The sequence below is a fragment of the Zootoca vivipara genome, chromosome 3 (genome assembly GCF_963506605.1).
Source record: "Zootoca vivipara chromosome 3, rZooViv1.1, whole genome shotgun sequence".
Classification (NCBI taxonomy): Eukaryota; Metazoa; Chordata; class Lepidosauria; order Squamata; family Lacertidae; genus Zootoca; species Zootoca vivipara.
The window spans coordinates 79,739,084-79,811,172 of NC_083278.1; the positions used below are offsets into that span (position 1 = coordinate 79,739,084).

Consider the following 72,089-nt stretch of genomic DNA (forward strand, 5'->3'; position numbering starts at 1 on the left):
ACCGAAAATTCGTAAACCGTGGTGTTCATAAACCGAGGTTCCACTGTAATGGAAAGTGGATTAATCCGTTCCAGACAGGTCCGCGAGTACTTAAACTGAAGTGTACTTAGATCATAGAATCATAGAATCATAGAGTTGGAAGAGACCACAAGGGCCATCCAGTCCAACCCCCTGCCAAGCAGGAAACACCATCAAAGCATTCCTGACAGATGGCTGTCAAGCCTCTGCTTAAAGACCTCCAAAGAAGGAGACTCCACCACACTCCTTGGCAGCAAATTCCACTGCCGAACAGCTCTTACTGTCAGGAAGTTCTTCCTAATGTTTAGGTGGAATTTTCTTTCTTGTAGTTTGAATCCGTTGCTCCGTGTCCGCTTCTCTGGAGCAGCAGAAAACAACCTTTCTCCCTCCTTTATATGACATCCTTTTATATATTTGAACATGGTTATCATATCACCCCTTAACCTTCTCTTCTCCAGGCTAAACATACCCAGCTCCCTAAGCCGTTCCTCATAAGGCATCGTTTCCAGGCCTTTGACCATTTTGGTTGCCCTCTTCTGGACACGTTCCAGCTTATCAGTATCCTTCTTGAACTGTGGTGCCCAGAACTGGACACAATACTCCAGGTGAGGTCTGACCAGAGCAGAATACAGTGGTACTATTACTTCCCTTGATCTAGATGCTATACTCCTATTGATGCAGCCCAGAATTGTATTGGCTTTTTTAGCTGCTGCATCACACTGCTGACTCATGTCAAGTTTGTGGTCAACCAAAACTCCTAGATCCTTTTCACATGTACTGCTCTCAAGCCAGGTGTCTCCCATCCTGTATTTGTGCCTTTCATTTTTTTGCCCAAGTGTAGTACTTTACATTTCTCCTTGTTAAAATTCATCTTGTTTGCTTTGGCCCAGTTGTCTAATCTGTTAAGGTCATTCTGAAGTGTGATCCTGTCCTCTGGGGTGGTAGCCACCCCTCCCAATTTGGTGTCATCTGCAAACTTGCTCAGGATTCCCTCAAGCCCATCATCCAAGTCATTGATAAAGATGTTGAACAAGACTGGGCCCAAGACAGAACCCTGTGGCACCCCACTAGTCACTACTCTCCAGGATGAGGAGGAGCCATTGATGAGCACCCTTTGGGTTCGGTCAGTAAGCCAGCTACAAATCCACTGAATGGTAGCATTGTCTAGCCCACATTTTACCAGCTTCTTTACAAGAATATCATGGGGCACCTTGTCAAAGGCCTTGCTGAAATCAAGATAGGCTACATCCACAGCGTTCCCTTCATCTACCAGGCTTGTAATTCTGTCAAAAAATGAGATCAGATTAGTCTGACATGACTTATTTTTCAGGAACCCATGCTGACTTTTAGTGATCACAGAGTTTCTTTCTAGGTGCTCACAGACTGTTTGCTTAATGATCTGCTCTAGAATCTTTCCTGGTATTGATGTCAGGCTGACTGGGCGGTAATTGTTTGGGTCCTCTCTTTTCCCCTTTTTGAAAATAGGGACAACATTTAAATTGAAGCAAACTTTCCCATTGAAAGTAATAGAAAGTGGATTAATCCGTTCCAGACGGGTCCGCGGAGTACTCAACCTGAAGCGTACTTTACCCGAAGTATGAGTGTAATTGGTTCTGGAAGTTCGTACTTAACCTGAAGCGTACTTAACCTGAAGCGAACGTTCCCCTTGAAAGTAATGGAAATTGGATTAATCCGTTCCAGACAGGTCCGCGGAAACTTAAACTGAAAGTACTCAAACTGAAGCGTACTTAAACCAAGGTATGACTGTACATAGAACTGAATGATTATATAGCTTCTCCACCTCAAACTTCTCCTGCCCTTTTAAATTTCAGAGAACACCATGTCTTATCACAATGTTCATTTACAGAAAATATATATTTATATTTGTTGGCTCAGCAATGCAGAAAAACAAAGTCAAGGAGAAGTTCTTTTGTAGCAGACAAACATTCCCGTTTATGCCTGACATCAAGTGCATTGATTTATCAGATTGATTTATTCCATCCTCTTCAGACAACAACCCATCTTCCCAACAGCTACCTTTGACTTTACAGCACCTTCTGTCAGCGCATCTCTTCTTTGTCTTGTCCCTGGAAGAGACTCCTATTCAAAGTCATAGTTGAAGTATAGATATATTCTATTTCTAATGTAGTTTCACTATTCTGTGGTTAACCACTTTCAAAATGAAACATTATTTCCAAAGATGATGATGCAGCTTGACCTTCCGACTGCAGCCTACTGATGGTTTGTATTTGCATCAGATGTGGATCCCTTGTACTGAATCCCTTAAGCTGATGTCTGGTACTGAACTTGAGTCATATCATGGACTTTGTAATGGCCTAGCCACTTGCTAACTCTGTTAAAGCAATTCTTCCCAAATTGGCAGTGATAAACAAAGCTAGATGTTCACCCTTATTACAGAAAACCAGAGGATTTGCAGACACGGATTTCCAATAAAAGCCACCAAATAAATTTCAGTTGGCCAGGAAAACAATAAAAAGAATGAAAGAGGATGTCATAAAAGTAAGCATGGTATTTGGTTCTGAGCAGGTAAAGGTAAAGTTAAAGGACCCCTGACCATTAGGTCTAGTCGTGACTGACTCTGGGGTTGCGGCGCTCATCTCGCTTTATTGGCCAAGGGAACCGGCGTACAGCTTCCAGGTCATGTGCATAGCTGTCAAGTTCTCCCTTTTTTAAAGGGAAATTCCCTTATGCTGAATAGGCTTCCTCGAGAGAAAAGGGAAAACTTGACAGCTATGGTCATGTGGCCAGCATGACTAAGCTGCTTCTGACAAACTAGAGCAGCGCACGGAAACGCCGTCTACCTTCCCCGCTGGAGCGGTACCTATTTATCTACTTGCACTTTGACGTGCTTTTGAACTGCTAGGTTGGCAGGAGCTGGGACCGCCAACCTTCTGATTGGCAAGCCCTAGGCTCCGTGGTTTAACCCACAGCACCACCGCAGTGAGGAGTTAAAGGGGGGATTAGACAAAATCACTGAAGATAAGCCAATCAGTGGCTAGTAATCATGATAGTATACCAGTTTCTGGGAATGCCAGTTGAGTACCCCACCTCGAATAATCTCTAGCCCACATTTGATAGTCACAGGAAAACCTCACATGTAATAAGAGCCCTTGCAGTTCTGCTTAGTGATGGATTAGAGTTTCTCTTTCCCCCATGTGATTTATCATCAGGGCAGAAGAAGAAGTAGCAGTTATCTGAAGAGAGTTCATTTATTTGGAGTTTGATGTTGAAGAGACAATGGCATCAGCAGTTTCAGAGAAATTATTTTGATGTGGACTCCCTTGATGGGTTGTGTCCATGTCGTTATTCAGCTGGGTACTGTGGTGACACCTACACAAACTGTCAAGAACCTTTCTACATTCTGGGCACAGGGAATGTTTGAGATTGCTGGTAAATTACCTGATCTGAAAGTTGTTGTTTTGTAATTATAGCAGAGAGTGTGCACAGTGTATCTGAAGAAGTGTGCATGCACACAAAAGCTCATACCAATGACAAACTTAGTTGGTCTCTAAGGTGCTACTGGAATGGATTTTTTTATTTTGTTTCACTCACCTTCTGTAATCAATAAAGTTGTGGCCTAAATTCTGCCAAAAACCAAAACTAAAATTTGAGTCAAGTGTCTGTTTATTTAGGGGGGAGGTCTCTGGGTCTGAACACGCAAATGAGCCTGCTTGTTAAAGGGTAGACAAGTGGAGCACAGGAAATGAAAATGGCTACTTTTGTTTATTTGTGTTTCCATACAGTATTTGACAAGAGCATTCATCAGTCCAAATTATTTACAAGATTTGAGGGAACCTTTATCAAGGGCATGCAGAATGGGCCCACTGCAGCCTGTGGGACTGGCTTCGGGCCTAACTCATTATTTTATCAAGGCTCTGGCAGTCAATCAATAGGAAATTATCTGTGCTGTATTGACATAAATCATAATTGGTTTCTCTTGAATGCCATGCCAAATCCCTGACAGAATGAGTTACTGTATGCTCTGTGCCAGTTTTCTTTTCCTTATCTGTTCGACTCAAATCTTTCCCTGAATACAATCAAATGGCAGCAGAATCCTAAAGGAGACTGACAGCCTCATGAGAACTTCAGCATGGTGACCTATATCTTTAATCTAGCACCCCACTCTCTTGAGCCATAGCCATAATTTTTCATACATCAAAACAACTGGAAAGGGGTCAGACGAGGCAAGAAAATAATAATATAGATCAGTTACAGCTCAGTAATTTGTATGGCAGTGGAATAAACTCACCACCCCATGAATTAATACAAATTGAGCCCACCCTAAAATCTGAAGTATCATTAGCTTCCTAATTGTTTGAGCTTCTACACAGCCTCCCCCAGAATTGTACAACCATGTTTAGGATGAGCTGTAATGCTTCTGAACAACAGTTGCTGGACACCACAGAAGGGGAAAGTGCTCTTGCGCTCAGATCCTGCTTGCAATTCTCCCATGGGTATCTGGTTGGCCACTGTGAGAAAAGGTTGCTGGGCTTGATCCAGGATGCATTGGCCTGATCCAGCAGGCTCATCTTATTCTCATGTTCTTGCCCTTCTGTTGTTTTATCTGTAGTGTTATGCTTGTACCTTAAAGTAGAACTGACCCCCCCCCCAAAAAAATGAATCAACCATCTTTTGGCTAGGTGGGAGCAAGACAAAATCCTCCCAAAATCATGGTGGGGTGGGCATTTCAAATTTTTTAAATAGATTGTACTTATTTATTTAGCCCTGCACTGCTTAAAGATGTCCTCTCTTTGCCACATCCCACTGGCACTTGCTGGACTGCCTTGGATGGATTCCATATCACGTCGCTCTCAAAGCCTTTCGGGAAGTATGGCTGGAAAAGAGCAGTCTGAGGTCACCAACCTGGAGCCTGAAGGTACACATCATGTGGCCATAGAGGTTTTCCCTGGTGCTCAAAGTATCCCATTCCCTGCCCCTGCTGAAATTAGGCTTGAAACAAATTGTTCAAATGAAGCCAATGGAATAGATTGTGGTGTGTGCTTGGGCTGCGGTGTGTGTGGGGTGCCCACAATAATTTCTCGAGTTTGCAAATGGGCCCCAAAAGTTGCCAACCCCTGCAGCCAGGTAAGCAGCAACCCCACCCCCAAATACTTCAGAGCTGTTTCTCTTCCCTCACCACAACGAAAGCAGTAGCAGCCCTTGTTTTCAGAGGGGCAGGATATTTCCAGGAAACTGGAGGGAGAATTTCAACCCAGCCAATCATATTCAGCCAGCAATAACTACCAACTTGTGGCATAGAACTGGGGAGGAGAGAGGCATCATGGTAGATGTATGGCCTCTAGAAATGTCTCCAGATCAGAGGTTCCCAAGCCATGGACTCAAGTGGTCTGCAGAGTGTATGTGAGGAACACTTACAACTGGAATTCTATGAAATTCAAATTGTAATACAATAAAATAAATAAAAGTTGCAATTAAAATACAATTAAAAATCATACGGTATCTAGCATAGCACGTTACAGTTGCTTCAGTGGACAGGGGGAAAAACCCCTTATTAAGTGGTCTACCATCAGCAATTTTCAAGGGGTCCACGTGAAAACAAGTTTGGGAACCACTGCTCTAGTCCTGTTAGAGAGAAGGCCTTGAATCTGGGGACCACGTTTCTAAAGGCAGGGCAACCATGGGGAAGTCTGCTATCATTGTGTGATCACATTATTCTTATTTGTTAAGTTTATTAGTTGTCTTTCTCGAAATGACCTTGGCAACTTACATAAAAATAAAAATATAAAACAGAGAAAATATACAGATTTTAAAACCAAACAACAAACCACAATGACTCTATATAATACTAAGATCATGTCCCCCATAAAAATTAACAAGATCAACAGCAGCCGATATACCAGTAACAAAAATCCAATAAAAAACTGATGATCAATGAAACAGCCTTTCACATACCCTTGAACACCTGAAAGCTGGAAAAGTTTTAACTTAGCCCCCCAAATAGAGTAATGTCAGTGCAAAATAGGCATTGCTGGTGAGACCTTTGCATAGCAGAGGATCACAACTAAAAAGGCCATCTCCTTTTCTTGCCACTTTCCTAACTTCTCTAACAGTGAGCCTATGCATGCTTTCTCAGAGATGAGTCCCACCAAGTTTAGTAGAGTTTGCTTGCAATAAACAGGTATAGGACTGTAGCCTAATATGATCGATATGATCATATTACTAAGCACTGGTCCAAATGCTACTAATGCATACATCTGTTCAAGCACCCATACATGTTACTCAAAGGCTATCTCCGCAAGACATTTCTCAGAATTACCCATACCAATATCTGATACTCTTTTCTTCTCTAGGTATTAGAAACCGTTTCCTTCTTAGAATAGTGATAGGCTTTACTGGGGATAGAGAGAGAACAAAGTTTGGCAATGCTAATACTACAAAAGCTTGCAACATCAGAAACTGGTTTCACAATAAGTAGTTCGTTCCAGGCTGCCAACAAATATTGCCTCAAGTGAAATTTGGAAATTCCTGCTTGGGCAAACTATGCGAGAAATTCTAAGGAATGCTAAACAGATTTCTCAGTACACATAAGCTACACATTTTATTCAGTTGCCACTGAATTCCCCCTAAAGCAAAATGTGGAGCAGTTTTGGAAGTTTCTGCTCAGACAAAAACTTGACTTTCAAGAGAAGCTTAAGAGATTCCCTCAAATCTAGCAGTGTTTCCCACAGAGTCTGCAGGAGTCACATTTCACTGACAAGAGTGTGAAAATGACTCCACATTTACAGGATTTGAGGGTGTGTGCTTTTTCAGTTGCACGCAGCCTGCTAATGAAAAGTGCATCGAAGGGTCATCTGTTTTGACCTCTAATACACTCCAGTTCTGCAGAGTGTGGTGCAGTTGCTGAAGCATGACGCTTGTTTGTGGGGAAAGTTCGGTTTTAAATACATGCTCAGCCTTGAAACAATGTCAGTGGCCTTGGCCTACCTCCACGCTAAAGTTGTTTTGTGAAGGAAATGAGCTCCAAGCTTCCTACCTCCACTCCGCCCCACACACACACACCCTTTGAGGCTGTGAGCAAATATAATAAATAATAAATGCAACACATGGAATCTGACAGCTGACATGACAGGGAATTCTGTTTGAACAGATCTTTCGATCACACTGCATTGAACTGAAATCCAGGTTAGCTCAGTTTATTTCAGGTCTGAAGCTCGCATTTGTTGGAAGCACTGTTTAAATAACACGCCACATTTATAAAAGAGCTTGGGGAGCTCCAAGTTCATTCCTGCGTACAATAAACCTACAGGGCAGTTCAATATTTCATCCCAATCTTGAAGATTGGAGGCTAGACTGAAGCCCCTACCCTGAGGTTATTCTGCATTCTCTTCCAAGAATGTCTGGTGCGAGAGGGGGACAATTCGTGCTAGACTTGCCCTGATATTTCTATTCCTTCCTGCTTCATCCTCCAGAACTTCAAGTATTACAGGGATAGAAGGTCTCAATGGGTCGCCTATGTACATTTGGCTGAACATTCCTAGGCATCTTGCATGAAAGACCCTACATGCATTTACAAACCTAAGATCCTCGGGTGAGGAGACAGCACAAATTCTGCAATATTGCATGGTTTATCTAGATAATGCTTTTTGACCCCAAGGCCCTCAAAGTGGTGAACCACATTAATATGTATGAGTACTAAAGTATAATACGTACGATAAATCAATCACACCAAGCCACAAAATTCAGCCAAGAACACCAATTACGTAATAGGGTCTGATTGTCACTGGGAAACACTTTGGAGGTGGCAGAACTCTTTCATTCATAAAATCAAAGAATTGTAGAGGTGGAAGGGAACACAACGGTCATCTAGTCCAACCCCCCTGCATTGCAGGAATCTTTTGCCCAACATGGGGCTGAAACCCATGGCCCTTAGATTAAGAGTCTCATGCTCTCCCAACTGTAGCAAAGACATAAACTGAACCATGTAATTAGTATAGGGCTGCCATACACCCAGGATTTGCAGGACAATACTGGGATGTCAAAGGTGAAAATGACGTCGGGGGGGATTTCTATAAGGCGTGGTTTGCCCTGGATCTTTGACCAGTAAAGCGAGAAATTGTATTTGGCATTTTTGTATATTTTTTTAGTTTTCCTTTTTTAAAAAGCCCACAACTTTGGGGGTGTCTGGATTTTTACTTCTTGAAATATGGCAACCCTACATTAGTTTTTGTTCTTACGACCATGTCAGGTGTTAGCTAGTCCCAAGTCATCCTGCACACCCCTCATAACTCTGGCTGCCCCACCCTAAATACCAGAAAGGAACAGGAGGAGATGGTATCAGGCTTGAGTAGCAGGTTGAGGGATCAGTTGCTTACAGAAAGTCTCTCCACACAATTCCCACGCTAGATATTTGAGGGTAATCTGATGCAATCCAGGATGGATGTAATTACTCCCAGGTGAATTCCATGGGAGAGACTGATGCCTGGGGGAGGCACGCACAGCAGCAACCATGGAATCTGGAAGCGATGGCAACTATATTTCCTGAGGGTCCCGCCATCTCTGATTCTGCTGTGAACATATGTGGCAGCACCTAGTGCCTGAGGTCCTGCTGCAGAGTTCCTGACAACCAGCTGCATCATCTTTTGTAACTTCAGTACATTTGAAAAAGTGAGCACAGTGCACAGGGGTTTCACGATCTGCACAGGAGGACCTCAGGCTTCTAGGTCTGCCCCATCACTAAGTGAGATGTTCTTCCTCGGCAATATGTGGAGGAGGCAATGTTGCCATGTAAAAAAGATGCATCTGGTAGGTAGAAAAATTCATTGCTTGGATTCATTTTTTCTGTTTGAAAAATGTGCTTTGGCTTTTACTCATAAAGTTAAAACTTGAACGCTTTGTCTGCTGCATCACAGACCACAAACACTGGACGTATATACTGTACCATGTTATCTTCATATTTACAATGTCTGTTGCAGGGGATAGATGATTATCATTACTGTCTTTTTTTCCAGGAAACTTGATTGTTCCCTTTTCTTTTAAACCTGCCTTTCCCACATTAAGATATCTTACATCAGTACAAAGTTATGAAAGGCAGTGGTGTGACGCAGGTCTTTCCAGCACTGTTCAGTTGATCGAGCTTCTAAGGAGCTGCAGCTCAGTGCTAAGCCAGCTCCCCTTTGAAGCTCTAATGCCATCCTTGTAATCTGCTGAGGACTGGAATTTTTAGCAAAGCCCGGGTAGGAATGCCAAGCAATGCTGGCAGCTTTGCTTTGACACCCTCCTATCGCTTTGCCGATTAACACAAAAAAGGAGAATAGCATCCACCAGCACCCTGAGAGATTCATTCTTTAGAAGCTTGTCCTTTTCGGTTCAAAAGGGTCTCAGCAACAGTAACTACGTAGTTCTGAGGTTCTGCTGAGGCAGGAGGAAAAGGAGAAGGGAATGCCGTTAAGAGGGCAATCTGAAGATCAACTTGTCCCTTTATGGTTTTGATAGTGAGATGCCCATCAAATGGTAGCAAGCATACGTGGAAATGCAGCCTAGGAATAGGCAAAGCCTTGCATTATGTGCAGTTTTGTGAGCGTGTGCTTCATTGCTACCTACTGCACTTTCAAAAATGGATTTCTAAACTGACATTCAGGACATATTGCCTGAACCTGCAACGCGGCAATTAGTAAAGTGCCGATTGAACGCAAAACATCTTTAAGAGTACTATCAGAGTACAAAGGAATTTGGGGGGCATCCCACTAACAAGCCATGTCTTATCTATTGGCTGGACCTTAGAGGCTCATCTGAAAGCCCAAACAAGCTCATCCAAGTAATATTGGGTAATAATATCTATACAGCAGCTCACTCTCAGATCTCGAATTTGCTGGTCAATGGAACTCTTCTCTACTAGGTTCTCTGCTCTCTCTCTCCCTGCTCTGTCCCATTGGTGTGTTCCTCATGTTCATGAACGCTGCATATACACAAGCACACTCCCTTTAGCTGAAACCCCTTCCATCCCTCAAGCTCAGTTGTGGTTGCATGTGTTTGAATATTCAGTGGCGTTTCTGTGAATACTTACTACTGGGCATCAGCCTGTGCCATCAGGAAAAGAATTTGCCCTTGCAGACAACATCTAACAGTATCCAACTGCTGGCATGCAGCTTCAGCCAGTATCTTGACACAAAGCAGTTGTGATTTGACATTATTGGACTGTCCTGAGAGTAGCAATGTCAGTAGGGTTATTTGACAGCATGTGACAGATGACTTGCAATATAATTTAGTAAGTCTGAGTAATGGGCAAACCTACACACAATTGTGCACCTTTAACATATACCCAGACTCGTATAATCACATATAAAGCTATTTCCCACAGAAACAGAAGCGTATATTTAACCCCATTCAAGGTTCCCTTTCCATCCTCTACATGTCGAAGTTGGAAGGAAGGAAGGAAGGAAGGAAGGAAGGAAGGAAGGAAGGAAGGAAGGAAGGAAGCTCTCTACGCCTTTTATCTGTTCTGACTCTGCAAAACGTACTCGGTAATCCCAGAGGAAGAATGCAAATAAGGGTAAAGCACAGTTAAAATGCAAGCCCTGCCTTAACAATACTTAAAGCCTCAGAGCTCCATGAACCAATTGCACCCAGGAAACTGCATGCCTGCAAATTTCAGAATGCATAGACTGCATTGCATCACAAACGGAGCAATATAATTTGAACATTATAAAATTCAAAACCACTAAAAACATTTCAGAATGCGGAAGATGGAGAGGTACATAGGAGCCTCGTCCCCTTCTCCATGCTAGCCATCAGCGACCTGAAGGTAGTTGGAGCAACAGTTAACTGTTTTTGTATAGAACATTGTTACATGGGCAGTTAACTGCATTACCTGAAGACACTGCCTGGAGCCAGTGTATTGAGTGGCTTTAAAGTAGGCTTGACAGGTAACCTGCCCATTAGACTCACACCTTTCAATCTCCTCATGCAGTGAGACACAATCCAGGGACAGTTCCTTCCTCCCATCCTTTCTCATCCACCACTTCCCTGCCCAACATAACTCAAGGTGTCCCCACACATCTGGGGCTGGGGAGAAGATGACAGGGCCAGGATGGTGGGGATCAGAAGGAGCCACAGGTGCCCTGTCTTCTGTTTCATCAGAGACTTAGAGGTATTCAGCTGGAGGTGTCCAGGTTGAAGGTGGTATAAGAACAGCCTGCTAAACATTCGGAACAATGTTAAGGGGACCTGACGTGACGTCGCATGACATCCTGATGTCTCTCCATGCTCAGCTCTCTGTTCAACCTCAACAATGGAGGGACTCGGTCCTCTGGAGACTGTGCCTATGCTGTTACATCAGGCCAAAGGTCCATCTAGTCCAACAGCCTGTTCTCACAGTGGCCAACCAGATGCCTGTGAGCAGAGGCTGTGAGCAGAACCTGAGTCCAACAGAATTCTCCCCACCTGTGACTCCCAGCACCTGCCATTCAGCGGCACGCTGTCGTCTCTGACTCTGGAGGTAGAGTGACACTTCTACTTTAAGGCTGCAACCACTTGTCTGGGAGCAACGCCCTATTCAGCCCCCTATTCAGGGGAAGAAATGAAGGCTGGCTTATGAGTTCCTTCTCCTCTATCACGTTTCTGCTGCCCTCCATGAGTTGGAGCTGAATATCTGCACCAGGAACCATCTTTTTCATGCAGGCACCTCATATGGTTTAGTACTTAGACCCTCGCTCTCCTCCGTCATACAATGGCAAACTCATGAGGGGAAGATGCCTGCATAGAGCATGAATCAAACTCTCCTCTGGATACACATGCAAATGATTGCACTGTACTCTCTTTTTTAAAAAATGAGTACCTTTAAAGCCTTGCAGCAATATTTTTCTACATGTTTACAGTATTATAGCAGGCCTCCCTCCTCCTTAATTTTTCTCCGTTTATCGTTAATTACCACAGTCTCTTCCTGTCTTTATGACGGGCACTACTTGCTTAGGGCAAAACATCAGTGAGCACAGATGAAGTTTTTTGTGTTGTGGTACAGTCTTCAAGCAAGAACCAATTGGTGTGAGACACACACACACACACACACACACACACACAAATGACTTGCACTTCTAGGTCATTTAGGTAGAATCAGGGGAGAAAATCCAATAATTTATGTGACATTCTGTTTCACATTACATTTTCCAAAGTGCTATGCACAGTTAGTATCTTTAGGTGACTTAACAGCAAATGAATTTCACCGTTTAGATGGTTTATCTATTTCTCCCAGAGTCCCAAAGCACATTCCAAGATGGATTTGTATGTGTGTGTGTGAGAGAGCCAATGTAAGCATACTTTCTGCATGTTGTAACAGGAGGCACACACCTAAAATGTTCATATATTCAGTCACTACCTACCCCACACCCAGACCTTAAAATCCTGTAATTTCCTGCCATTGAAGGAGTACATATGTTGAAATATTATAGTTGACAGTCGGTGATTAAAACTGCTTTGCTGAAAGCACATGTAGATTCCTGCTTTACAAGCAAATATTCTGGTAATCCCCTTGATTCTTTCAAAATATTAGGTCGGAAAAGGCCGTGCTTACATAAAATATTTATTTAGCTGCAATACTAATGGTACTCTATAGAACAACCCAATATATCGATCTGCTTTAATGAACTTATTTGCATGTGAAAGGAATTCTTGCTCCTTCTCCATTTAAATCATGTATCACATTGTAAAAATAAGAACTACTACCAAATTTATGTGACTAAATCATATCTACAAAGAAACCATTTTTAAAAAGCTACTAATCTATATAACTTATTTAGAATTAGATGAAGAGAGATCATAATGTATATGTTTTCTTGCATTGCTTAAGAGACTATCATTCTATTAAGCATAATAAAATTACGGTTTTGGGGGTGGAGAGTCATGCTGTTATATTATGGTAGAATAAAGTTTAATGGGGAACAAGGGAAGGAAAAAGAAAAATGAATCGGACCTAAGCCCAGAAGCTCTCGGCAGAAAACAGAGCTTTATTGACACCAATAAAGTGTCGATACAGTGCCTACAGTGGATATTCCTAAAACATCTCTGAGAAATGCTTGTTCAGTGCTGTTACAAGCTGCTAATCACATCATGAGAGAGTTAGTCATGTTTTTTGTTAATTAATTAACAGCAGGCATAAGGGGGTGATTTTCATCAGGTCAACAGAATGCAAGAAGGCTTTCTTCCCCTGATACAGTTGAGTTAAACTCACCCCTGTACTTCTGTTAGCCCTAGACAAAAGCTCCTAACGGCGCCAATGTGCTAAAGGTGGGCCAATTTTGGCTGGGAGCATGCCAGGGAAGGAACAAAAAGAGGGGGGTGGGAGACGTGCTGCTATTTTGAAAGAGATGTCTTCCTGATTATGTCTTTAGCATCAGCTGTAGCTTGGTTCTCAATCTTTCCTTGAAACCAAGGATGGCCAACAGATGATTCAAGGCAGCCTCACCAAAACAATGAGCACCTGGGATTTCAGTAACCGTAAAGATAAACAATCATACTTGTGTTTACCAGACATTAACAGTCAATGCTTTTGAATTATGGTGCTGGAGGAGACTCTTGAGAGTCCCATGGACTGCAAGAAGATCAAACCTATCCATTCTGAAGGAAATCAGCCCTGAAGGACAGATCCTGAAGCAGAGGCTCCAATACTTTGGCCACCTCATGAGAAGAGAAGACTCCCTGGAAAAGACCCTGATGTTGGGAAAGATGGAGGGCACAAGGAGAAGGGGATGACAGAGAACGAGATGGTTGGACAGTGTTCTCGAAGCTACCAACATGAGTTTGACCAAACTGCGGGAGGCAGTGGAAGACAGGAGTGCCTGGCGTGCTCTGGTCCATGGGGGTCACAAAGAGTTGGACATGACTAAACGACTAAACAACAACAACAACAACAACAAAAACCGTCAATTATGGCGTTATTTCTGTTTTATACTTTAAATGGTGGGGGCAGGGGGAGAGAGGGGGAGAGACAATTTCCTTGAATGTAGGTTGCTACTTTTGAATGGCATGGTCAGGATCCGGGGAGGAGATAGGTGGCAAATAATTGGAAGTTCCCCATCCCCATCCCCCATCGCCTCATAGCAGCAATACAATACGCTATGAAGTCATATTTAGCCATCCTGACACAGAGTGCTTGTTGTGCTTACTGAATAGTTCTTAGCAAGATACCCTGCAGCTTGATCCTGGGTGCAGCATGCAAAATGCTTCATTTTTAAGGTCCGCCATTGCTCCCTTCTGCTTTGTAATGCTAGACCTCTTTAAAGTTTTGAAACGTTTAAAGAAAAGCAACACTTGGCAGGAAATAGTGCTGTACACAAAATCTTCTCTGGGCCTTCCATGTGTAATTCATGGAGAAATGTGTTGTAGAAAATCAGCTTTAGAAATAAAGGTAAAAATGGCACATCAAAGCACCCAAGTTATTCTGACATAGATAATGAATTATTTTGTTTGCATTACTTTAAATTCTAACGCCAGAAGATTGGTAGGACAGAGTCAAATCTGCTACTTTAAGGATCTGATTCCTTCAAAATCATTTTTCTTTTGAAGTCTGGTATTTATCAAATTGCCTTATTCCATCTCATATTTTTTTATGTTGTCCAGGAACTTCCTTCATTTTCATGTTATTTATATGCTCTGTCAACCCTTTCTTTTAATATGTCATCTTTTTGTGGCAAGCGTAGATCTTCATTTTTACTCACCGCAGCAAACAAAAAAGATGAAACACAAAGACCAGTGTGGAAGATCAGGCAAGCAGAATAAAACAGATTGTGCCTTAAAATTCTTACAAGCTAGGTAGATGTTGATATAATCAGTGTCACACTATCAAGATATAACAGATGAATTTCAGAAGCGTATATACGCTCCATTCTGTTTTAATTTGAGGTGTCACGTAAAGCTGCTGCCTTGGCCTCCAATCCATTAAATAACTGCTAGAATCACACATATTGGCAAGGGATCGCAGCTCTCCATCATACTCCTTCCACCTGCTACACAGTTATAATAAAAAGTGATGGGTCTTAAACCTTGGAATGAGGCCTCTGCTCCAGCCCAGTTCACCCACTGAAAACCTAAGCCATGGGTCTCAGAGTTAGAAGCAGTATCAGACAGCATGGTGGAACTGAGGTGCTTATCTGACCTACTGGGAGCTGAGGTGCTACTTCTTACTGGGCTTGAGGTGTCAGGGAGGTCAGGATGGTGCAAATGCGCTGGTTGGAGTGCTGGATTAGCTCTGCTGGGGTGTTTGCACCATACTAACCTCCCTGCTGTCTCTCCTTTCCAGTGAGCAGCAGAGACTTAGCTGTTAAGAGGTTAGGTAAGCACCTCCACCCCACAGCACCACCCACTCCTGGTCAGAGGTCAAGCCCAAGTCCTTTTTCTATAGCAATTGTTTTCACAAGGCTAAAAAGAGAGGCATGATCTGGCTAAAACTGGGGAGGGGGGAGAGTCTAGGGGTGGGGCTTCTGCATTTCCTTAACCCAACCCCTCCTCGCAATAATTTGAGCACTGTGTTAGAATGCAGACTTTCTCTTTGGCCCTCTTCACATGCCCCCTTTTAACAAAGCAACTGCAGGTCATGACCCGTGACCTAGGGACCTTGCTATGTGCAAGGAAGGACTTTTGCCAGGGGGGGGGGAGCAGCTGTTAAAATCTTGTTCTGGGTGCTCCTGGTTGGAAGCCACAGTCCTATCAACATCCACTTGTGGTTTCTCTGCCCGTGGTACCTTGTGGTTTCCCTTGTGGTACCTCTGCCTTCCCAGCCTCACAGATCTCAAAGACTGCACTACAGGGTAAAATAGAGTTGCCATACATCTGGAATTTCCTGGACATACCCGGAATACTGCATTCGGAAGGAGTGTCCAGGTGGAAATCGGCAAAATGTCTGGGGAAATCCAGACATATGGCAATCCGTGTTGGCAGTGTCTGTCCATTTTCCAGGGGAAAAGTTCAAAAACCTCCAATTTTTGTGATTTTGCCAAAAAAGCTAAACAACTTGTGTCCAGATTTTCACTTTTTGAAATATGACAACCCTAGGGTAAAAGACCCTTAACCAGCCAGCCAGCCAGCCAGCTCCGCCAGAGAGATGGAGATTACCACACTTTGGGTCTTGTCAGTTTATGTAAGGCTTCAGTTAGCTGTAGGTCCCTGCAAGACAGTATCTTCTGTGGCTACTTTTGCCAGCAGGATCTAAAGTCATCTTCTTGTCCTGAGACTTGGCCTGTGTCGTTTGTACGGTTGATGGTCTCATAGGACTCTACACAGCAGAGACAGGAATATGACTCTCTTCTCAGATGGGACAGGCACCACCTGAGATTTGTGGTATATAATGCAAAGTGGTATAAAACTCAAATAAATGAATAAAATTGATCCTGTAATTCACTTGGAAACGTTGTTGTTGTTGTTGTTGTTGTTATAAAAAGAAAATTGAGGTGAGTTTAAGCTAGTTGTGTAAGTTCACTTTCCTCTTTTGACACAACACTCTTTCATCATCAACATGCCTTGCAGAATTGAGCCAAAGTTAAGCATTTTAAAGCCCCGTTTCAATGGGAGGGTTAAGTGTGTGCTTCACACTCCCATTGAAATTGATAAGACCTAAGAGGTTTGGGAATAGACATAGGACCTATGATTCTGTGCCAGAAGATGTTTAAGCTAACAAGATCCAAAAGAGAAAAAGAGCTCTGTGTCATTTTTTGGCTGGAAATGTTTGCCATAGTATGTTGAATAAAATGCATACAAAAGGGGGCAGGGGATTTAACTGTGCCTCAGTAATTTCATCAAATGTGCTTTATAAGAACAGGGAGGGGAGGCTGCAATAAACAAAGAGAAGAAAATTCCGTGGTCAAATTCCCTTGTACCTCTCCCCCGTCCTCCATTTCTTTGGTACTATCTGACGACTGAACAAAAGTCATGTATCTAATAAACTGTTGTGCATCTAATACACAAAATTGTCTTTGACTATTGGTGAAATGATAAAATGTTTCCACTTGGTGGCAGGTATTGCTTTTTAAAAAATAAATGTGTAACATATAAAGGCTTTTAAAGATAATTGGTGCATTTTTTATTATTAATAACAGTTCTGCTTGTGCCTGAAAGGCACACTCTACTTGACAAACATGGAGGAACTACCCGTTTCCCCAAGGGAACAATAGGATATATAATGTCTCAGGAATACATCATCAGAGATAATCTTATGCCAGGCTTCCCAGTATACTGTTTTTTCAGCGTACCTTAGTACAATAGCCATACACAGGTTGCAACTTCAGTTAACTCCCTTTTCAGCTACAAGGAGCCTATGAACGAATTGCTTAGCCATGGCAGTGAACTGTGAAAGGTGGAAAGAGACAGTTCTGATACAGAGTTTTCAGAGATTGCCCTCCAATTGGAACATTAGACTCCACAACTCAGGCCAACGGAATTCATGATCAATAGTGTCTAAAGCAGCTATCATGAGCTCCGAATATTTTGCATTCCGTGTTCGGTAACAGAAGCCAAAGCAGCTAGTTTGTACTTTCTAGATCTTTCTGAAGGTGCAGCTTACCTGAAAAGGGAAAGCTGAAGATCAGGCACAAAATGATTTCTGAATGAGAGCCACACAGTTAAGGTCTTTGAACAGTACAGCCTCCCAAAGGGATATGTTTGTAAACCAAACTGGTTGCCTGTCTCTACTAAATGGCACGGGTGTAGATTACTTAATTGCATTACTCTGGTCATCCCTTCTATATCAGTTGGCAGCATCCACAGAAACTAGTTGACATATACAGGGCAACTATGTAATTTTACTACTGGCGATCCCAAACTAAGCAAAAATGAAATGAATGAGTGGTTTCGCCCAGCCCCCCGCACACCGAATATGATTCAGAGTGTAAGGCCAGACAGTCTGGATTAATTAGGCTACTCACCATCCTGAGGAGTTCCTCTGGGCAGCACTGGGCAGATGTTATGACAGGAGAGAAAACAGATTTATTTCTCTGCTGTCAGAGCCACTGCAACTGGTCTGCTTCATCCCTTGTTCGCTACCTGCCCTCAAATTGTCTGCTTCCAGAGTTATCCATCTCGGTTTGTGAGCCACTGGAGTCTGGTAGCTAATGAGGTGTGAGATCTGGGTTCAAGTCCTGCCTCTGCCACCACTGATTTGTGTCAGACAGACTGCAATCCCTCAACTTCAGTTTCTCCTTTATAACCTGCAAAAATGACAGCCCACTTCACTGCTCTGTTCACTGCTCAAACGCTACAGAAATGGGAAAACCCTAGACTATGCAACTGCAGCAGAAGTCTGTTACAGTGAAATCACGTCCCCCCCCCCAATTTTTACAGTAGTCCTAGCCTACCCAAGGCATCCACAGCTTCATAAACTTCCCTGTCATATTCAAGCTACTTCATTTTATTTCACCTTTACTTTGTATACTGCCTTTCTATGTTACAGTACGCAAGGCAGTTTAAAACAACAAAATAGCTTCTTCTTTGGCGATCACTCGTAACCGGGTAAGATAGTCTTCCATGAATATGGTCTTAACAGTGTGACTGTGGAGGCCAATTCTGAATCGACATGTCCTTCCACACTGGGGACATGGGTTTCCGGGTGGGAGTTGATCATGCTGAAGGTTTGCCAAACATGCCTTCCTCTTAGCTCATTTCTCCCTTTCCTCCTGAGTTTGTGCTTCTTCAAAGTCCATGACAACTTTAGTAGAGGCTGTTCTCCATTATCAGCACTCGCAGGCCAGTGTTTCCCAGTTGTTGGTGCTTATCACATTTTTTTTAGATTTGCCTTGAGAGCGTCTTTAAACCTATTTTGCTGTCCACCGGCATTACATTTTCCATTCTTAAGTTGGGAATAAAGTAGTTGCTTTGGAAGGCGATAATCAGGCATCCAAACAACATGAACAGTCCATCGAAGTTAATGTTGAAGAATCATTGCTTTGACACTGGTGACCGTCTTCCAAAATGATATGTAACATTTTTCGGAGGCACCATTATACACAATAAAGATCACACACCTTATAATAATCCGATCCAATACAAAAAAAGTCATAATATACTTATTTTCCACAAACTCCCAACCTACATTTAGATTCTAAATGGCAACTTTAGCGCGCTGGGGTGCAGGGAGGCGGGAAGCCTTTAAACCATGTTTAAAAGCTCACATCTCCATGCAGGAAAAGTTGATAAAACTTACAGAGCAATCCTGTATCTTCTTGCCGTATCTAGGAGCATGTATCCCTGAACTTGGACTTTTGAGTAGACCTATAAGCACTGTAAGGCATTATAATAACCATTACATGGTACAGAATCCTGTGATATTGTTCAGTTAGAAACTGGAGTAAGTAAGCCCATCGGTAAGTCAGTGATTAGGAACAAATTCATCACAACAAACCGGGGGTGGGGGTGTGTGTTTAGTATTTCCAATAAAATTTGTGATATATTTTGTCCCCCTTTCACAATTGCTTTATTTCAAACTGACTACTTGCTTTCAAATGATTGCCAGAGCCTATTGTCAACATCTTTTTATAAAACTTGGCAGTTATGCCAAATAAAACAGAGCAACCTCACAGAGACAAGAACTGGCAAGATTTCAATGCATTCATATTAGTTTTGCACATTTTCTGCATTCCGGAAAAAATAATTATAATGTGATTTCTCTTCATGTGAAAAAGTATGCAAGTACTAAATAATTATTCTACATCAGAAATTACGCTTTATTCATACACTTGTGTAATACAGTACATCAACCTTACATTATTTACTTGAGCATCTACATTCAGGTCTTACATTCAGGTAAGAAGTTAACATTTGTAAGCCTTGTCTAACATCAAGAAAGACCCCTTTCTTTGGATTTTTTTACCTGGGTTTTACACATATACATATAACATCCAAGGGAACATTCTCTTCCTCAGACTTTGACTCACCTCCCCTTCCCACAGGCTGACCTGAGCAAATAGGAACTGTTAGACTGAATTATAACAACATTCAGAGGCTGTCTGTTTTCCTCAGCGAAATAATTCCTTAGGTGTATTGGGAAGCAGCTCTCGGTTTTTCCTGGTCTGTCGGTGAACTTTAAGAGGCAGGAGTATGATTGGCAAAGTGAGAATGGAATGGGGATAATCTTGTGCCCTCAACAACCCTGATATGGGAAGGGTGTTTCCTTTCTTGATTCTCCCTTTTGCCAGAACTTTTGCACAAGGACGAGCCACCATTTTGTGTTGTTTCAAAAGGGAGTTACCTGGGACAACATAACCGTAGGACAGATTTTATGTTTGCATGTTAAGAAATCCCTCAAAACAGTACTGAATGTCCGTTGGCATCTCACATTTCAGTGGCGCCCTGTGAGATGCCAAAATTCAGCATGCACACCCTGCCTCTTGCCTTCCTTTGGACTTCATAGTTGCGCCGCCTGCTGCGGCATATCAGGAGCTCTGCGCCCAGTGCGGCCAAACTGGTCACGCCTTCATAGATCCACCTTTGTGAATGTCCTGTAAAACAGGTCTCCTCCACACAACCTATTAATTGGGCATTCATCTTGATTTGCTTGTGCGAAGCTTATGCAGAAGTTATACTATATCCAGTCTTTATTCATTCTGACCTGCTTGCCTGGAGGTTATAAGGCAGTAAACATGTATCCTTGCTTTTTATACTAGTTTGCTTGCAGAGTGTTTATACATCTTCCCATTGGTGTATAAACTTCATTCACCCCACATTTTCAAAGCTTTCCCCCATCACTTTCCTAACCAGAGAAAAACTCCATTTCTTTCTTAAGGTGGATTTGTAGTGCTAGGGCAACAGAGCACATTAATCCACTTTAATTTCGCAACCTAAAATTTTCCAATATGCACATGAATCTCTCCGACAAAACAGTGACCGTCTGCAGGCTCCCACCTTGAACTTTTGCTTAGCTTTATTATTTTCCCTGCCCCAAACACAAGAGGTTTCCATTTTTCACTCTTCGCTAGGAGGTATTTTTTCCGGGCAAGAGCATGCCTCTGTTTCTTTCTCCTTTGTTCTGCTTGTAAAGCAGATCCATGTGGGGTTTCTTGTATTGATTCCTTTTCACATCCATAGGGGAAGTGAAGGAAATATAAGATGGGATACATGGGGCAGGAAGCTTTCTGCTTTGCTTGGCAAATACTTCTGGGATGGTGGCAGTAGAGTGAGCCGTGAAAAGGTCCATTAATCCCGGGAGCAGAGGAGGGACACATTTGAAGGCTTGTGACCCTGTGAAATTTTTACAGAAGGCAACATAACATTCCTGGATTTCTGCTGGAAGTAGAATGTCACATACATTTCCCATGGAGGGAGTTAGTGGCTTTGCAAGAAACAACTCTCGCAGACTCGAAAAATAATCCAACGGAAACATGAATATTTCATTTTAAGACAAATGCAGGTTTAGGGAAGCTAAGCTTTCCTTCAGTTCCAAAGGATAGGTTTGGCATTTTTACATAGCACTCAGTAATACACTCGTCAATCCTGGAGGAATAGTAAATGCTCACACCATCTGTTTTAATATCTAATTTAATGTCTGCCATCTAGCTGACCTTCGGGTTTCGCTCCTTAGTGGAGACCATCAATCTGTGCAGCTGGCAAGCCGTGCTCTGTGTGTACCTGACAAGTGGGTTTTTGTTTCTTTAATTTTCAAAATCCCTCACAGAAAAGAGGGGAGGGGACACCCAATATAAACTATGCAACAAAAGAACAAATGTTTTTGTTGTTGTTTGTTGTTCTTTAGTCGTGTCCGACTCTTTGTGACCCCATGGACCAGAGCACGCCAGGCACTCCTGTCTTCCACTGCCTCTTGCAGTTTGGTCAAACTCACGTTCGTAGCTTTGAGAACACTGTCCAACCATCTTGTCTTCTGTCGTCCCCTTCTCCTTGTGCCCTCCATCTTTCCCAACATCAGGGTCTTTTCAAGGGAGCCTTCTCATGAGGTGGCCAAAGTATTGGAGCCACAGCTTCAGGATCTGTCCTTCCAGTGAGCACTCAGGGCTGATTTCCTTCAGAATGGATAGGTTTGATCTTCTTGCAGTCCATGGGACTCTCAAGAGTCTCCTCCAGCACCATAATTCAAAAGCATCAATTCTTCGGCGATCAGCCTTCTTGATGGTCCAGCTCTCACTTCCATACATCACTCCTGGGGAAACCATAGCTTTAACTGTACAGACCTTTGTCGGCAAGGTGATGTCTCTGCTTTTTAAGATGCTGTCCAGGTTTGTCATTGCTTTTCTCCCAAGAAGCAGGCGTCTTTTAATTTCGTGACTGCTGTCACCATCTGCAGTGATCAATATGCAGTAATATTCAGCACACAAGGAATTTGTATGTGTCAAGTTGCAGCCGAGCTACAATGCCCCCGAGATAGTACACTAAAAGAAATGGGCAAAGCTAGATGTGGGCACAAGTAACCACTTAAAGTTCTCCATCCTATCTGGAGTAGGGTGTGGGAGTGGTCATTTCACCAAATCTCCCCTGTGTTGTGGGCCTGTGCCCTGAGATTTTTAAGAATCTAGCCAGGCCACTGCTTTTCCTTAAGCACCTGCACCTCAAATCCAATAAATGGGTGGTAAAATCGGAGCGATGGGGGAGGCATTTCAGCTCAATGCTATTTAAAACCTTTAAAAATAAAACCTACGAAAATAAAAACAATAACAACTTTCTGCCTACCTCTGCTTGCGAGTTTCTGGGAAAGTTAACATTTTTAAAGCTCTTACAGACCATTTTCTTCTGCACAGTTTACACTCTTACTTACAACTTCTAGGCAGGTTTCTTGTGATGTATTTTGTTTGTTACAGAGGGAAAGGAATAGAATATGAATCATAGCATTTCTCTCCACTGCATTCATTCATCTTCTGGCAAGGCTTTGTCCATGAAACAAGAGCTGCAAATAGCGAAGGGAACAACTGAGACAAGCCTTGGGGGTCAACTAAGGAAGCAGCTTTATCGGCAAGGCAAAATGAATCTGGAAAGGTGAATCGTCTTTCTGGGGTATCCAGTCAAGTACACAAATAAACTACTATAAATTATTCCCAGTTTAGACCGCTTCCTGAACTTGGCCCAGAAAAAAATTGGCATGATGAGGAAGAATAAATTTGACCATTCCCCCACCCCCATTTCTTGTTTTTCCAGTACACTTTTATGCACTTTCTCATGATATACACATGGCGCATATTAACCCACGGTGCCCTCAGACAGCACCTACTGCTCCTCCCAATTTGGGGGAGGTGGGGCTGTTGTACTGTTAAGAGTGCTGAGCGCAAAAAATAAGATCATAAGAAAGAGTCTGATGGATCAGGCCAATGGCCCGTCTAAGCCAGCATCCTGTTCTCACAGTGGCCAGCCAGATGCCTACAATCAGAATCCGAGCATGAGAAAACTCTCACCTCCTGTGGCTTCTAGCAACTTGTATTTGGAAGCATTGCAACTCAGACCATGGAAGCAGAGCATGGCCATCATGGCTAGCAGCCATTGATAGACTTATTCACCATTAATTTGTCCAATCCTCTTTTAAAGCCATCGCAAATTGGTGGCCGTCGCTGCCTCCTGTGTGAGTAGGGTTGCCAGACTCAATAGAGGACAGGACTTCTGTGCCTTTAATTGCCCTGCTCTCTTTTGAGTCTGGAAATCTTAAAGAGAAACCAGAAGACCCTTTGCTTGGAAATTAAACAAAGGGTCTGCTAGTTTCTCTTTAAGGTTTCCAGACTCAAAAGAGAGCAGGGCAATTAAAGGCACAGAAGTCCTGTCCTCTATTGAGTCTGGCAACCCTATGTGGGTGCAAGTTCCAAAGTCCAACTAGGCATTCCACCAAGAAGTACTTTCTTCCATCTATACAGAATCTTCTAACATTCAGCATCATTAGGTGTCCCACGACTTTTAATGCCAAACTAGGTTGCCTGCTGCTTTGATTTTTCTTCTATGGCTCTTTTCTGTTGCCATGGCAGTTTCATAGATTTCCTGATGTGACCCTAGACACACCTTATGCCCTTATACACATGTATCTTTCCTTGATAGGCATTTATTGCTGCGCCACTATGTGCGTACACATCCTAAATATAACTGTTGTGTGATGCTCCCAATGGAAGAACCAGATAATTTAGGAATATCTAGATAACTAGGAATAATTTAGGAATATCTAGATAACTAGGAATAACTTAGGAATATCTAGATAAGTATAACACCTGTAGGCTACTCAGCACAAATCCAACCTCTTCCTATTATTATTATTATTATTATTATTATTATTATTATTATTATTATTTTCATGTTACTTAATTGGCAACCCCAATTCAAAGTGGGCAGCATCATTAGCCGGCCAGATTGTATCCACCGAAGCTTTACTTATTTTCTTATAAAACTTCATCTGTAAAAACAAGGATTTTAGCTTGTTCCCCTTAATCTCTTAAGCTTTTCTCGAGTTTGGATATTTCATCGGTTATGTGGTTCTAATTACCCTAGAGAAAAACCCAGGGGAGGGGGAGGGGGCAGAGAGACCAAGAGTTTTATTTCCTTATAAAATGGTAAGTGGTGTATTAAATCTCAGTACTTTTGATCCACTCATTAAATACTTTGCTTTGGCTCATTCTCACACTTGCCAGCACAAGACCAAAATCTACGAGTTCCCTTTGAACCTCTCCCGTTTGCCAAATTTTCCAGTAATGTAGTAATGTGTCCCTGAAGGTACCGGCTGTTCCCAATGCAAACATCTGCATTGAAAACAGCAGCAGAAGGAGAGATTATTAGGAACAGTATGGATTTCGTATGCTTTGTATTCATCTGCTTATAATTTACTTAATTACCAAATTTCACGATCTCTGCTCAGTATTTTTTTGCGGGGAGGGGAGAAATTAATCAGAGGTAAGGTGCTGGCTCTGCAGAAGACTTACTTCCTCTAACAGAAATCATTTCCTGAACGAACTTTCTGAAATCTGTCCAAATTCCACAGGTTTATATTATATGTTCAGTTTCCTTAAATTCAATCTCATTTTGTTGTTTGACATCTGCTCTGAAACTATAGACTCCTTTGTGAAATCTTCTGAGGTTAATTGTAGATTAACTATAGATTGCCTAATTAGGCAATAAGCTCCCAGGCACAGCAGGAGTTTTTGAAGATCCTGTTAAATGCAGAGAAAGGGGTTAATGAGTGGTCTTCTGGGCATGTCAACCAATGAAGGATGAAACTATAAATGAGCAAATGGAGAGATGGTGTAACAGAGGCTAAGAATAGGATCTGGGAGATCAGCATTTAATTCCCCATTCAGCCATGAAGCTCACTGGGTGACCTTAGGGTGGTCACTCACTTTCAGCCTAACCTACCTCACAGGGTGGTTTTGAGGGCAAAATGGGGAGCGGTACACTACCTTGAGGTCCTTGGGGAAAAGGTAGGGTAGAGATGCAATAAAGAATAGTATTGTCAGCAACAAATGAGACCTCACCTCCTGATACCCGCTGCAATTGTGTGCCCCTTTGAATTCTTGCACAGTGACCTCTTGCTCAAAGGCAACTCTGCCTGAATTAAGCCCAAAATCTTTTCCTTTCTAAGTAATGGAAATCTCTCGTTGTGGCTATTTGTGGTTTGGGACTGATAAAATAGATTTGGGGTGTTTATTTTTATTTTACTAACTGCAAACTTGGTGAAGGACTTGGTAGCCAGGTGGTGGTTGTAACATGGTAGACACTTTCCCACAATATAGTTCCACACTGCTCCGGAAATATTTAGATTTGCATGCCCTGGAACATTGGCCTAAAGCAGGCATGGCCAAACTTGGCCCTCCAGCTGTTTGGGGACTACAGTTCCCATCATCCCTGACCACTGGTCCTGTTATCCAGGGATGATGGGAGTTGTAGTCCCAAAACAGCCGGAGAGCCAAGTTTGGCCATGTCTGGCCTAGAGTGACCACTGACCTCTGACTAAAGCACCTTCATACATGCAATTTACTTGCTGGGACAGGAACAGTCAAGTTGGTAAAGACCCCAAAGGTCTTTACAGCATTGAATATAGTAGAAATGCTAATTAATTTAAAGGTATGTTATCTTCACACACCCCTCGTCATTCATGTGCAATACCATATAGCACCTCTCACATGAAGAGGTACAGAGGTGCAGAACTAGGAAACCACCAGTCTTTCTGAAGTTCACTGACAGATGCAATTGGGCTACTTGTACACCGCTCAGTATAGATCAAGGACAAAAAGCCACTATCTGCTCTATCAGTATCGGCCCACAATTTCCCTTGATTTTGCCCAAGAGATTGATGCAGCTCAAGGTGAGGTGGAGAAGGACAGCCAAGATTTTAGCTGATGACTGATAAAATCATTCAGGTCAATTTCCATACATTTTGCACACCACTAGCACTATTCGGTGAGTAGTTCCAATCCCCTGTCACTATCCCCATTTCCCTTCAAGAGTTGGATGGATGACTTTTGAGGCAGGGAGCCTGCTCTTCTCACTTTAGCTACCCATGTAATTTAGAATTCAGGGAAATCATGGTTCTACATTGTGCAGAGAGTCTACCCTAAAAGCACAGGCTCCTTGCTGCAGAAGTTATCCCTCCAAGTCATGGAGGTCAGTAAGAATGGTGAGAAGCATGCTCATTCTCCCTGTCCCCCTCCCATGTTGATTTAACACAGGGCAGAACACCTGAATAATTATGCCTTTATGCATTTACCATGGCTTACAACCCAATTAAAACTACCAGGTTGAGTTTCTTCTGTGAGTGCTTGGTGGAGAGTCGGAGAACATGCAAGCACTAGCATACCTAAAGGAAATGTCAACATCAACGTGCCAATAATAAAGAACAGAGCAGTGTGTTCATAAAAAGGAGTAGGGGTGAGTGAATTTGCCCTATTGCCCTATTCTTCATTATTGTGTCATGGGTTGGCTCTTCCCTGAGTTCTACTGCTTTCCATAGGCATCTGGTTGACCACTTTAAGAACAAGATGGTGGACTACATGGGTATTTGACCTGATCCAACAAGGCTTTTCTTACCCTCTTCTGTCCTTGATTATAGCCCTCTACTCCTTTCTGTCATCACTACTATCAACAGTAAGACAGCTGCAACAGAAGGCAGAACTCCAAGGTAGCAGGAAGTAGAGGAGAAAGGCCAGTAGCAAGGGGGAAAGAGTTGACATGGGAAGTAGTATACAAACCACCACCACCCACGAAAGCCTGAGAATCAAACAAGAACAGCCTCTCCTGTCCAGTGACCTGAGAGAGAAAGAGACAGTGGATAGCTACTACATCCTTTTATGGACATAGAAGTACATCAAGTGGGATGATGGTGCTAAAATTCTCCACCATTTAGCATATGATGAAGAGGACTATCCATCATCTAGGATTTCAGTAAAGTTTAAGGGAGAAAGTGCTTAACTGTAACCCAGGTTTATGATGCTCAGTGTCTGCATTTGGTAGTGGGATCCATAATCAAGGTAGAAGGATCCACTTCAAGGTAGAAGTGGCAGATATCACTAGCATAACCTGCTGAAATTTCCTCTCCTACCCAACAAGGTGGGGGAGCCCTGCCCCGTTTTGCACCTGCCCACTGCAAACCCAGGTAGACCAAATTCATTAAAGAGATATGAATCAATCTTCCAGGAGCAGTTTGCTATGGCGCAGAAGATATTGCCAATTTTGTTTTAACTGTTGAAGTCACACAACAGTTCTGGAGTAGATACAAATGGCCATATTCAGAAGGGTAGTATCACATTAAAAACTACCAGTGGTGTTTTATTCTGGTGCCTTCGTAGCTGTCTGTTTGAAGGAGCTGGGAGTCCAGCAGAGGGCCCACAATATTTTTGCTGTGGTTGTCTCACCTAGGATCTGAGAAAATGTGTGTCAACCCAGTTCAAACCCAGTACCCTTCTGCTTCAATGGCTCCAAGATTCGAGTGATGCATTTGAAAGATGCAACAGGTTAAATTAAAATGTAACAATCTAATTTATACCATCTTTTTCTTTTCTTTTCAAAAGCAGGCTTGCAATAAAGAGTGTTTCTGCTTTAAAAAAATAAAGTAGGAAGCATTTTGTGAAATACAAAGAACATGTCTTCCTGATCCAGGAACAAAACAAGAAAGAGATAAAGAAAAGCAACTTCCCAAAGCCCCATTGCTTTGCTTCTCGAATGAAGAGTAATGTCACCAACAAGCACTGAAAATGTTGTTGTATAGACAAGCAGCCCATTTTTGTTGCATCTGCTTAATTAATGCAGTGGAAAGTGTCAACTCTGCTTGGTAATAATGGATTAGGAAATTATCTACATGCACTCTTGAAAAGCTTCAGGCAAACAGCATGTCATAAATTGTCAGGGCTGCTACTGCCTATAGTTCTGACTCACATCGAGAGGGGGTTTTTTATTATTGAAAAAGGAATACAAAAAGGACTACCTGCCTATCACTGGAATAAAATCGCATGAGCTTTTAGAGAATCGATACATAAAGGCAGTCATCCTCCTTCCTAATTCTTCACATTCTGCTTTGTTCTCAAAGCAAGTCATCCCCACGTATATTTCTTCCCACCCAGGGCAGATCCACACAGCCAAAATGGGATGTTCAGATGTTCAGGTTGAATGGGTTCACCTTACAAATGAGAATCACATGACAGGGATCAAAGCACAAGTGAGGGGGCGATGTGAGCTAGCTCCTCATTTTGCCCAACCTACACCAGCTGGTTTACCTGATAGCTGGTTTACCTACACCAGCCGTACATTTGGAGAACATGAGAGCATGATAAGTGGCACTCTGGCAATCAATCCATTTCTCCTAGGGCTCTGTGCACTTGCTGCTTTCACCAGGGTGGGCAGGGGCTTTCTTGGAGGTCTTCCCTTATATGCCTCGGCTGTTGACTCTCTTCTACAAACCAAGGACTAGGCAATGGAAAGAGGACTCTGGCATGGTCTCTCTTGATGTCCCCACTGTGGGGAGTGGGCTAAGAATCCCTCCAGCTTGCACAGGAACGAGTCTGAACTATTTTCAAATGATGCAATGAGCTAGCCCTGGGCTCTGTTTTGGCTGCTTCCTTGATCCTTCTTTGAAACTTATGACTAACAGGAATCCCCTCATGTAGCCCAAGGCGCTTCATGCTGATTGCTCCGGATGCACATTCATTCTCTCTCATGCAGAAACTTCAGATATTTTAAAGGGTGGAGGGAGTTAAAATAAGTTCATGCAACCTTCAGGCCTCATCCCCACCTCTCAAAAAATAGTATTACTCCGTGTTGGGTTTTGAGTGCTAATAGTTTGTTTATGTTGCAGGGAGCTGGTGTTCTGGGTAGTCCATTCAGCCTGTTTGGAGTGGGGTTGCACTCCCCCTAAATATATGCATTTGGGGAGATGCTCCTGAATCTGGTGCCCTCCCTGTGTGGCTGCAGTGGCCAGGAGTCCCTTTTATCACTTCTGATTGATTTGGCAGCTGCAACTTTTCCTGGAGAAGGCATATTCGGGACAGCAGTTATCCATGTTGTAGATACCTCTGGGTTGGACGGTTGCAATCATCTCCACATGGAACTGCCTTTAATACTTCAGAAACCTTAGCTGATCCGATATGCAGTAGCACTGGCAGATGGGAACATATAACTCGATGTAATAGCAACTTCCTTTATTACCTGTTTGTTTCCTGACTCAACATAAAGTCCCCATGCTGACCTTTAAAGCCCTAAATGGCCCAAAGGTGGGTATTAGGTACTTATACTACTCCTAGATAGACCTGTCTGAACTCTGGGGTTTCAGAGGCCTTGTTTCCAGTGCCATTGAATGGTGTTTTGATGTGAGCATGAGAGATGGGACCCAGTGCCCTGAATCTGAAACACACTTCTTATCTGAGTTGCATTTGCCCCCCTCTTTAAACTTCTTTATGGCTGCTTGGGCACGCCTGTAATGGTTAACCAAGTGGTAGAAACTGGCAATTGCAGAAGCAAAGTTATACTCTGTATGTCAGGGGCTCAAGGCTGAATTCCTTTCTTGGCAATCTCCTAGGCACCACATGCAGGTGGTGGGTGGGGCCAAAGTTAAAAGTGTGCAGAGCAATGAATGTAAATCCTACCTTTGTACAGCAGGTTGGTTTCCGCACACATTCACAAACCCCTCTCCCTTTTCCACGCAGGCAAGCAAAAGGCATTGTCAGAGCTCTAAGACACTTGCTGGCTAGGCAAAAACACACAAGGAGGGTGTGTAAGAAGGCCATTGAGAGGTATGGCCAGGTATGTCACCTAGGGAGAGTTCCATGGATCAGATAGTGAGGCCCAGAGGGCCAGATTTGACCCCTGGGCCTGAAGTTCTCTACTTGTAATGTATGGGGGTGAAAGAGCTTTTGATTCAGCAGAGACACCCCCTAATTGTTATGTAAGAGGAGATACTACTTTCTTTTATTCCCCCTTCCTTGTACAGGTGCCCACCCCAAAAAAATCTATGGCATCCTGTCAGTGGCTGTGCTGAGGAGCATGGAGGAGGCTGCTGTCGAAGGGAAGGGGAGAACATCACCTCCATAAAATCAAGAGCTGCTTCATGAGTGGGACAGCAGCATTGGAATTTGCCAGGGCTGCATTGATTTCCTACCTTTAACTTAAAGGGATATTTTACTGTATGAGTGGGTCTATGCAATTCTGTATGTTCATGAAGCCACGAAGGGTGTGACTACGAAAGAGCAGAGTTCTTTTTAAAAAGGGGGGGAGAGTTTTCCTAACTGATTGAGTATAAATCCTTTAAATTAATTAGTCGATTGATTGATTCTATTATTATTTGTTAATATAGGGAAAGGAATGCTGGTTTAGCAACACATTGCGTTTATCCCTCTGGGTATAAACTTTCACATGGCTGTGAATGGTGTTTTCTTCCTAGATAGTTACTGGGAAACAGGTATCAGCTTTCACTTTTGCCTTGGACCAGCTTCAGCGGACACTGTACAAGAACCAAATTATAAAAGGCAGCTTTAACCAGAATCCCCGTGGAAAAGAATTACCTGCTTAATCAGTTCAATGTGTGAGGGGATGGGAAGGTGGGCAAGGGGACTTTGATGAAGGCCATGCATAAAGCTGTTTGTTTGGGTTTCAGTGAACAAAACGTTGTTTCCTTTGGGACTGCAATCCACAATGCTTCTCAAAAGGCACAAAGTAAAGTCTCTCCCCCCACACACACACACAGACATTCTTGATTGCTAATTATAGTTTCCTAATTATTGTTGGCACTCAGATATTTTCCATTTCCTGGTTAATAGTGTATGAGATGAAATGCCACCTGCATTCCTTTGTCTATGGAAAAGCAAGATGTTGTACGAAAACAACTGTTTGGTGTGGAACGTTCTGTTCTTTTTGACACCAGAGATGTACACTTTGCTCGGTGGTACGTCCTCCTTCTTTTCTCATGGGAACCATTCAGACAATATGTGTGCGCTTTCATCTCAGTCCCTACATACATTGCACTTGCATGATTGCATCATCCAAAGGCTTGTTTTTCTCGAAGAAATGGGGAAAAAATCTGGATGAAGCCAGCTTTCTGGGAATGTCAAATGAGCTTCGGGTGAAACGACTTCTCAACAATTACTTTTTGAAAAGTAATTATAAGGCATGGAACAGAAAGAGAAAATGCTGAAGTGAGACACGACTTATCTCTGCGTCACATTATTTACCGTTGTGGAAGCTTGGAATAATAATAGCTGATTATAGGACCATCGGAGCTTGACAGGTGAATTTGTGAAAGGAGCAGGTTAAACAACCATCATGACTAGAGCTGGGCCAGGTAATGAGACCATGAATTCATGGCTGACCTTCCATACTAAAAGCCCCCTGTGTGGTCTCAGACTAGGGGAAAGCCTATAGCTCAAAGGTAAAGAAAGCATGTATGGAAGTGAGAGCTGGACCATAAAGAAGGCTGATCGCCGAAGAATTGATGCTTTTGAATTATGGTGCTGGAGGAGACTCTTGAGAGTCCCATGGACTGCAAGAAGATCAAACCTATCAATTCTTAAGGAAACCAGCCCTGAGTGCTCACTGGAAGTACAGATCCTGAAGCTGAGGCTCCAATACTTTGGCCATGAGAAGAGAAGAATCCTTGGAAAAGACCCTGATGTTGGGAAAGATTGAGGGCACTTGGAGAAGGGGACAACAGAGGACGAGATGGTTGGACAGTGTTCTCAAAGCTACGAACATGAGTTTGACCAAACTGCGGGAGGCAGTGCAAGACAGGAGTGCCTGGCGTGCTATGGTCCATGGGGTCACGAAGAGTTGGACACAACTAAACGACTAAACAACAACAACAACAACAAAGAAAGCATTTGCCTTGCATGCAGAAGGTTAAAGGTTTCAATCCTCAGCATTCTCCAGGTAGAGCTGGCAAAGACTCCTTGCCTGAAACCCTGGACAGCTGCTTCCAGTCAATGTAGACAATATTGAGATATATGTACACATAGATGCCAGCTCCTGGGAGTCATGGCACTTTGGGACTCCCCCCCCCCCCGTTGTTGTTGTTTTAATGGGGCGAAGCCACTTCAATGTTCGACTCTGCCCCCTGGCTCCTCACATGCAACAATTTTTTGTATCACCCACACACAAAAAAACCCACTATCACATACATGTCTGGACATGCATAGAAGCAGCTTCTGGTGCCGCTCTGCCCATGTCTGGGCACTGGAATTCGGGCAGCGCTGGCACCGGAAGTTGCTTCTACACATGTCCAGACATGCGTAGAAGCGACTTCCGGTGCCGCGCCGCTGCTGATCCCTCTTCACAGAGGCGTCTTACCCATTAGGGTTAGTGGCACCCTGAGCCACGGCGTGTGCCCACTAGGGGCTCCCAGCAGCGGGAGTCAGGATGCAGGAGCATAGCAACGGGGGTGCAATGGGGGTGCATCGCCCCGGGCAGCATTTTTGGGAAAGAGTGCCGTTGTGTCTGCCCCCTCCCCCGCCAAAGCTACTTGGCCCGAATTTGTTTTTAAAGTTTCCCCCAAAAGTTATACAAATCATGAAAAGGCCTTCGTTAGCTACCCAGATTCTCATAACATTCCTCATCACGTTCCTACATAACTCAGGCATTTCCTCACAGCTTTACAACTTCCTGTTGATGTCGAAGTTCTTGGAAATAAACAGGAAGGGTGACAGTAGTCTAAGGAAAGCACTTGTCCGCCACTTGTACACACTCCCCTCTCCTGACAAACTGCTGATTTTATCACCAAGGCCACAAATGTTCAACTATGGGAAGACAGTGGGAAGTAGAGTCTTTATGTGTTCACTAAATAAACAGAGGAAAAGGAATAACAAATTAAAGTCTCATTTTTTTAAAAAAAAATGGCACACTGAGACACAGCAAATCAAGTGGCACGTTTTTTCCAACGGACAATGACAAGGCATGATAAATTACAGAACCCAGAGCAGCCAGTTCATTGCCAACTGGTATAGATGCCTGGAATGTTATTTACCCTTAAGGAAAATGTACCTCCCTACCGAAGAGTTCGTTCTAACTTTTTAAAAATGCATTTAATGTTATAAATTTATCTTCAAAGTTGGGATTATTTGGTCCGCAAAACTCAGAAGAATAATGAACATTTGGCACAGCTACATCTGGTTAGCGGACTACATTTAATTTGGTGGGTCACAAGTTGCTCTGACCTGCGATAGACATTGCCAAGTTGGAAGAATGAAGCACAGAACAACAGTAGTGCTGTGTCTCTTATTTTTCCCAACCATTCTCCATCAATTTTCAAGAAAAGAAATGGCATTTCAAAATTATGAAAGGGGAGAGAAAATTTCTGCAAAATTCTCACAGAAGGGATGCAGAGTTTTTGTACGGTATGTGCTAAACTTACTTTTGAGTATGGGAATTGGGAATTGCAGATGAACATAAATGGCCATTTTCTGTATAAATTAGTCATTTATTAAACAGAACGTTGCATTATAAAAAGGACTTATATAAGTGGCTCTGCACTGGCATTGGTGCACCTATAAAATGTTTAAAATGCCCACAGGAATTCATATAATCCAGGACACAAAGAGCAAAATGTCAACAAGGTGCTAAATGGTTCTTCTCACCTAAGTGAAGGAAATGGAACAGGTTGGCCAGTTTATGCTGAAGTGTGAAATCAAGAAAGTGAGATAGATGGCTTTGTGATGGGCCATTAGCCACTTCATTAACTTTCTCTTTAAGGTGCCACAAGACTCTTTGTTGGTTTTGCTGCAGAAGACTAACAGGGCTACTCAATGAAATTCATTAACTTTGAAAGAGAAGGTAATTGATTTGTAAATATTAGTTGATGGCTGAGATATGCCAGTCCTATGAGATATGACTATCCTACACTATAATATAAACAAGCAAACGTATCTTGCTGAATCACAGAGCAACAAAATGGAAGAAAGTCTTGTGCAAAATAAACCAGTTGGAATGGAAAGGAAAATACCATTTGGTGGAATGTTCAAAGGAATGTCAGAATGGATTGACGCCCATTTGAACATTCCTAACATTTGGACGCCAGCTTCCCCAGCTCCCTGTGTTTCAGCTGAAATCTGGCGAAAGATGTCACCAAGTGACTCCTTGCATGATGCTTTTTCAGATCAGGAAGCAGTCAGGAACAGCTACAAAGCACTGGAGAAATGTTTGATTTCCATCAGAAGGGGAGGGGGAGCACCACACTCAGCCATAGCCTTGTAGGGAGGTAAACTCAACCCTACAATCATATAAATGAATTCCAATGCACCCTGAGAATGAGGGGACAAAAAATATGGTCATCTGAGCTCTGCCATTTAGCTACTTTTAGTTTATGAGATATATATTTCATGGAGGGCAATTTGTTGTTCTTGCTTTATATATGTTAAACCTTCATATCTGTAAGCAAAATATTGTCTCTTAAAAAGAGGGGACACCATTAGTATTGATCTATTTCATTGTATGAATATAAAATACATTAATAGTAGGCAAAGAAATGTTATATTGCAGTTAATTTGGCACATCAGCTCACATTGTCATTCATGATATTTCCATCCCGTTCTTCTTCCAAGGAGCACAGGGCAGGGCACATGACCTCATTTTAATCTCACAACAACCCTGAGAGGTAGGTGAAACCGAAAGAGAATAAGTAGCCTGGGGTCACCTTCATGCAGAGCTTTGAACCACAGCTCCACACTGGCCCACTTACCGGTAACCAAAAGAGAACAATTTGGGGAACTTTTGTGTTTCTTTTTATTCAAAAGATAGTGAATGTATTTCATTGTAAAAGTGATCAATTCCTTTTTTTACAGCTATTCACTGCAGAATGTGTGAAAGGCATTTTTAATCATACCATCCATGTCCAATTCTCATTTACAAAATGCAACAGTCGGAAAAAGACCAGCTTTGAAACAAAATGCATCTATCTTTGGTTGGCTCTGTTTAGCAGCACCATGGGTCATTTGTTGTTTCTGACACAGCAGTCTAATCCCATCGTTTATTCAATTTCTCCTTAGTTGTTGGCAAATTGTTTCTGCTTCCAGCACTTGGCAGCAACAAACATATATGCCACAACTTCTCTGTCTTGACCTCCTCTAATTTCTGTATTTGCTAATAAAACATAGCAATGGTTTGGCTCCTAAGGGAAGTCAACTAAACTTTGCAATCCTATATATGATTACTTGGACATAAGTTCAGTGAAGCTTACTCGCAAGTAAGTGGATATAAGACTGCAGCCTTAAGAAAGTTCACAGAGGGAAAATCTCCATTCTTCCTCCTCTCCCCTACAGCTACCAAAAAGCTTCTCCAGAGGCTCAGAAGGGCAAAAATGAAATGAGGTGGGGGGGACTGCTGGTAGACATGGGGAATTGCAGTTTTTTCTGTCCCCCAGTAGATCCCCAGACCTCATTCCACACATGAGATTTTTCAGGGTGCACAGTGGGCGACTATGGCAGGGCAGTAGGGGGTGGGGAGCCTGGAAATTCTCCTTCCATTAACTTCATTATGTTAATTTATTTTACACCTGATGTCTGCCAATGTGACTAACTCATTATACTTGCGATCTATCACCAATACCACTTACTTTGGGGCATGTCCAACATGTGTAAGGTTGCAACTGGCATCTGAAATTATTGTGATGATGGTGATATTATCTGTCTCCTGCCCATCTTCTCATAAGAGCCCAGAGTGGTTGACCACCAGGCTTTCTAATCAATTTTACTCCAGCAGCATTGTCTCAACCATAGTTTTTGTTCTGAATGCAGTGCTTTTTCCCCCCTAAAAAATGTTTAGGAGTACTCTCATTTTGACTTAAGAAAATCACCATTTTATAGTTCAAATCGGGGAAAATAAATACAGTAAATGGACAAAAGTACAAAGATTCACAAAACGTTTAGGGGTATGTGTACCCCTGTGTCCCCCCCCCCCAAAAAAGCACTGTCTGAATGAATAGAGCTGCTACTATACAACACAAGAAAGGATATCACCTGCACAGCTTGACTCAAAAACTAATTTGAGTAGAAAAGCGAAAGCAAAATACATCTAAATATTACAGGAAAATAAGGTATCACTTTAATGCAATGTGAAAATATATAAATGTGGCCAAAATAGGAAAAATTACCAAGTATTAGGATAATTGGGCCAATCAACTACTCATTCCGGGCATCTCCCAAAGCTTACATATCTAATTGTCAGCTCCCCACTAAAGAATTTTTGGGATAGTTAGTTTTGCTTCCATTTTACAGATGCATTTGCACTGAAAGATAGTGACTTATTCAAGGCCATACTGGGTGTATACCCAAGTCTCCCTGATCAAAGGCAGTAGTTCTCTAACCATTGGATTCTCTCCCACTCTCTGAATGAACCCCTCCCATTGCAGGTAATATCCTGGATGTACACAAAACTTTAAATTGTTTTCTTGGATGAAAGTCCTCAGGGTTTCAGTGGCTCCAAAGTACAACTTGTATAAAATATTCACAGAAAAATGAAAGAAGATATATCTGCTGAAAAAGTTCAGAAGTTGATTTCCAATGTGCTAGTACCAGAGGTGAACCCCACATTGGCAAATCATGGAGAATCTTTCTCAAAGTGGAGCTGCTGATCTATATTCTGTAAGGTGAGTCTTCATCCTACCTGGTGAAAAGGCTATACCAACATCAGACACTGGCTTCCATCATGGTTACTACCAGATGCAAATCCCCTTAGTGACAACTTTGGACTCTGCTCCAAAATGGAGAAGCTGGCCTATCATCCGAAATATGACCATCTATTGTCTTTCCAGTTTTTGCTTTCATCTTAACGAATGTAACTGTGAATTAGCCATACTCAAAATGAACACAATCTCTTCTAACATGACCTAATGAAAGGGCTAAATAAATCCAAAGAGATTAGCCTTTTCATTCTCCTATGGGAAAGTGACAACATTAATGGTGTGTTTTCCAGGCCAATAGGTTTTCTGCATTTATTTTTATTCAGTCTTGTGAGACATTTTGTCAGGTCTTGTGAAAGTTAGTTGAACTTTCCCCCTCCCCCATGGATTGCCTGTCTTCCGCTTCACTCACCCCCACATTACATTTTGCAAGCTATTATCGACCGCTGTATCTCTCAATAGTTTTTAAAACACAGCAAACGTTTTAGCTTGTTGTTCACCTTCCTATTGAAGAAGAAATCTCCATCCTTTCATATATCTTATTCACAGGAGATGGAGAAGATAAAGCTACCCCTTTCGATCTAATGGAGCCATAACTAAACAAAACAAATCTCTTCTAAACCCCATCATTGTCTTGCCTCTGCACACACAGACACACAAAGAATTTTGCCGTGTCAGCTCTCCTGCTCATTTTAATTAAACAGTTCAAAGCCACAAAGCATTATTCAACAGCAAGTAGAAGCCTAGTCATATTTGACCAATAATTCCCATTGTCTCAATTAGCTTATTTCACCTTAAAACATAAAAGTCTTTGGTTTTAATGATAACTTGTGGGGGGTTTTAATGCACTTTTTCTTCAGGTTTGCCATGGCTGATCTTCACACTGACTCAGCTCATTATTATCTACACCAGTGGTTCCCATGGTCCACTAGAAAAATTGCTGAGGCTCCTAGCAGAACACTTGGTTATTTTTCTGCCTGTGGTAGCAATTTTAATATGTTGTGCTAGATGCTGTATGGTTTTTTATTGTATATTTTTACAGACTTGCATGGAACCATCTGAATGAGGTTCATGGACCTCTGATGGTGCATGGACCACAGTAGGGGAACTCCTAGTCTGCATTGACTCTAGGGGTTCAGACAGGGGGTCTCTCCCAGTCTAATCCTAAAATGACTCCAGGGCCTATTCAACAAGGATTGTAGCCTTGCAGCCAGAGTGTAAGAAAATGTTTGAAAATCGTTAGTGAATGGGGAGAAAGTTTCTCTCCAAAATAACCGTGTATCTTTATTGTTCACTGCTAAATTGCAATAAATCTTTGCTAAGCATGCCTAACATTATAAATTCAATTAATTATAATCATAACGCTCCATATATGCAGCCACTTTGCATTAGCATTGATTTCATAAAAACCTATTATATTAAGAACTATCCAATTTTTAAGTAACAATGACTATAATGGTATTGAGATACATGTACCCTGGTTTTTGCAGCTCCAATAAATCCTTCCATTTCCATTTTATGATCTGGATAAACTGGTAAGACATTTACATTTATATTTATGTTCCAAATGTGGCTGTCACTGATCAGGCTGGGAACACATTAATCTTGATTTTAATTATCAAAGTCAAACAAAGAAACCTTTCTTTCAATTGTAACCGTGTGAGGCTGAAATCTGCAGCTGCCTGATATCTCACAGCACTGCCCTATCGGAAGCTGGACAGCTTCCACAACAACATACAATGGAGTTTACTTTATTTCCCCCTGAAAGTCACAGGCAGTTCAAGTATCTAATCCACATCTCAACATAAGGGCCGCACTGTTTATTTAACCCCTGGAGGGTACTTCTCAGTTGCCATCTTCAGGTGCCTTTCTTTGGATCAACGATGAAGGGACAGAGAATAAGACTGACTTTTCAAGTTTCAAAACCTCTTTAGTTACATCATGTGTGCATGCTATTTTTTTAAAAAAAAAATTCTCCACATCTACACTCTCCATCTGCTTGCCTATCCATCTTTTTATACCAATGCCTTTCTTGAAACTGCTGTTTAGAGAAAGGAACACAGATTTTAATATATCCTAGCATCCAATGGATTACGTGGTTGGGCTGTGACCAAGAGCATGTCTTATGAATTTTGAATTATTGGTCAGCTTCCCCACTTAGTTCAATAGGAATATTCGGGGTCATTATAGCTGAAGATGGTAAGGCCTTCCAGTGCTCTAAGAATCACTTGAAAGTTAAAACATTGCCACTTTTATTCACATCAGTTTTAGCAAGTACATTTCTTGCAGCATTTTTTTGCCCTTTTAGCATTTCTTCAGTTCTATCCCTGTCATCTTTCTGTGTTACTGATTAGTCCTGAGGTCTTATAATACAGTCATACCTCATGTTGCATCCACTTCAAGTTACATCTTTTCAAGTTGTGGCCCGTGGCAACCCGGAAGTACTGGAATGGTTACTTCCAGGTTTCGCCTCTTGTGCATGTGCAGAAGCGTTAAATCGCGCTTCATGCATGTGCAGAAGCACTAAATCGTGCCAGGCGCAGGCACAGGCGCGTCACTTCTGGATGCGAACGCTTCAAGTTGCGGACGTGCCTCCGGGATGGATTACGTCCACAACTCGAGGTTCCACAATAATAAAAACACCTTTATCTCAGACAGCCAACTTTTGAAAGTTGAGATAAATTACACTTGAGACAAGTAACTACAGTGGTACCTCTACTTATGAATTTAATGCGTTCCGAACACACATTTGCAAGTCAAAAAAAATTGTAAGTCGAATCCCATAGGAATGCATTGGGAGAAAAAATTCGTAAGTCGAAGCAACCCTATCTAAAAATTCGTAAGTAGAAAAAATCCTATCTAAACCGCATCCAAGATGGCGGACGGAGCTCCATTTGTAAGTAGAAAAATTCGTAAGTAGAGTTATTTGTAAGTAGAGGTACCACTGTATTTGCAATTACTGTACAGTTTTAAGGGCAGCCCCACATATAAAGTATTGCCGTTAAGAAGTGATGTACATACACCACAGTATTCGGTGTTGCTCTTCTGAAGTAAGTGGGGGAGCTGACAATTAATCCAAAATTCGTAAGACATGCTCCTAATCAAACCCAACCAGTCAACCATTGGAGACTAGGATATATTACAAAGCTGTTTCCCTGTTTATTTTAAAGGAGTTTGGCCCCACCCAGAGTAGGCATTCCTACCACTCCACAGCAGATGGTCTCTTGAGGCAACGGATGAGTAAATTCCCAAATAAAAGCCATCTTCAGGAACCACCTTGAAAAATAGCAGAACCACTAGAACACAGTGCCCATGAATTTCCCCAGAAGAACAGTATTGAAAAGCCTCCAAGAAAACTGACATCAAATTCCCCACATATCTCTCCAGGCATGGGTCATGTACCATGGAAACCATTCTCAGTACCTCTTTTGGTTACCACTGGAGTAACCAAAGCAGGCCAGTTTGATGCCTCCCTGAAAATAGATCTAGAAAATGGGTGGCATTCAACTAAGTTTCCTCAGAGTAGGCCCACTGAAATGAATGAGCAGGACTAAGTGACATCCATTAATTTAAATCAGTCTCCTCTGAATAAAATTTAATTGAACACCACTCATTTATTTATTTATCGACTGGTATCTATTTCATCCAGAAGTGCATGGAGCTGCTCAGCCACCACCTACTCAACTACTTTATCCAAGAATAGAACACTGGGCACTGACCTATATTCATCTGAAAAATGAAGGTTTTGCATACCACCTCCTTAGGGGAGCCTTCAGATCCCCAGAACGACCCTTACTGCCAGGTGCACCTGGTGGATCCCTAGTCCCTACTGGAATCTGGGGTCTGTATCATCACAGGAATCGCTGATGGCTCTTTCTCCAAGTCATTCTCTTCCCTAGCTGGCTTGCTTCTGGGCACAACACCCAGAAGAACTGGAGGGTTCATCCCCAGAACACAGACCGAATGCTAGAACCATAGGTCCTTTCTATGGCAGAACTCATCTCTTGAAGGTATGCAACAATACTAATAAGAATATCTGGGTCAGGAGTAGAGATGGGGGACATATTTGACCTACCAAATTTGCATTTTCAGAAACAATGTGCAAACTGAAACACACAACACCCATAAAAATTCGCAATTCACAAAATTTTGCAGTGCGGCTCTCCAGCCAAGTAAGCCAAGCAATGTGTTAAAAATGCATATACTAGGATTAAGCAGGGCTTTTTTCAGTTGGAACTCACAGGAACTTAGTTCTGGCACCTCTCAGATGGGTACAGTTGCCATTATAAGAGAAAAAGGGAGGCACTCGTGGTAAGTTCTGGCACCTCTTTTTCTAGGAAAATAGCACTGGAGTTAAGTAAACATAAAAATGCATATATTGGTGACAATAGCATACAAAGATGCATTTTATTAGGGGATGGGGTGTGTGTGTGTGTGTGTGTGTGTGTGGCAAAATTGCATACAAGATTGTGTAATACATGTTAGGGGAAAGTCTCACTGAAATGTTGATGAATTTTCATGTTTTGTTTTGTTTTTTAATTCACAAAGTGATGTGGAACTGTGGAAGACTGAACTCAAGAGTGGAAAATGAAATCAACAGATTTGTACATCTCTAATCCCTCACCACCAAATAATCCCAATAAACAGCCATTCATTGGAGGAAACGTTCCCAAGTCAATTGCTATTATTTCCAGGTAAACTTGAGACATGTCTTGTAATTTAATCTAGGCCTGGAATGAAACCAATGGAAGGACAGTGTAGATTAGATATCTCCTCTCTATGGAGTGCTTAGATGGGGGTCTTCATCTCTCCTTACAATCTGGCTCTTAGTAAGTCTTGCATTCCCTTGTTACTCACAAAATGCCCCACATTCTGGCAAGCAGGGATTCATGCTATTTGTATTTACTTGCCTTGGAATACAAACTTCTAAAGCTGGTAATGTTGTTGTTGTTGTTTAGTCATTTAGTCGTGTCCGACTCTTCGTGACCCCATGGACCAGAGCACGCCAGGCACTCCTGTCTTCCACTGCCTCCTGCAGTTTGGTCAAACTCATGTTTGTAGCTTCGAGAACACTGTTCAACCATCTCGTCCTCTGACGTCCCCTTCTCCTTGTGCCCTCCATCTTTCCCAACATCAGGGTCTTTTCCAGGGAGTCTTCTCTTCTCATGAGGTGGCCAAAGTATTGGAGTCTCAGCTTCAGGATCTGTCCTTCCAGTGAGCACTCAGGACTGATTTCCTTCAGAATGGATAGGTTTGATCTTCTTGCAGTCCATGGGACTCTCAAGAGTCTCCTCCAGCACCAAAATTCAAAAGCATCAATTCTTCGGCGATCAGCCTTCTTTATGGTCCAGCTCTCACTTCCATACATCACTACTGGGAAAACCATAGCTTTAACTATACGGACCTTTGTCGGCAAGGTGATGTCTCTGCTTTTTAAGATGCTGTCTAGGTTTGTCATTGCTTTTCTCCCAAGAAGCAGGTGTATTTTAATTTCGTGACTATTGTCACCATCTGCAGTGATCAGCTGGTAATACTCAGCCCTATTAACAGCTGAGTCGCATTTTCCAAGTTTCAAATAATGCTTCAAATAAAGTCATATGTGAAGTAACAAAAATGAACAGAGAGCACTACACAAGCATGCACATGGTCATTTTTCCTCACTATTGAACAGGTGACAGCTCACACCAAGTGTACATCTGAGGTAAGGTGCCCTGTGCATTACATTAGGTAAGCTTGAGGCCCATTTCAGAAATTAAAGACTCACATACAAGTTTCTTTAATTCACCTACACCAGGTTGTATCCCTAACTTCCCCTCCCTTTCCAAATAGACCCTTTGGGGATTTGGAAAGAGGTGAGAAGTGCATTTTTCATGCCAACCAAAACTGACTACATCATAAAACCGTCAGTTTCGTCGAAACTCAAGGTTTGGGATTTAGTTGCACACCTGAGGGAAGAGTTTCTTTCCAGATGCCAACCGACACACACCAAAATGCACGTATCTTACAGAGAGGTCTCCTAAAGGACTACATATCATGGTTGAACAGTATTTTCCTCTCTCTTAGGTTCTTAACCTGGGATTTGGGGTCCTTGGGACCAGGAGAAGTTATTAAACACCTCACCGTCGTGTCATGGCTTTCCAAGGGAATGGGTTGAGCTCACCTGGTATCAGACCAGTCCCAGATAAACGTGACCTACTGCTTCCTCTCAAGGTGCACTTGGTGTGTGGGTGGGCAAGAGTGAAAGTAACTAGGAAGGGTCTTGTTGCTCAAAGAACCCCTTCTCTCATAATACATGGGTCCTCAATGCACTTGCACGCACAACAATCTCTCTGTGGTGCTGCTGCTGTTGCTGAGGGTGATTTCTTACCTTCCCTTCAGCCCAAAGTCCCAGTTTAAAATGACAAGTAATCACAGAAATAGGCTGTGCCCTAAATAGGTGGCAAAAGTCAGAATAAAGTGTTTTCAGAAAAACCCCAAAACAGTATAATGAAGGCGCTCGGTGCAGTTCTGTGGGGAGGGAGTTCCACAGAGAATGTCGTCTTCCTGGCTGCTACGCCACTTCTTAGGGCAGTGGAACAACCAAGAGAACCCTTTGCTGATCTTAGCACCAAAGAGGGTCTGTCAGGAAGAAGGTGCATACTGAACATATAGAAGGCACCTTGGGAGGAACAGAGCATATCATAATTATAAAAGGAGAGCACAGAGTAAGTATAAAAGGAGGGCCCAAGTTCAAAAAGTTAAAGAAACAGTGGGCTGATGCCAGCTTGCTCTCAAGTTTGGCAGGAGGAACAGGGCAACCAATTCATCGTGTCCTCCCTCAAAGAGGGAGACCTGGAGACTGACCACCTGTGTTGTGGGTGCGTAAGATTGGTCAGCCACAACACCCGATTTGCAGTTCCCTCGATGTTGGGTTCAATCTGGCCAATGGGGCGCAGTCCAAACGGATCAAAGGACCTATATATACTCATGCACATGACCCAGAGCTTCCTCTTTCGGCCAGTGCATTCGGAACAAGCTAACAGCGTGTCCTCTGTGCAGCCGAGAGACTTACCTTTGACGGATCGTCCTGGTGATTTCTTCCCTTTATCCCCTTCTTTTCCATTAATTTGTTCCAAAAAATTTTCTTTCCCCCTTTTAATTTGACCCCTTTCCCTTCCCTTCTCCCTAGAGTGGCTTTTGCCCCACAGGGCTTTCAGCCCCTGAGCGCTCCAGGTTTTCGGAGCCTGCCACTACCCGTTTAATTATTTGCTCACGGGGCACTTTTTTTGCAGCGAATTCTATTCTTCAATTTCAGCTGCGGTTGCAGCTTCGGGGCCTTGTAGCCTTAACGAAGCATTGGGGCGATTTGCGATTTTCGCTGTTTGGGGCTGCTCCATCCAGCCGATTGCATTGTTGCCGTACTGAGAGTTCCCTCTCCATTAAAACAGCTATTTCTTTTTTGCCCGTTTTGCGTAAAGGCTGGTTGGGAATTTCCTAAGGGAGGGAACCGCCCCCCCTCCTTGGCCAGGCCGCCATTTTGAGTTCCCTTCTGCATTGGGAGAGGTTCAGCCCCACCTAGTTTTGGCGGGAGCGCCATCTTGTTTTGGCGGGAGTGCCTTCTTAATTGGGGGGAGTGCCATTAGTATTGTGGGAACATTGATTTAATACCCCCCCACCCAGTCACGGAGGACCGAGATGCCTATTAAGAGGGTGATTAGAGGTCCATCTCAATCACTGTATTCAGTACCAGCCCCAGCATATGCTGGATCGCTTGGGTGCAATTATGGCTAATATTGGATCAGACCCTGCTGCCATGACAAGGTTCAGTACAGAACTTGAGGGGGGGGTAGCCTGATTCTCAGCCTGGCCCCTCCACGTCATCCACTGTTTTTGAGGCTCATGGTCCTTTGGATGTGAGCGAGGGGAGCAAGGTTTATGACCCTTCTGGGGTCCTGCTTTCCCAATTTCAGCCTTCTAGGATCCCAGTGCAAGCTAGTCCTTGGGGTTGTCCTAGGAGTACGGGTGCTATGGTACAGCGGGCCTTTCGGTCCAGGCTGCCTCGTTCGCAGTCAGCACCCCCAGGGCCTGGGGTCGCGGGGTCTCAAGTAGCACAACATATGGGGGGAGGAATTTTTCCGCAGCCAAGCTCCTCACATGTTTTTAGTTCTGTGCAGGTTCGGTCGGCTCATTCACGGGTGGCGCTCAATGTCCAGTCTTCCGAGGAGGATCTCCCGGTGCCTAGAGTCCCTTCATCTGGTGGCAAGCAGCCGAGGAGTCATCGCTCCAAACACAGGGCCAAGAGGCACAGAGAGAGTGATTCCTCCTCATCTACTGATATGTCTCCTCAAACCTCTGATCATGACTCAGACACAGTCCTGGGTCTGTACTGGGGTCACAGTGAGGGGGCTTTGGGCCTTCCCAGGTGTGCATGGCAGCGTAGAGCCAACACGCACAGGGCAAATCGTTCTCGCCCTGTACAACCACTCACTTTCTGTAATCAATAAAGTTGTGGCCTAAATTCTGCCAAAAACCAAACTAAAATTTGAGTCAAATGTGTCTTCATTTAGGGGGGAGGTCTCTGAGTCAGAACACGCAACAGTAAGTTTCTCATTGGTCCTTTTTTTTGCAGCCTAACACAGTGTAGCACATTTGACAGAGGGGAATAAAAATGGGAAAATGTGACATGATGGAGAAAAGCTTCAGAATAGCTGCAAAACAGCTTCTGAGTAGAGCAGGAGCATTTAATTTGAGAATTTTAGCATTCTAGCCACTGAATCCTTAAAAGTATATACAGTGGTACCTCGACTTACGAACGACTCAACAACCAAATTTTCGACTTATGAATGGGGCAAATGGTCGAACGCTTACGAATTTCTTGACATCTGAACGGATACCGTGGCGGTTTTAGATAGGGTTTTTTCGACTCACGAATTTTTAGATGGGGTTGCTTCGACTTACGAATTTTTCCATTTCCAATGCATTTCTATGGGAAATCACATTTCCAATGGCGCTTTTCGACTTACGAATTTTTCGACCTACAAAGGTGCCTTCGGAACGGATTAAATTCATAAATCGAGGCACCACTGTATAGTCATTCATTAATTGCTATTGCACTAGGTCTTTGAGTGGTAGTGATAGCATTAGAATTGTGCCCTGGAAATGACTTATGGGGCAGGGTAGATGAATGGGAAAAAAATTATTCAGTTATAGTACATGTTCCTGATGGATAAATTGGTCAACAGCTGACAAAAATCTCTAGATTACTACTTTTAATCTTGTACAATCAAAAGATTTATACAGCTGTCTCAACTTCATTTTGTAGTTTCCTTATTCTTCTTCCTTTTGATTTAATTAGCTTTTGGTAGGTTTTGGTTTAACGCTTCTTAAGCCAGGCAGTAAAATGACTTTTCTCCATAACCAATTAATTACATTTTATGTGCTCTAAAGTCTATTAAGAAAGAAAAGGATGGCCTTTAAACCTCAGCCATATATTACGCTACTAACTGTACTTTCTGTATAAGGAAATATTTAAGCTTATTCCCTTAGTATTGACTAAAAAAAATAAAAATAAAAATCCAGCAACAAACCCCAAGGCTCTCCTGTTTTAGCTAAAGAAATATTCAGATTGTTTTGAATGTTTAAGAGCTGCAGCCTCCTTGAATCCTGTTGATAGATTCGTCCTTTTTTTATATATCTCAACTGTCATTTATCAATAAACCTCTGGTGCACCATTAGTAATGTTCACAAATGGAAATTGGCTCAAAAGTACACTTCTAGTAATAAATTGGGGCAAGCAGCCAAGCTGTTACATCACTTTGGATTCGATTTAGGTGCTCTTTTGATACCTTAATTGTAAGTGACTTTGACAGTTTTATTTGCCTGGTTCAGCAGTGTTAGCAGCGAAACCGCATTTGCATATCCCCCTGACATCCAACTGTGTCAACCTGAATGTTTTATAAAGTGGTTTATAAAGTCGGTGTTTCCCACCCCCACCCCCAAGGAAACAACAAACTGTGCCACAAAATGATGCCTCCTGCGTGTTCAGGCCTCTCATTCCCAGCACAAACTTATTCCTTCTGTCTGCTCACACTTCTCTTCATTCATTGTTAAGTTTCTGTTGGTTCCATTAAGACATCTTGGCCATGATGAAATGCACACGTGGATTCCCAGTAGTGCAATATGACCAATAGTAGAGCAGTTTTGGTTTCCAGTTCCTTTCCCACACCATGGGCATCAGCTCTCTCAACACCGGAAAGAGGCACAGATGAAGGAGAAGGGAATGAAAGGGGTTAAATCATTCCCTGCAACCTCCCAGAGTATAAGAGGAATAGGCTGACCTGCAGTCGCCTCAATGGCTTGCCCCCACGCAGATATGTGCAGGTCAGACGGATGTGCTGGGTGCTAAGCACTTTGCAAGCCCCCCCCCCATCGCCATGAAAAGCAGAGTATAGAAATTATTGTTTGTTTGTTTGTTTGTTTGTTTGTTTGTTTGTTTGTTTGTTTTACCCCACCCATCTAGGCAGGCCTCCCTAGCCACTCCCCACCCAACAGAATATTAAAAACATGATAAAGCATCAAACATTAAAAACTTCCCTAAACAAGGCTGCCTTTAGGTATTTTCTAAATGTCAGGTAGCTGTTTATCTCTCGGACCTCTGATGGGAGGGTGTTCCACAGGGCAGGCACCACTACTGAGAAGGCCCTCTGCCTGGTTCCCTGTAACTTCGCTTCTCGCAATGAGGGAACCGCCAGAAGGTCCTCGGCGCTGGACCTCAGTGTCCAGGCTGAACAATGGGGATGGAGACACTCCTTCAGGTATACTAGGCCGAGGCCGTTTAAGGGTTTAAAGGTCAGCAGCAACACTTTGAATTGTGCTCGGAAATGTACAGGGAGCCAATGTAGGTCTTTCAGGACCAGTGTTATTGTTAGGTTTCTATTCCTCTCACTGTGCAGGTCACATGCCTGTGTTATGCATTCCAGCAAAGATTGTTGGAATCACGGGAGCGGATGTTTGCTGTATTCTGATTCCATGATTTCTTTTGTTCTGCCTTACGCTTAATAAAGTAGCTTTTAGTACACAATCTCAGCCTGGCTTCGTCTGCGTTTTATCTCTGCTGGACTCTGAATATGTACTCAGTGTCTCCAAGACATGAGTCGTAATAAATTGTCAGGAAGGGCTGTCAGAACTCCCTAGACCTGCACGCTGAACGCAGATGGGAGAGACGGGCCGATTCATTCCTGCATTATGCCTGTGGATCGTTCCTGCCCCTGCCTGACCCGACAGTTATATGTTCCTGGTGGCCACTCCCAGTCACCAGTCTAGCTGCCACATTCTGGATTAGTTGTAGTTTCTGAGTCACCTTCAAAGGTAGCTCCACGTAGAGCACATTGCAGTAGTCCAAGCGAGAGATAACTACAGGATGCACCTTTCTGGCAAGACAGTCTGCGGGCAGGTAGGGTCTCAGCCTGCGTACCAGATGGAGTTGATAAACAGCTGCCCTGGACACAGAATTGACCTGCGTCTTCATGGACAGCTGTGAGTCCAAAATGACTCCCAGGCTGCGCACCTGGTCCTTCAGGGACACAGTTACCCCATTCAGGACAAGGGAATCCTCCACTCGCCTACTACTCATGTATAATCATACATAAGCTCTCAAACAGATTAAGCATTTTTAAGTTCCATTGATCTCAATTTGATCTCAAGTGGACAAGAATACAGCACGTGTTTAACTATCTCCCTCTGAAATAAGTAGGACTTCAAAATGTTTAACTTTGATTGCATTGTGCTGATATCTTTCAAAATATTAACTTTAATTATTCATTAAAAGAAATGGTTTACTATTCCCGACTCTCTTATTTTATTTTATTTTTGCATGAGATTCAATTGGCATAAATTATATTTCTCATGGCGTTACTGATATTTGCCCATTTAAATGAAAAATCTGAGCATTTATTAAGGTTCTGTGAAATAAAATAAAATAAAAACCAATATGCTAATCTTAGTCATGATTCATTTTAATTCTGGAGAGTGTTCCAAGCAAATGACATTAATTAAATGGGTGGTGGTGATCACTGGGTTTTGGGGAAATATAATTGTGTCGTACGTGTATTGTTTGGCTTTGCATTTTATGACATTTTGTTTTCATCCTGGAAAGTTTTCTTTTTTTCATTGTTTATGTTGAAACGATTTGCTAATGACTTTGATCCTTAAATTTCGTTAGTGTATTTTGGGCCACTGTTCCGGCATATGAGCAAATACCAATATTACAGTCACCATGTTAGAAGGCCACTAGAATTAATATTCAGGTCCAGTACAGCTGTACTGCAATATTTCAATTAGATGAATGAGGAAATGCTACTAGGAAATGAGTAGGCATTGTGGGATTTGTGGATTTAACATATACATAAATGATTTTCAGGCAGGAATGAAATGTGGGTACAAATCTGTGCAAGCAGATCTCTGTAGACTATGTGAATGGGTAAAGTAATGGCAGACAGCTACCACAGATCAAGTCTCCAGTGGCAACTCCCCCTGCCTCTTCCACACATAACCAGCGCTACAGATGGATCAGGTTATTTCCATTTCATGTCAGTTTTACATATCTTCAATCATACCCCCATTTCACCCTGTTTTTGTAGGGGGGGTTTAAAACCACAGAAAATCCCAATTAAAATTGTGCACATTTTCCCTAAAATAGCTTTCTATTTATTGTCTTTCTATGTCTTTTCTATACTTTTTGAGGTAATTTGTATGTAACTTTCATGCAATTCCACAGATCCAGAATAGATTCCAATGTATAGTTAGCAGAGTAACAACTTAAACACGTTGCAGTATTCCCTTAAATAGACCAGAGGCAATTGTATTTCGTCCAGCAGAGCTTTACTGCTACTGAAGGCAAATGAACATAATGGTCACAAATCCAATACATTCAGAATTAGCACTGTCCATAAGGAATCCAGTTGCAGCAGACTTACTTAACACTATGGTATATACAGAACACCACACCAGAAGGAAAAGAGATAGAAAGAGAGTGTAAAACTCAGGCTCCTTCTGGCCTCTTATTATAGTCAGCATGACCTTGACAGAAGAGATAACAGAACCAGTTTAAACCAGCTGTACTCAGCTTCTCTGAAGGAACAACCCAAACATCATGAACCTTCTTTCACACAGAAAAGCTTCCAGAAGCTTCCAGAACCCTCTTGATTAACTAGAATAGGAAAGATCTCTACACATCAGATCACTACTTTCTGTACTAAGAAATGCAAACTGACAGTAACTTCCCCATAAAATACACATTTTTCTACAATTTTTTAAGCAAAACTGCACCACAAAACTCAGAGAAGTGTGAAATTCAGTTGTTAACTGTGTTTTGATCTGTGTATAAATCTGGAAACAATGAATTAGGTCATTTTGCTTTAAAATATGGACTGGACAAAATATCTCTACGCAACCCCAAGATTATCTCCTGAGCTGGACATGAGTCAGCGTGATATGGCTGCTTAAAAAAAATGCTAATGCAATCTTTACACTGCCTTAACTGAACCATAGTGTCCACATGACAAGAAGTGATAATCTCAGTCTAGTTTGAACTGGGCAGACCACATCTTGAGTGCTATCTCCACCTCTAAGGAACCACATTTCAAGAAGCACATTTAAAAAAAAAAACTGGTACATGGCCAGGGAAGTGTCACCAGACTGATGAGGAGTCTCGAAACCAAGTCCCATGAAGAAAGCGCTGAATATGTTTGGCCTGGAGAAGAGGAGATTAAGGGAAAGACATGATAGCAGTCTTCAGATATTGACAGGCTGCCACAACAGAGATATTCTCTGCTGCTCCAGAGCGCAAGACTTGAACTAATGGGGGAACGTGGGAGGAAAAGAAAAATTTGGCTAAATGCTCAGCGAAACCTAGTGGCAGGAGCTGTTAGACAGTGGAAGAAACTTTCTTGGAAAGAGGTGGGCTCATCTTTGCTGAACGGATTTAAAGAGAGGCTGGGTAGACATCTGTTAAGGATGCTGCAATTGCATGCACTCAGGGCCAGCCCAAGATATTTTGGCACCTGAGGCGAACCACAAAATGGTGAGCCACTCCAGCGGCGGGAAGGTAAACGGCGTTTCCGTGCACTCTGGCTTCCGTCATGGTGTTCCATTGCGCCAGAAGTGGTTTAGTCATGCTGGCCACATGACCCGGAAAGCCGTCTGTGGACAAATGCCGGCTCCCTCGGCCTGAAAAGCAAGATGAGCGCCACACCCCATAGTCGCCTTTGACTGGACTTAACCGTCCAGGGGTCCTTTATCTTTACCTTACTTGTAAATTCTCTATGATCTATAGAGAACTTGGCTGGATTCTTTGCATGCTTTGGCGCCAACAAAATCCGGCATGACTTTTCACAGCCTGGGTTCTCTATAATTCATTTAAAGCTCAGGAAAGGGAAGGATCCGTTGCTTCCCTGCTCCCTTTGTTGCTGGAATTTTGTAGAAGTAGAAAGATATTGGTTTTGCCAGCTGCAAAGGCAGAAGACTCAGACTCCCCTTTTTCACACTTCTCTGCACAGACTCAGGATCCCAGGAAGCGGGATGGGGTGTGTGTGTGTGAATTGCAGTGACTAGCCATGAAGGCAGGTCCACAGGTGTCAGCCCCTGTTGATGAGCTTCAATTTTTATTACATGTTTATTGATGGCTCCCTTCATTCCATGGGATCCTGGGGTGGTGTGCAGAATAGCCAAAGCAAATGCAAAACCCTAGCCAACAACATAAGCACTGAGAATTAAAACAATATTCACTGGGAATATTGCACCATACCAACAAGAATTCAGCAGCAGGTATAAAAATGCATGTAACAGGGTTTGCACTCCACCTCCCTGGGGTGAAAAGATGTGCCTTAAAGCTGCTGCTGAAATGTAAGTAATGCCAAGTAACACAAGCCAGGGTGGAAAGAAGCCCTAATTTCAAAGAGGTCTAAATTGGCTGTGACTACCCCCTAAAGAGATCCTCCACTCATACTGAACATCTGAAAAAATCAGCTCAGTGTGCTGCAGCAGTGAAAAGAGCAAGTTCACTGCTAGAAGGATAGAGACTGACACAGCCAGCAGTTACCTAGTAACAGGGTCATTCCTGGGAATGGTGGAGAGCAGGGTGGCAAGGAAACAGCAAGTGTTCCCAGATGGCACTGATTATCCGGATCCACGTCCATTTGGATTCAGGCCAGGTTTCAGAACAGAATCAGAAGTAACTAACTTGTGGGTTTCGTTACTACAAGACGTGGTAACATCCACAAGGTTCGGTGGCCTTTTAATAAAAGGATTAGACCAGGGGTCCCCAGACTTACCGCGCAGCGGGCCGGAGGGTAGTGGAGTGCGCGCGCAGCGGGCCGGAGGGCGGGGGAGTGCGCGCCCGTGCGCATGCGCACACGCACACGGGCGGGGGAAAATCGCCGAAAATCGCTTGTGCGCATGCGTATGGGCCTCCCCCAACCCGGAAGTGCATCGGAAATGACCTCTTCTGGGTCGGGAGAGGCCCATACGCATGCGCACAAAGGATTTTCGGCGATTTTTTGCCGATTTTTAAGATCGTCGCCGCGCTGCGCGCCGTAAGATTGGGCGGCGGCAGCGGGCGGCGGGGGTCGTCGCGGGCCGGATTGGGAGGCCGATTGGGCCGCATCCGGCCCGGGGGCCGTAGTTTGGGGACCCCTGGATTAGACACATTCACGGAGGATAGGACCATGCGTGGCAATTAGCAAAGATAACAAAAGCTGGAATTCAACATTGCGCTATAATGAACTTTCCGTTTGTGCAAGTCTCTTCCTGCCCACTGGTCTGGGAAACAACCGTGAGCCAGGAATACCAAAGTAGGGGGAAGCCCCATTGCACAAGCGGAAGTCCTTGCACAGGTGGATCCTGTCCAATGCCTGTAATACGGTCCCCACTTATCTGGCAGGTGTAAGCCCTATTGAACTCGTAGGATTTACTTCTGAGTAGGCATGGGTAGGATTACACTGTAAATGGTTAGGCTAGGCCAGGCTTCCACCATCTCGGCCCTCCTGATGTTTTTGGCCTACAACTCCCATGATCCCTAGCGAGCAGGACCAGTGGTCAGGGATGATGGGAATTGTAGTCTCAAAACATCTGGAGGGCCGAGGTTGAGGAAGCCTGGGCTAGGCCTTTGAGTACCAATTTGCAGCAGACAAAGATGGCTATCTTCAACATTTCCTTGGAGCAAATGAGCAACCAGGGTACCTGATTGGCCAGTGCTGAAATAATAATGCCCAATGGAAGCACAGCATTTTTCTTTTTCCAAGGATAGGGAGTCCGTGGTCCTCCAAATGCTACTGGATTCCAGCTCCCATCATTCCTGTTCATCAAACATGCTGGCTGGGGCTGATGGTAGTTGGAGTCCAGCAACACCTGGAGGGCCACAGGTCCCCCATCCTTGTCTTATGCTCTTGGTTGCATCACTAAAACAACAGTGGGCACATGCCACTATGGATGCATACAGGTTTTATACCTATTTCCATGGCTTCCCCCAAAGATTCATTGGAATTACAGTTTGGCAAGGTTTTTGAAAATTTGGTTACTGTACTGTTGTTCCATAGCTCCCACCCCATACACCATAACCAAGGACACATCACAAGCAATTCCTCTGAAATGAACAGTGCAAGCCTATTTATGGATGAGTGCTGAGAACAGAAGTCAGCTTGTTTTCATCAGGAAAAATATAGCCAGTGCTGTATCGTTTGAAATGTAATTGACCATCTCCTATTTTACTCATACATAAAGCCGAGGTGGGAATCTCTCCCTGCCATCTAAACCACAGAGCACAACAGAGTTCTGCAGAAGCAAAATAGGATTTTCTTGCACACCATTAAATCCTATTTCCTTCACTGTTCTGCGAAATGCTCTTTATACATGGTTGGGAGTTCAAGCTATGGCTCCAGCAGGTTTTTCAAATGGGGTGATATCTTCTTTGGAAATATGGAGACACTGCAAAATAAGTATTAGTTGAGTGCAAATCTTTCCTCCGATCTACTGCTGTTGCTATTTTCTCCCTTTCCCCAAGCCGTGTTTTTTATGTATTCATTCATTCATTAAATTTGGGCGGCTTCCAACAGAAATATTAGAATACACTAATTTCTTAAAGATTAAAAGCTTCCCTAAACAGAGCTGCCTTCAGATGCCCTCTAAAAGTCTGGTAGTTGTTTTTCTCTTTGACATCTGGTGGGAGGGCGTTCCACAGGGCGGGTGCCACTACCAAGAAGGCCCCCTACTTGGTTCCCTGCAACTTCGGTTCTCGCAGCGAGGGAACCGCCAGAAGGCCCTCGGCACTGGACCTCAGTGTCCGGGCAGAGCGATGGAGGTGGAGACACACCTTCAGGTATACTAGACCGAGGCTGTTTAGAGCTTTAAAGGTCAGCACCAACACTTTGAATTGTGCTCGGAAATGTACTGGGAGCCAATGCAGGTCTTTCCAGACCGGTGTTATGTGGTCTCGGCGGCTGCTCCCAGTCACCAGTCTAGCTGCCGCATTCTGGATTAATAGTAGTTTCCAGGTCACCTTCAAAGGTAGCCCCACGTAGAGCGCATTGCAGTAGTCCAAGCGAGAGATAACTAGAGCATGCACCACTCTGGCGAGACAGTCCGCGGGCAGGTAGGGTCTCAGCCTACGTACCAGATGGAGCTGATAGACAGCTGCCCTGGATACAGAATTAACCTGCGCCTCCATGGACAGCTGTGAGTCCAAAATGACTCCCAGGCTGTGCACCTGGTCCTTCAGGGGCACAGTTACCCCATTCAGGACCAGGGAGTCCTCCACACCTGCCTGCCTGCCTCCTGTCCCCCACAAACAGTACTTCTGTCTTGTCAGGATTCAACCTCAATCTGTTAGCCGTCATCCAACCTCCAACCGCCTCCAGGCACTCACACAGGACCTTCACCGCCTTCACTGTATACCACCTTCATCCATAGATCTCAGGGTCAGTGGCGGAGGAAGAGGAGTGCGGGGGGAGAAGGGTCCGTCCCAGGTATGAAAGACCTTTCGCTTGTCACTTGCCCTATCCTACAGCAGCTGAGAAAATTAGGCTTTTGGAAGGGCTCTCCAGGAAAGTGATGAATCCCTTTTCTTATGAAGGACTTGGTGCCAAGGGTATTTGGACTTGGCTAGTGAAGGATGGAGGCCACATAAAGAGTCACAGCCTGGGTTGCTGCCTTTCCTCACTCTCCCCTGGAGACATGGAATGTACTCTAAGTACACTCCATTTTTCATGCTACAAACCATGGCTAAGGACCCCAGTAAGCAATTGGTTTAATAAAATTATGTGGCAGTGCAATTTGCATCAGTGTTGTCAGCAGACTGGCTGCTGGAGATGGCTTTTTTCTTTTGTTTTTCCTACCCATGTTCCTTCAGACAAAGGGGGTTTCAGCCCAAAGTCTGATCACTTTGCAAGTCTTTCTAAAGGTCTTTATTTAAAGATCAAATGGTTAGTTTTAACTTTAGCGTTTGCTTTCTATTTTCCCCGGTCACCCAGGTCAGTGGCTAGAACGTATGTAAGGAAAACAATAGCACTTTGAGTTCATAAACACCAGTTGCTGGGAAGGGTCATCACAATCCCAAAAGCCCAGGCCAACCAAAATGTTAGCTACAATCCACTCCCTTGTGGCCAGCTGGCCATTATGCACTCAGCCTGCAACATGCAGGGCATCCTCTCTCTAAATATAACAGAGGCGGAACAGCTTGCCAGTTTCTCCTGTGCCCGTTGAGCGTGTTTCTGTCTGTTCCTGCTGCAAAGCCAATCTGCTCATAATCTGCTTGAAGTAAAAAGACACCAGATACGCCAAAGATCTGTCCTGATCTCTCAGTCAAGTACACGGATGGCAATGGATATGACAATATTCCTTTTTTAAAAAAATCTATTCGTAAAAAAGTTGTCTTCCAGCTACACAATTTTGACTCTAGAGCAACTTCTCTGAAGGTATTGTTATAAAATCATATTGGGGGGGGGGGGTTTGCAGGACACCATTATTAATGAACAGAGAGGGGTGACAGAATTTGACAGCTGCAATACCCAGAATCCTGTTCAATGCCATCTTCCCTGTCTCCCCACCCCTCCCGCTAGGACGCGACCCTGCCTGAAGGAAGGCTTAAGGATCTGCATATGCACAACAGTTAGCATAAACTCACACATTTCCCCTCTCCACCTCCCCTCCGCCCAGAACAAAACAATGTTTCCAGAAGAAGGGGGGGGGAAACCGCCCAAATCCAAAGTGACACTTTTCTACTCAAGTTAATAATACAGCCTATTATATGTTCTCTTACCATGAAATCTCTATCCGCTGCCTCTGTATTAGAATTGCTAGTATCTCTCTGTATTGGAATTGCTGTTTTATATCTTAGAACTGTATATGTCAGGACTGCTACCTTTTAATTAAAAATCCCTGTATTAGGTATGTTTTCCAGGTATATTTTCTGTATGATCCCTGTATGATCCCAACCCACCTGAACCTTGCCCTACTACCACCCTATACCCATTCAAGGACACACGGACAATAGAGGGATTAGCTGGAACAACTTTATTCAAATAAATTGCCATCCTCAACGTAGCCCACCCTTCCATGGCCTGGAGGAAAACACCTGCCGGGTGGACTTCCACCCCACGGAAATCGCCAGGAACTGCCCCACCTCTGCAACCATCTCGACTGATTGCCCTTCCTGCCAAACAACAGGGAGCACCATCAGCGACAGGAGAAGAGCGATTGACATCTCTCCATCTGAAAGGAAAAGTCATCTCCGCACCCAGCTAATCCGATCCCCCACCCGTCGCCCTTGTCTCCCCCTCCCTCCGAGTCCAGAGATTTCCATGCAGGGACAGGAGGGTATATAAGGGGACTTTACCATTTTCCGGGGTTCCTTCCTTCTTTCCAGAGGCAGGGACCCTACAGCTGTAGCTTTGCATTCTGCAATAAAGGGATCAGTTTGTTTTTCCTGACAGCATCGTGTGGTCTCTGTCATTTTCCCGGCGGAGCTGAACTTAGTGCAAATTTTGGAGCTTCCGACCCGCGTCTGTCCTTCTTAAAAGGCAACGCATTTTGGGGTACATTTTTCATAACAGTATATTCAGTGGCGGAGCATGCCCTGTGGGTGCCTCGAGTTAGAAATGCCTCAGGTTACAAACACTTCAGGTTACAAACTCTGCTAACCAGGAAGAGTGACCTCGAGTTGAGATCTTTGCCCCAGGATGAGAACGGTAATTGTGGGCCGGTGGCAGCTAGAGGCCCCACTAGCGAAAGCATGCCTCTAGTTAAGAACAGTTTCAGGTTAAGAACGGACCTCCGGAACAAATTAAGTTCGTAACTAGAGGTACCACTGTATTTTTAAAACACATATTTTTGCCATTGTCACCCCCTGCAGTTATGACACCCAGGGCGGACTGCACCCACCGCACCCCCCTTCCTACACCACTGGGTATATTATATTTTTGTCTCAGTCTTGTCCTCCAGATTATGGCATGACATTTATATGATGCAGAACTCCTGTGTGTGGCATGATACATGTTTGGCGATGTATCTTGTTATATTTCTTTTAAAATTTGAATAGTTTTTAAAATAAATACATTTGCATAAAGTTTATTTACAGGAGGACAATTGGATAGTTGCTGGTTGAGAATTTGAGATATATAAACAGAAGAGTAGGTGTTTCTTCAGGAGAGAGAGATGGGCAGCTCCATTTATTGTTCAAATGAACAGCTAGTAACAAATGCACTTAATCTGTTTGATTGAACAAGTTTATTGAACTCAGGTTCCAGATGTGAATGCTTTAGCAGCAGGGAAGTGCTGAGAATAACTGAGAAGGGAACTGCACCAGAATTTTTTGGGGGGGAAGAGGAATGGCAACCTGAAAAAGAAAGCAATTTTTCATTCACTGCTACACTGTAATATGTAAACTCAGCCTTGAGACAGTGGTTCCTCTCTTTCTGGAGCTTATGTTTGGGTTTTTTATGATATTGTTTTATTTTGTTTTGTTTTGGGTGAGGTAGTTTAATTTTAGTATAATTGTTTCTTGCTTTGTTTTTATTTTTATTATTTTGTTAAGTTATTGTATAGTTTGTATTTTGCTTTTCAAGGGGAAAGGGTCAGGGCTGCCTGGGAGGGGGCCTCAGCCAACAGAATGGCTGGGGCAGGTTCCACAGGGACAACCGATCTCAGTGATCACGGGCAGGAGGAAGAGTTGAATCCTGACAAGACAGAAGTACTGTTTGTGGGGGACAGGAGGCGGGCAGGTGTGGAGGACTCCCTGGTCTTGAATGGGGTAACTGTGCCCCTGAAGTGCGCAGCCTAGGAGTCATTTTGGACTCACAGCTCTCCATGGAGGCACAGGTTAATTCTGTGTCCAGGGCGGCTGTCTACCAGCTCCATCTGGTACACAGGCTGAGACCCTACCTGCCCGCGGACTGTCTCGCCAGAGTGGTGCATGCTCTGGTTATCTCCCGCTTGGACTACTGCAATGCGCTCTATGTGGGGGTACCTTTGAAGGTGACCCGGAAACTGCAATTAATCCAGAATGCGGCAGCTAGACTAGTGACTGGGAGTGGTCGCCGGGACCACATAACACCGGTCCTGGGAGATCTACACTGGCTCCCAGTACGTTTCCGAGCACAATTCAAAGTGTTGGTACTGACCTTTAAAGCTCATCTCGCTTTATTGGCTGAGGGAGCCGGCGTACAGCTTCCAGGTCATGTGGCCAGCATGACAAAGCCGCTTCTGGCGAACCAGAGCAGCACACGGAAACACCATTTACCTTCCCACCTATTTATCTACTTGCACTTTGACGTGCTTTCGAACTGCTAGGTTGGCAGGAGCATGGACTGAGCAACAGGAGCTCACCCCGTCACGGGGATTCAAACCACCAACCTTTTGATGGGCAAGTTCTAGGCTCTGTGGTTTAGATCACAGCGCCACCTGCGTCCCCACTATAGGCATTATCTGCCCTAAAATGAATGTGTAAGTGGCTAGGTGCAACATTCCAATGGCAGACTCCAACCCCACCCTTTGCCTGAAGGCACAGGGAGGAAATACACTTGTACTCATGGGTATCTTTTGTAAACCTTAGAGTGAAAGAATTGATACACAGATAATAATGTCCCACAGGCTGGCCAACTCTGTGGGCCCAAGGCCTCTACCGCCCCCTCCCACGTTCACTAGGATAGTGCTCAGCTCCCCCCTCAACCTTGAGGGAGCAGAGGAGGCCTGGTGGAATGCCACCATATGCCACACAGCACTGGGAGACACGGCGTGACCTGGCAAGATGTCACCCCAGAACATGCGGTGTCTCCCGTCCAGACTCACAAATGTCAGCCTCTCCCAATGTGACAGTCATCATGCATACAACACACAACACATTTCAATGCACATGGCATCACACACACATGTCACGCATTGCACACATGACATCAGCCCCCGTGATGTTTCATAATTATCACTATCGGCCATGCATTGTACTATGTACTACATCTAGAATATTCCTATGGCAATGTTAACTTCCATAAAAAGTTCTGGGGGGCCCAGCTGGCTCTGAGTTGACATACAATAAGAGCGTTCCAGAGGCATGATGCCTAAGGACTGTTGTACAGGATACAGCTGATATAGAGAAGGTGCTTTTTAAAAATCATTCCCCATGTCATGATTTTGGGAAATACATTGGCACGTTCCCATTTCACTACATGGAATGGACATTAACTTTTTTTTTAATCTTCCCATCATACTACCAAAGAATCAGGGGTGCAGAGAACTTGGTCCAATCTGCATGGCAGACCACTGTGTGTGACTGACTTTCCAAATGGAGGCAACTGCCATGGAGAGCAGGTGAAAGACGGTGCCACATGTAAGCTGCACAATGTCTAAGCAAAACCTCGTTACGAATTTGGCACTCTGTGATTTTTTTCTAAACGAAGCATTAGTTCGCTTTTATCGCAGCAATTTGTATGGCAGCGTATGCATGACCGATATTTGCTTAAAAACCAACAAGATGAGAGACCCCTAAAAATGAGCTCAACTTCATAGCAGTTTGCTTTCAAGTGCCTGCATAAATACTTAATGCTTCTCAGCTTTCTGAATTCGAGAATCCATAAACAAGATAACTGCTTTCTTTATGAAAGAATAATGTGTCTCTTGAAGAGTTCATAATGAGATGCAGCTTCCATTGCAAAAATAAGCAAACCCTCCTAATTGCTCACATCGTATCAAACCTTCAAGGAAAGGCACATATTTTAATGCATTAATTAGCATCTGCTGATTGGTTTACCCAAGAAAAGGGGGTTCCCCAAAAAGATCCTAATCAAGTCGTGTGACTGATTTGCTTAAGAGTTTAAGTCTTAAAATGTTTGCACTCTAAATACAATTGCTGCTGCTGTTGTTGTTCTTCCTCTAGTGAAATCCCAGAGCTGGATTTTATGCACAGGATTGGTTTTAAGAGGAGGCAGGTGTACACTTCACATTAATTAAGATTCTCAATTATTTACTTGCATATGTGGCTGAATGGTTTAGAATATTAATATTGGTTTTCTTAGGAGAATTTCTTGTTTTGAGTTGAACCTGTTTACTCTTATCTCCACAACCTAAAAAGAAATTGGTTGTAGATAGACCACATCAGGTAAGCATTATATATCACCTTTAGCAAGTCAATAGCCTTGAGGTTGATGTTCAGTGAAGGGATGGAGGGGCTGCCTACATTTTGAATTCCATTGTATGGTTTCATTTAGAATTTCAAATCTGACCTACAAAATTCAATTAGGGCTTTCCCCCCCCCCCTCTAATAACAGTGAACAACAGCCGTACGGAATGTAAGCAGCAGAAAAGCACTTAGAAAAAGCATTTTCCTATGGAGAATCCATATGTGAGGTTTCTTTTTACATTAAAGTTCCCATTTATAGCCACCGGTATAATTTTCTTGAGATGGTTCTCCAGACAATCACCAGAGGTGTGAGAGAGGTGGAGAGAGAGAGAGCTATGCAAGCAGACCACTTTTGGCCTTGCCCACTGCTATCTTGAAGCCCCAAACAGAATTACACCTCAGGGAATTCAGCCCTGGACAGAAAAAAAATATACAGTCATACCTCGGTTTAAGTACGCTTCGGTTTGAGTACTTTCAGTTTAAGTACTCCGCGGACCCGTCTGGAACAGATTAATCCACTTTCCATTACTTTCAGTGGGAAAGTTCACTTCAGGTTAAGTACGGACTTCCGGAACCAATTACAGTCATACCTCGGGTTAAGTACGCTTCAGGTTGAGTACTCCGCAGACCCGTCTGGAACGGATTAATCCACTTTCCATTACTTTCAATGGGAAAGTTCACTTCAGGTTAAGTATGCTTCTGGTTAAGTACAGACTTCCGGAACCAATTGTGTACTTAAACCGAGGTACCACTGTACTCCACTTCCGGCCCAACTGGTCACTGCGTTTGAGAGCAGGGAGGCCATTAACTTATTTGTCCTCAGGTAGACTGGGTGTTGAACTGAGATTCCCCCTGTCCCTCCATTCAAGCAGCACACTTACACTGAGGTGGGCTGTCTGAGTAAATGTACTCCATGTCTTACAGGTTTTCTTTAGCATGATACTGGTAACCATAGCCAAGCAGGTCTAAGCACCAAACCACACATTGATAGGGCAGGCATGTTTGTTCTTCATGTATCTCTCCCATTCATAGCTAAAATGGGGAATTGAGGAAATTCATTTCCTGACAGCATTCCACTGCCAAGTGTCCCCTCTAGTATATAATGATTTCTTCCGATCCCTTCCCCCTTCCTCCTAGAAGAAAGACTATTGGTGGTATTCCACTAGTACCTGACTCCCCACATTCTCGCCAGGATAATCGATTTGTCTTCCCAAATTTGCTGGAGAGGTTGTGAGAAGTGAATGAAGCACGTTACTTTGCATGTTGTGGACACGTGATGAGATTGCACCATTCCAGAACTTAATCTTTCAGGAAACAAAAAAACAAAATCATTAATCGGTTAACATACCTTGGTCCTCAATTGACTCTTCTAATGTTCCTTGACGGTCTATTAGAAAATGTACTGCCTAAAGAGCTCATAAACTTATCGATAGTTGCTGCAGGTTTATAATTGTCCAAACTAGAGGGTGCTAGGCACCAACCTGCTAGACAGCCGGTACCATAAAATGCAGAGCTTGTTGTGAATGGAAAAACACATAAAGTGAGAGTGCTGCGTAAAGGAAAAGAAGGAGCTAAACTGCCCACAATTCACAATCATTTATAGAAAGACAATTTGGGAGGGCTGCATGGATTGGCATATATCAGACTCAAGTTGTGAAATGTATCATGGTTGCCTTGATTTTCTCATTTTTGTAACTCTTAGAAAACATAAAGTGTATTTTTTCTAAAAAATAAACTTTTTCTAAAAAGGAAAGAAATAATATTAAGAGATAGGGAACGACACCAGCTTGGTCTAGATCACAGTGCCACCATGTTATTTGTTTAAATCCAATGCTCTCCTTGTTTTATGGGGATCCTGGAAGAGGATTTGGGGAGCTAATAGGACAGGGGTTGCCAAACGCAGGCCATTGGGCACATCCAAAAAATTGAGAAAGAGTTGTGGGCACCAGTCACAAAATGGCTGCATCGGGGGAGGGTATGGTACAACACAAAATGGCTGCCACATCCGTCAGAACAGAAAAAGAGACAGAATTGCAAAATGAGGCAGGCATGTCTCATCAGCCACCCTATCGATGGAGGGGTCACAAATAACAGCTCAAAGAGAGAAGCTCTTTGTATCCCTTCTCTCTTCAGAATGGATGGAAGGGTGGCTGACTTGTCCTGGCATACGCTGGAATGTGGGCACATTTAAGGCGGGGAGGTGCTCACTGTAGAAGAGGAAGAGGTTGAGCCCATTCAAACAGGAACTGAGTATTCTGGATTTTATAGACCTTTTGTGGGTGCCAGAGGAGGAACTGATAGGTGCAGCGGCCGTCATGGATGACATGTTGGAGATCATTGTAATGGGGAAAGAGAGAACTTTACTCCTACGAAGCAATCAGTACGTAACAGATGGAGCTGTACTAAGAGAAATTCAGAAACAAAGTATCTCTCCCTTTTTGCAGATTTTTCTTTTCTTTTGTTTTCTGGAGGAAATTAAAGCATATCCTTTTTCATTTATCTGACATGGAGGGTCTTGCCTTGGGAGTTGGGGTTGACACAACCTTCTGGTTCAGCCCAAGCGTTATGGTTTTACGAACGGGGACAAGATAAACGGTATTCCAAGCCAACTGTGTGCTTTGAAAGAAAACCACCTACAGTTAAAATATTAATATGAATAACAATTGATGCTGTACTGATTGTGTTAATTATCTAATTAAGCCAAAAGCTCTCTGTTTGAATGCTTTCCCATTAATTTGACATCACTGCACAGTTTTCAATTAGCCAGAAAATTAAATGTTGATGACCCATCAAGTGCACTGTAACAGTCATCAAAGACAGGAGGGGAAGCACAGTATTGATTGTGCAGGAATGAGATATTTTTATCCTCAAATAGATTAAGATTCTGAGAAATAATAGGGATTGAGATTTACTGAATGCAGAAGGAAGGTTGCAGAATTTGGTAGGCCAAAGTTGTTGCTTCATTGTGCTCTTCGGTAGGATTGGAATGTTAGCTAAGATTCGCATCCCACACCTAGAGATGTTTACTTAGAGACAACTGACTTCCATCAAACTTACTCCCAAGTAAGCACCTAGGTTGGAACTCCCAGTCTATTAATCCTATTAATCCTAGGCAAGCACACTTTCTGTACTGTTTAAAATCCCTGCTAAACGTTTGTTTTTTCTTTATTTCAGCAAGCTTCGCCAGACACATTTAGTTATATGGACTTGTTTTTAATATTTACTGATATACCTTGGTATAATTGGAAATAGTTTTGTATTATTTAATGTGCACTACTTCGATAGGTTGTTTTAAAATTAATAATAATAATAATAATAATAATAATTTATTATTTATACCCCACCCATCTGGCTGTGTTTCCCCAGCCACTCTGGGCAGCTTACAACTGAAAAATGAAATAAAACAATTAAACATTAAAAGCCTCCCTAAACAGGGCTGCCTTCAGATGTCTTCTAAAAATCTGGTAGCTGTTTTTTTCTTTGACATCTGATGGGAGGGCGTTCCACAGGACAGGCGCCACCACCGAGAAGGCCCTCTGCCTGGTTCCCTGCAACTTGGCTTCTCGCAACGAGGGAAATTAATAAGTGCTTTATAATTTTTTCTAGTTAAATAAAACAATGAAGTGTACATAGGATTGCAGCCAGCCAGGGTGATCATACCGGTATGTTGGGCAGCCACTTCACCAGGGCAAATGAGGCATAACAAAGTCACAATGTTATGTTCTCCCAGAAACAGAGTCAACGTCCAGTAGCTACAGGGGGATTCTTGCATTTTCTGCCCTGGCCATTCACCATCAATTAAGAAGAAAAGAAATTGCATTGGTGAAATGCTCATGGACAGAGCGCAGGGTGGAGGCTAGAGGCGGGGAGACCTCCAGTGGCAACTTGGGAAATGGTTCCACGCCTTTGTTGCTGGACATCACAGACAGAGGGGGGAGCCATCTGAGTCAGTCCTTAGCCCTCCTCCTGATGGTGAAGATCCTATGGTGGATGAGTGGCTGGCTGGCCCATTGGCTGGGCCAGCCGATCAGAGGTGTAGGGACAGTCAAGAGCATTGGACGCTCAGGATCCGTCTCCAAGGATGTGCCACTGTCTGCGCTGGAGTGAACAGACTCATTGGGCAAAAGATTCCTGCATTCCAGGGGCTTGGACTAGATGACTCTCATGGCACCTCCCAACTCTATAATTCTGTGTTTCTATGTTTCTATGGCCTCCTCCCTGCAGGAGCACACATTTGCAAGCACAGTCTTCTTGCTTGGGATGAGAAGCATGTGAATCATGAGTCCCATGCCGCTCTTCAAAAATGGACCAGGAGTGGTGTGTTGGGACAAGGTCTTAGCTAATGCCCAACAATGTATCTTAGAGCTCTGCCTATAGACATTTTTTGTGTGCATCTGATGCTTTGAACTGATGTTGAGACCATGCACTGATTTCTTGAATAAAGCTTTCAGGTGAGGGTCTGAGTCAGAGAGTGGGAGGACACAGATCCTATTCTATATGTGTTTACTTGTCAGTGAATTAATATAAATTCAGTGGGAATCAGTTCCAAATGGGTGTGCATGGGATTGCAGGTCACCTGTAATTCTTCCAAGGACTCCATTTACTTGGCTTCGCCCAGATTTGTTTAGAGTTTACAACTGCACGGCAGAAGAAAAGGCAATTACATGTCTGATCTTACCCCCACAATGAAAAAGAAAACCCGATCAGGTTGAGTGATACAGGTGGCTGATTGTACTGCTGAAACTACATTCTAGCATTTTTAATGCAATTTCACAGAGCCCACAACTCAGCAAGCTGCTGCAGATCACAACTGGAAGTGTCCGTGAGCTGGCTATGTCGAAGCACCAACTATTGCAGGGGAAAACAAGCTCTCGATTGGACAGGGAAAAGTGGCTTGGCCCAAGGGGCATGTTATGGGGTACACACAAAGGACAGCAAATTGTCCCACCATGGGAGGGCTGCTGTGAATAAAGGGGTGGGATTATTATCACTTAATCAAGTGGAGGGAGAGAATTTGCTCAGCTCTGCCCCTTTATTTAGTATTTACAGATGCCTCAGTTTATTTATTTATGCTATTTGATAGAATTTAGGTACCACTTGATTATTGGGGGAGGGATCTCAAAGTGGTTTACAAAGAGAATAAAACAATGCAATTTTCAGTAAAAACAACAATGTAAAACTTTGAAAAATAATTGAAGTCAGGGTGTTCTGTATTGTATTGCACTTATTAGTATTTTAGTTTATGTGGGGTGTCTTATTTGAGTTGATACAGCAACCGAGAAATGTTGTTGTTCCCGCAAGGGGACAATGACAATAGAGATTTATTCTATTCTATTCTATTCTATTCTATTTTTGAGCAGGATCCTGGGGAAACTGAGTAAAAAATCCACCTATATCTGTAATCAATAAAGTTGTGGCCATTTCCAATCCAGATCATTGTCCGCTTGAGTTTATTACTCACATTTTACATTTGGCCACTGCCTGGGGGCAGGAGTTGAGACTGTGACTGGGCCCACAGTAAACAAACAAACTTCATGGTGAGTTCCCTCACCTTTCCCCCCCAGAAAAAAGCACTGATTGAAGTTGACAATAAACTCAAACCCAGATTAAAATACATGTCAACATTCTACTTTTAGTAGGTGCTGAAAAGAGTACAGTACCGTTAATGTACCTGCCTGATGTCAATAGGCAGGGAGTTCCAAAGTTTGTGTGCCACCCCATGCTGTCAAAGTGCCAGGAACACAAGCACAACAGAGCTCTTAAGAATAGGTAGGTTTATGTGGTTTAACCCAGAGGCAGATTAGAGCAAAATAAAACAAAATGAGATTAAGACATTCATGCTGGCGGACTTGTGAAATAGAAAGAAAAAGAGTCCTTCCTTCCTTCATTTCTGACAAATATTATATCCCTGATTGATTAAATTCTAGACATTCATTTGCCTGTTCCCCAAAGACAATATGTAGTGACTTATTGGAAAGTTTCCGTAATCAGTGAAAAGTTAATGAAGGTTCCTAGTTCTTAAATCTTTTTTTAATACAGAAACTGTGGAGACTTGAACTGTTTTGCCACGAGCTGCCTCACCTTATGTATTCAGCAGTCAGCATTTAAAATGAATATGAAGGCTCTGGGATGGAAGCACACAGTCTCAAAGCGATGGAGGTGGGCATAGACCTAATGAGGAGTGTTTAGATGGAGCACCACTGGGAGATCCACTTAAGTCTCTCTAAACTTTCTAAAAAAGAGAGAGAAGGGCAGAACATCATCATCATCATCATCATCATTGCTGATAATGGTGGCAATACAATAAAAGCATGGGCTTGTATTCAGCTTAGTGGTAAGTAAATCCTTGTGTGTGTGGAATAACTTCCACTTGCACAATGGTGTTTTCCCCCTCTATCCCGCTCCCCTATTTTTTCTACACAGGGTGTCTGCAAGGAGAGGGGATAAAGACCCATTCTGCATGCAGCAGTCATGCTGCATGCACAAGGATTTAGTTGGATAGAGCCCCAGACTTAAAATCACAGAATTATAGTCAGCTAATGTAACTCAGCAGCAACGAACATAACTCTCAGGACTACTCCTACTTGGGTCCAAGGGCTCAGTAAGTGAGAATGTCTCCAGCTTGTGCTGGAAGACTTCTAATGTGGGGCCAGCCAAATGTCTCCTAGCAGAGAGTTCTATAAATGGGGCGCCACCACTAAGGAGACCCTGTCCTGCTCACTACTCCAACCAACAGCACCTCTTCTGCTAATTGAAGCACACAAACCAGAAGGTACTACCGGTAGAGGAGAAGGAGGGAAAGAAGAAAGGAGGGAGGGAGGGAGGCTTTACAAAGCACATGTTGAAACAGCAAAGGAGGTCAGTGAACATGAAATGGTGAGCATCTCATACTTTATCCAAGAGCAGAAGCACAGCTAGGGGTTATGGAAGACCACTGAGGACAATTGGTGCACCACCACCAGTGGTCAGTTACAAGATAGCTCAATTTAATTTGCCCAAGACTCTAATACCTAAACATGTCTCCATGCCAACATCCATAGGAGCCAACTCCAGGGGGCCGTGGGTGCCTGGGCACCCACAATAATATAACTGTGTGGACCAGGCACCCGCAAAGTCAATGAAAGGCAGGTGGCAGCGGCACAGCCTCTGAGAGAGAAGCAGTTCAGCTCCGCCCTTCAAAGCCAGCCAGCGAGGCACCATGTTTCGGGGGTGGGGGCCTGAGACACGAAGGCAGACACTCTCTGCCTCCAAGTCTGAGCCCCTCCCCACAGAAAAGTGTGCCTTACTTGCTGCAGAGGAGGAAGAGGAGTCACCTCCATCCACCGCAACACAACCATGTGACGTCATGTGCACTACATGCAGGCGTGTGTGTGTGTGTGACATCACACATCTGCCAACATCAAAGTGCTATTCAATGAGTATGTAGGAGAGGAAGCAGAAACTCACCCATTGGCCTCTGGGGCTCCCTGCTTTTTGCATGTGTGCAGAATTACTGATAGTGAACCGATGTCCTACACATAATTTGTATGATTGTCTCTATTTAAGCAGACAGCTCAGCTAAGAAGTTGGGTGTAAGAACAACGGGTACAATCCTCATTTTTCCCTGCTGCCTTGCATTCTCCGAACGTATGAAAAGAGCTCCAATGAATGTCAATACAGGGCTAAAGAGTGAGCCCTGTTTGAACAAGCCCAAATTAAGATCTATTATTTATCAAGATATCACTTTTTAAAGACTCGTGCAGAACTCAATGTCCTCATTAAAACCACAGGAAGGTCTGGAGGTGCGGGGCTGTTGTCTCTCCTGAATATTCCTTCCATGACCCAAGACTCACCCTGCCCTCCGCCAAGCACAGAATGTGCAATTTGCAGGCTGTGATTGCCTTGGGTGGGAATTAGATTGCATGGAAAATGCAAGAATGATCACGAGCAGGACAAGTTCACCAAGAGCGTTAACGGGGCCCGATAGTTTCAGAATCGGAAATGCCTCGCGCATGGAAAGAAGGCATTCTTCTTTTATGTGCACCGGCATAAATCCAGGGCAACAACTTTATCAAGCTAGAGCTGTTTATGCCAGTTTTTCGCACAGGGTTGCATGTTTTGCTAATATCACCTGAGTCTGCATTTTTAAAAAGAAATTCGGCTTTTCGGTCTACAAAACAGAACACTGGAGATCAAGCAGGGAAATGGCTTCCTCGTTACTTGAAGTGATACATTGTGAAACAAATGTAGTGGCAAAAGAGGGGTCATTTTGGAACTAGCTAATGGACTTCTTGCTGGGAGTTGCTGCAGGAAGCAAACTCTTGCCACTGGTGAATCAGGGAGACTGGCAGTACATGGATGAGGCGAAATTCATTCTTGTTTTTATTCTTTTGCAAAAACAGCATGTGCCGCTGTATTGCCATCTTGCTTTCTGTTCATGGCTTTTACACCTGGTTTTGTATAGTGTTGCAAACATATATTTTTTACTGGCCTCACTCCTGTGTCTCTAATCTGGAAGTGGGTGGGGTGTGGCATTTAGATTCAAAAGCCTACCTCTTGGATCTATTCAAAATTAAAATGCAAAAAGATTCAATATCTTTTAAGAGCATTGCTTGTGGTTACTATTTATGCCTCATAATAACCAAACGTATTGGCACTGCAGGAAAAGATCACCTGTGGTCTGGAACACTTTCAGAATCCCTAAATCTCTGAAACGGCATGGAATTAAGCAAGTAAATTGTTCCCCGGCACTCTGTTTCCATGACAGGAAAAGCATCACCTGCCAAATTTCTACATGATGGGCTGTTCTTAAAGGCACAGGAACAAACCCAATTTAAAAGTTGATAACCTTTACCTCTAGTGCTGCCTTAAACATGATTTGTTGTTTAGTCGTGTCCGACTCTTTGTGACCCCATGGACCAGAGCACGCCAGGCACTCCTGCCTTCCATTGCCTCTCGCAGTTTGGTCAAACTCATGTTGGTAGCTTCAAGAACACTGTCCAACCATCTCCTCCTCTGTCATCCCCTTCTCCTTGTGCCCTCAATCTTTCCCAACATCAGGGTCTTTTCCAGGGAGTCTTCTCTTCTCATGAGGTGGCCAAAGTATTGGAGCCTCAGCTTCACGATCTGTACTTCCAGGGAGCACTCAGGGCTGATTTCCTTCAGAATGGATAAGTTTGATCTTCTTGCAGTCCATGGGACTCTCAAGAGTCTCCTCCAGCACCATAATTCAAAAGCATTAATTCTTTGGCGATCAGCCTTCTTTATGGTCCAGCTCTCACTTCCATACATCACTACTGGGAAAACCATAGCTGTAACTATATGGACCTTTGTTGGCAAGGTGATGTCTCTGCTTTTTAAGATGCTGTCTAGGTTTATCATTGCTTTTCTCCCAAGAAGCAGGTGTCTTTTAATTTTGTGACTGCTGTCACCATCTGTAGTGATCATGGAACCCAAGAAAGTAAAATCTCTCACTGCCTCCATTTCTTCCCCTTCTATTTGCCAGGAGGTGATGGGACCAGTGGTCACGATCTTGGTTTTTTTGATGTTGAGCTTCAGACCATATTTTGCGCTCTCCTCTTTCACCCTCATTAAAACATACTAGCTGCCAAACACGAATACCTGGAAATTTATTGGTATAATTCCCATTGAATTACCCACAGTTGTAGAATGGCTTGAATGTAATGCTGCAGTTGTGAAAGTTCTTCTGGACTAGAAGTCACAGTCACTTGAATTTAGGAAGACAGGCCAATGGCCCATCTAGTCCAGTATCCTATTCTCACAGTGGCTGGTCAGAAGCCGCAAGCAGGCCCCGAGAGTCTGCCTTGGCTTGTTAGACAGTGGCCATTGCTAATAGTCCCTTAGGGATATGTGTTTGTGTGGAGGGGAGTGATTCAAGCCAGTGCACAAATCCACTACTGGAAATCCACTACTGAGCTGGATTGTTTCTGATTCATGTCTTATGAGCAAGATATTTGATTACAGTGAAAATCCGCAAAACTTTCCTTTGGGTAGTATTTCCTGGTTCCAAAAAGGCATCCAAACTGTGAGAGAAAATGACTAAGACAAAACGAATACGGAATCCCTAATTCCTTCTTTATGAGGAGTCATTTTTCAGAGCATAACGGTTAGCACTTGACTCAGAAAGTGCTTAATGCTATTTATTCACTGCAAGCCTTTGTTTGGCAGTGAGGGATTAAGCTCTCAGTATTTCAGGCTTTCGTCCAAGAGGATTATCATAAATATGTTTTAATTTCTAACGTGTAAGAACTGATGATGAAATATAAGCGGTTACAGATTCTCAAGGGGAAGGGACCAGGGAGAAGTGTTGCTAGATAGGCCCCGATGGGCCTTGCCTGATTGACATACCAGGAGCCTGTGCACACCTAGCAATGCTTACCTACCTTCCACCTGGCTTTTGCTTTTACATTCCCCTTTCTTTTCGAGGGAACCAGTGGGCAGAAGGACCTTGATTTTTAAGGAGCTGGAACAATCTATATATATAAAAATGTAAAGGGTCCATGTTTGGGACTTTCCACTTTTCTTGGAAACCGCTTAACCGTTTGCGTTCAAATTTGGACACAGCGTCCAGTACCAGTACGCAAGTGCCAACATAACCTTAGATTCCACACATGCCAAACCTTTGGCAGGTAAAAACAGAATTTTCTAAAAAGAACATAGCGCCCTCCAGTGGACATCAAATGAACATACACCTCACCTGCTGCCATTGGATGCACACTATCAGTGACATCACAACAGAACATTCCAACCTACTGAATATGGGCCTTTAGCAGAAAACAACACCAATGCAGGGGAACTGGCCAGGCCGCAGGGGTTTGCAAGGGGGACAGGGTGGGGCCAGTCACAGGGATAAGCCACGGGGTGGGGGGAGGGGGCGGGATAGGTCACGGGTCGGGACAGGGTGTGGCCAGTCACAGGGATGAGGGGGAGTGGGGGGAGGTGACAGAAAAGGTCATGGGTCGGGACAGAGTGGGAGGAATCACAGGGATGACCCGGGGGGAGGAGGAAACAGAATAGGTCATGGGCATAGCTGCCAAGTTTTCCCTATTCTCGCGAGGAAGCCTATTCAGCATAAGGGAAAATCCCTGTAAAAAAGGGATGACTTGGCAGCTATGGTCATGGGTCGGGACAGGGGGGGGCAGTCACAGGGATGAGCCACAGCAACGCGTGGCTGGGACAGCTAGTTACCTATGAAAATGTGGTGGTCATCAGAGAACTGAATCAAAACACCTTACAACCGAGTGTAAGAATCATTCACCTAATAGTTTCAATGTATACATGGAAATTCACCATCAGAGGACAGTCCATTCACTTCAAAAGATAAGCAACTCCCTAGCTACATGCCTTACACAGAGTCAGGCCATTGGCCCATCTAGCAGCAGCTCTCCAGGATCTCAGACAGCGGTCCCTCCCTGGCAACGC

General features: G+C 43.5%; 1 long non-coding RNA gene across 2 annotated transcripts; it reads left to right on the plus strand.

Annotated features, from left to right (window-relative positions):
• The first annotated feature begins 8,381 nt into the window (after positions 1–8,381).
• LOC118081821 (uncharacterized) lies at positions 8,382–45,940 on the plus strand. 2 transcript variants are annotated; one of them, XR_004692130.2, is made up of 3 exons: positions 8,382–8,802; positions 41,579–41,724; positions 45,174–45,940. It is a non-coding gene; the product is annotated as an uncharacterized LOC118081821 (long non-coding RNA). The 2 variants fall into 2 exon arrangements; XR_004692129.2 differs by having other exon boundaries at positions 45,184–45,940.
• The last annotated feature ends 26,149 nt before the right edge of the window (positions 45,941–72,089 follow it).